Source organism: Scyliorhinus canicula, chromosome 15 (assembly GCF_902713615.1).
Source record: "Scyliorhinus canicula chromosome 15, sScyCan1.1, whole genome shotgun sequence".
Lineage (NCBI taxonomy): Eukaryota > Metazoa > Chordata > Chondrichthyes > Carcharhiniformes > Scyliorhinidae > Scyliorhinus > Scyliorhinus canicula.
Window position 1 is genome coordinate 83,308,000 of NC_052160.1, and position 72,089 is coordinate 83,380,088.

At 51.1% G+C, this 72,089-nt stretch overlaps 1 long non-coding RNA gene across 1 annotated transcript; it reads right to left on the reverse strand.

Annotated features, from left to right (window-relative positions):
- Positions 1-15,955: 15,955 nt before the first annotated feature.
- On the reverse strand, positions 15,956-37,191 carry LOC119978883. The gene is made up of 2 exons (XR_005463591.1): positions 37,115-37,191; positions 15,956-17,106 (listed from the first exon to the last, which is right to left on the reverse strand). It is a non-coding gene; the product is annotated as an uncharacterized LOC119978883 (long non-coding RNA).
- Between the last annotated feature and the right edge of the window lie 34,898 nt (positions 37,192-72,089).

Below are 72,089 nucleotides of genomic sequence, written 5' to 3' on the forward strand. Positions count from 1 at the left end.
GCGCATGCGCGGTTGTCGTCTTCCCCTCCGCTGCCCCTCAAGACGTGGCGGCTTGATCTTGCGGGGCGGCAGAGAGGAAAGAGTGCGTCCCTTTGAGACGCCGGCCCGACGATCGGTGGGCACCCACCGATCGCGGACCAGTCCCCTCCCGAGCACGGCCGTGGTGCTCACTCCCCTCTCCGCCCCCCACAAGCCACAAACGAGGATTTGGCGCCCATGTTCACAACGGCAGCGACCAGGTGTGGTTGCCGCCATTGTGAACCGGTCAGGAACGGCAGGCCACTCGGCCCATCTGGGCCGGAGAATCGCCGGTCGCAGTGAAAAACGGCAAGCGGCGATTCTTCCGAGCGGGGGTTGGGAGAATTGCGGGGGGGGGGGGCGTGTCATGAGTCGCCGGCCCTCCCGCGATTCTCCCACCCGGCGTGGGGAGCGGAGAATCGCGCCCAAAGGGTTTAACATAGAACATACAGTGCAGAAGGAGGCCATTCGGCCCATTGAGTCTGCACCGACCCACTTAAGCCCTCACATTCACCCTATCCCCATAATCCAATGACCACTCCCAACCTTTTTTGGACACTAAGGGCAATTTAGCATGGCCAAACCACCTAACCTGCACATCTTTGGACTGTGGAAGGAAACTGGAGCACCCGGAGGAAACCCACGCAGGCACAGGGAGAACGTGCAGACTCCGCACAGACAGTGACCCAGCGGGGAATCAAATCTAGAACCCTGGCGCTGTGAAGCTACGATCTTATCCACTTGTGCTACCGCGTTGCCCACTTAAAAGTAATAAAAAGACCCAAGATAAATTACAAAAAAAAGCTAAGCAAAGCATCAAAATGCATAGTAAAAGTTTCCATCAGTACACATAAGGGAAGAGAGTCACTAAAGTGAATGTTGGTCCCCTGGAAGATGAAATTGGACAGTTAATATTGGGGAACACAGAAATAGCAGAGATGTTAAACCAATATGTTTCTTCAGTTTCCACGGTGGAGGATATTAGTACCATTCCTATAGGAACGGGCAATTCAGAGGTAATAGAAATAGGGTAACTTAGAACAATCAGCACCAATAGGGAAACGATACTCAACAAACTATTGGAATTGAAGGCAGACAAGTCCCCAGCTCCTGATGGCCTACACCCTAGGGTGTTAAATGAAGTGGCAATGGAGATAGTGGATCTATTGGTTATAATATTCCAAAATTCCCTGGACACGGGAAAGGTGCCAGTGGATTGGAAAAATGCTATTGTAATGATGTAATGCTCTTAATCAAAAAGGGAGAGAGGCAGAATGTAGGAAATTATAGACCATTTAGCTTAACACCGGTTGTTGGGAAATGGCTAGAATCCATTACTTTTGAGGGGGGGGGGCAGCACAGTGGTCCAGTGGTTAGCACTGCTGCCTCAAGGTGCCGAGGACCCTGATTCGATCCCAGCCCCTGGTCACTGTCCTTTTGGAGTTTGTACATACTCCCCATGTCTGCGTGGGTCTCACCCCCACGGCCCAAAGATGTGCAGGGTAGGTGGATTGGCTATGTTAAATTGCCCTTTAATTGGAATTTCTTTTTAAAAGAATCCATTATTAAGGAAGTAATATCAGGTGATTTGGAAAGCCAAAATGCAATCCATCAGAGACAGCATGGTTTTATGAAGGGGAAATCATGTTTGACTAATTTGCTAGAGTTCTTCAAAGATGTAACAAGCAAAGTGAATAATGGCGATCCTGTAGATGTATTGTATCTGGACTTGCTGAAGGCATTTGATAAGGTGCCCCACCGAAGGTTAATACACAAGGTTAGATCACATGGGGTTCGGGGTAATTTATTAGCTTAGGTAGAAGGCGGGCTGATGGATGGAAGACAGAGAGCTGGGATAAATGGGTCTTTTTCAGAATGACAAGATGTAATTAGTGGGGTGCCACAGGGTTTGGTTCTTGGGCCCCAACTATTTACAATCTACATTAACATAGGATGGAAAGTACCATAACCAAATTTGCAGATGACACAAAAATAGGTGGGACAGTAAGTTGCAATAAGGAAATAACCTTACAAACGGATATGGATAAGTTAGGCGAGTGGGCCAAAATGTGGCAGATGGAGTTTAACGTGGATAAGTCTGAGGTTATCCATTTTGGTCAAAGAAAAGGAAAGGCAACTTATTATCTAAATGGGGAGAGACGTCATAGTGCTCCGGTGCAGAGGGATCTGGGGGTCCTTGTGCATGAGTCACAGAAACTAGCATGCAGGTACAGCAGGTAATAAAGAAAGCGAATGGAATGTTGGCATTTATAGCTAAAATAATAGAGTACAAAGTAGGAAAGAGTTGTTGCAACTATACAAGGCATTGGTGAGACCGCAGGTGGGGTATTGTACACAGTTTTGGTCCCCGTATTTGAGGAAAGATAATGATAAAAATAATTATCTTTATTGTCACAAGTAGGCTTACGTTAATACTGCAATGAAGTTACTGTGAAAAGCCCCTAGTCACCACATTCCGGCACCTGTTCGGGTACACAGAGAGAGAATTCAGAACGTTCAAATTACCTAACAACACATCTTTTGGGACTTGTGGGAGGGAACCGGAGCACCCGGAGGAAACCCACGCAGACATGGGGAGAATGTGCAGACTCCGCACAGACAGTGACCCAATCCAGGAATCGAACCTGGGATCCTGGTGCTGAGAAGCAACAATGCTAGCCACTGTGCTACTGTGCTGCCCTGATGTAGTGGCATTGGAGGCAGTTCAGAGCAGGTTCACCAGATTGATTCCAGAGATGATGGGGCTGGATTCTCCCAAACTGAGACTATGTTCCCACGCTGACGTACAAACGGTGGAGCTTTACTTCTGAAATTCCTTGAAAAAAGTTAAATGGATTTTTAGCCCTGCAGAGGGCTAGCAGGGACCCGGAGTGAATCTCGCAGCTTTTGCTGCAGATACGGGCCCCCGCACGTCCAGGTCAGAGGCTGCGCATGCGCACGGCGGTGACCTCCAGCGGCCGGGCCGTGGTCCGTGGCGGACCCGGACTGTGGAGCCATACTGAAGAAGGAGAACCCTCAATCAGCCGCGTGCCCAAGCCTCAACCCCCGCACATTTAATGCCCGGCCGCCTATAAGGCCCCCCCGGTCTCCGATCTGCCCGCCCCTGACCAGGGCAGCCGTGGACTGATTCTGCAGCCGCCATGCGAGCATCCCGACCGGCAATAGGTGCTTAGTTCCACGCCATCGGAAACTCGGCCTGTCGAGAGCGGAGGATTGATGAGCGGGCCTCTGGCAATGGGCCCTCGGCTGTGTGGTATACTCCACGGCGACGCTGGTTGTCGATGCCCGGAGAATCGCCGGACCAGCGCCAGGCCCGATTACGGCGTCAAACTGGATCCTCCACCCTGGCACTGGCTGCGATTCGCCATCAGGATGCAGAGAATCTGGCCCGAGAGGTTTGTCTTACGGTGAGAGATTGAACAGTTTCAGCCGATACTTTCCAGAGTTTAGAAGAATGAGAGGAGATCAAAAAGAGGTATATAAGATGATAAACGGTATGGATAAAGCATGGAGCTCATGCTTCCTCTTCTGGGGCATTCTAGAACGAGAGGTCATAGTCTCAGGATAAGGGGTAGCAAAATTAAAACAGAGACGAGGAGAAACTATTTCTGCCAAGTGGTTGTGAATCTGTGGAATTCACTACCCCAGAGTGAGCTGGATGCTGGGACAGTGAGTAAATTTAAGGAGGAGTTAAACAGATTTTTAATCAGTAATAGGTTAAAGGATTATGGAGAACGGGCAGGATGGTGGAGATGAGGCTGTGATGAGATCAGCCATGATAGTATTGAACGGTGGAGCAGGTTCGAGAGGCTAAATTATCTACTCCTGCTCCTCGGTATGTTCTAAAAGAGAAACATTCTGTCTACACATGGTCATATACATGGACTTTAGTAAGGTTTTCCATAGCAGGTTGATGGAAAAAGTGAAGTCGTATGGGGTTCAGGGCGTACTGGCTAGATGGATAAAGAACTGGCTGGGCAACAGGAGACAGAGAGTAGTGGTGGAAGGGAGTGTCTCAAAATGGAGAAGGGTGACTAGTGGTGTTCCACAGGGATCCGTGCTCGGACCACTGTTGTTTGTGATATACATAAATGACCTGGAGGAAGGTATAGGTGGTCTGATTAGCAAGTTTGCAGATGATACTAAGATTGGTGGAGTTGCAGATAGCGAGGAGGACTGTCAGAGAATACAACAAAATATAGATAGATTGGAGAGTTGGGCGGAGAAATGGCAGATGGAGTTCAATCCAGGCAAATGCGAGGTGATGCATTTTGGAAGATCAAATTCAAGAGTGTGGCGTGAACATTACTTGCCACTTGTCAGCCAAAGGTGAGGTGAGAGTCACCGCCCTTGACATTGAGGTAGTATTTGACCGAGTGGAGCATTAAGGAGCCCGAGCAAAACTGGAATCAATGGGAATCGAGGGGAAACCCGCCACTGGTTGGAATCATACCTGGTACAAAGGAAGATGGTCGTCGTGGTTCAAGGTCAATTATCTCACTCTTGACATTACTGCAGGAGTTCCAGTTCCAGTCACGAGGTGCATCCTTGTTGAATAGTTTGGTATGTGTATCTTGATGTAGCAAGGGTGAGTGAATCCTCGTGTTCATTGAGTGTGAATTTGCTCATCCACAGGGGTGAAACCCACATCCTACTAAAGGGAGGACAAATCTTCACAGCACACAACCTCGCTGCTCAATCCAGAAATACACGGTGTCAAAGAGGCCAAGGAAGAGGGAGAGCAGAGGGAGTGTGGAAGTGGGAGAGCGCACCAAGGCAAGTCGGGGATGGAACATCAGGGAAGGGAAGGGGGAGAGATGACTGATGGAGAGGGGGACTGCTGAGGAGGAGGGAATGCCAAGGGGGAGAGAATGCTGACGGGGGAGGGAATGCTGACGGGGGAGGGAATGCTGACGGGGGAGGGAATGCTGACAGGGGAGGGAATGCTGACGGGGAGGGTATGGTGAAGGGTGAGGGGGTGACGAGAAGGGGAGTGAATAGTGAGAGGGAAGGAATAGTGATGAGGAGGGAATGTTAAGGGGGGAAGGAATGCAGAGAGGGACGGAATGCCGAGGGCAAAGGAATGTTGAAGGTGCAGGTAATACCAAGGGGGAGGGTATAGTGAGGGAGAATGTCGAGGGGAGAGAGAATGGTGAGGGGGAGGAAATGCTGAAGGTGGAGATAATGCCGAGGGAGAGAAGGAATGCCGAGTTGGAGGGAATGCTGAAGGTGAAGTGAATTATGTGTCAGGGAGAGCCCTGGCTCTCTCACATATGAGGGGCGATTCTCCAAAATGGAGGCTAAGGGCGCAATTCTCCGCACTCACGACGGTGCGAAGAATAGCGGGGTTCGTAAATTTTTACGGCCACGCTAGTCTGACGCCCTCCCGCTATTCTCCCCCCCCCACGCCCGACTCCCGACACGAAACGCTGCCGCCGTTTTTTTACGGCCAGCAGCGATTCTCAGCTGGCTGATGGGCCGAGTTCCCAGCCCTTTACGGCTGTTTTTACGAACGGCAAACACACCTGGTCTGGCCGTTCGTAAAAACGGCCGTAAAGTCCCGATTTTGAAAACCATGGCACCGATTGGCATGGCAGTACCACGGCCGTGCCAAGGGTGCCATGGGCCCGCGATCAGTGCCCACCGATCGCGGGCAGCGGGTCCGATTCCCGCGCACTCTTTGTCCTTCCGCCGCCCCGCTGTATCAATTCGCGGGGCGGCTGAGGGGCATCCCGGCCCGCGCATGCGCGGGTTTCACGCAAGTGCGCGATGATGTCATCCGCGCATGCGCGGGTTGGAGTCTTCCAATCTGCACATGCGCGGCTGACGTCATGTGACGCGTCAGCCGGCGCAAACTCTGGCAAGCGGGCTTAACGAAATGCCGGAGTTCACGGCCGCGGCACACTAGCCCCGACCGGGGACCAGAATCGGTTCCCGGTCGGGGAGGGGGAGGCTGGCGTCAAACCCGCCCGGATTTGACGCCAGCCTTACGATTTCTCCCTGTCTGGGAGAATCGCGCCCTAAGTGTTCGCACCATCGTGAGCATCGTCGCATTTCACGATGGCGGAAACGGGCTCGGGCACGACTGATTCTGTCCCCCACAGGGGGCCAGCGCGGTGCTGGTGCGGTTCACGCCGCTCCAGCCTCCCTTCCTGGTGCCAAATGGGTGCCGCGCCAACTCACACATGCACAGTTGGGCTGCACCATGTGGTGAATGTGTAACTACTACAATTCACACTGTACATTATTGTGTCCCTGTGGGCTCCATCTGTGAGCCGTTGCACGTCTCTGCCCACAGGCTCCGCCCTCGGCTCCACCCCCTTCAGGAAGTATAAGTGCTGTGGTCCTGCCAGTCCGCCTTCAGTTCAGCATAGTCACAGGCAGGCTCAGTTGTAAGCCGATTAAAGCCACAGTTTACTCCAACTCGTGTCTCTGGTTGAATTGATGGTCGCATCAATTTAATCTGCTTAAAGAACTACTATGGAATCAGCCCTCAAACCTGACCGACTGGAACTCGATCCACAGGCCGCAGAGGCAAAGGAAATTTTTTTGCATTGGCTTTGATGCTTCAAGGCCTACCTGGCTGCGTCGACGACCTCCTCTGTTACAGATGAACAGAAACTCAGTCTCCTCCATGCACAGGTGAGCCATCGTATTTCTACTCAACTTAATGAAGCTGACTCTTATATTGAGTGATGCACAATCAATGGACACGAAAAGTAGGTGAAGTCCGAAACGAAAGGCTTTAATGAGCAAGAAGTGAGCCCGGCAGCAGACGTACAGAAATGGTCTGGCTGCTGGGGGACACGGGTTCTTATACTCCACCTCGTATGCGGAGCTATCTTCCTCTTAGCCAATGAGAATACAGAGAACACGATTCTTGGGCCACTGGGCAGCGAGCCCTCTGCACCAATGGCAGCTCACACTCCCAGGTACCGTAATACCCCTAGTCATACTACCACATTCACCCCTTGTTGAGAAAGGAGCCGGGGGTTATGTGTACGGGGAATGTGGACATAGAGAGAGTGGGGGGAGTGTCCCGTGCGAGTGGGTAAGAGACTGGTAGTATGACTAGTGATATCGTATCTTTCCTCTTCAACGGTGGCTGCCCACTGGCCCGCAACTATGTACAGGGTCGAGTCAGAACACAGTAACTATATACAGGTTTGAGAGAAAAAAAAAACAAGAGAACAAGCAAGAACAAGGGTCCATCAACAGTTCACATAGACTCGATCAGCCGATCGGGTGACTTGGATGTCCTGTGCGACCTGCAGAGCTGAGTTGGAGACGTTGGAGTGGTGGTCGTCCATGACTCCGGGAGCGATGATCTGGTCCTTGTGGCTGCGTCCGTACCCCTAGTTGGAGCTGGCGAGAGCTGGGCCGGGGGAGGGTTGTCCGGTCCTTGAGGCAGCGTGTGTAAGGGTGTTGGCGGGCCAGGGAGGGGAGCGCCTGCCGGGAGCAGTTGCGGTTGGGGAGTGGTTGGGGGGGCTGGTGCCGGGGGCTATTGGGGGGTGGTTGGGAGGGCTGGTGCCGGGTGCTATTGGGGGGTGGTTGCGGGGGCTGGCGCCGGGGGCAATGGCGGGGATCCAGCGGGTGCCAGGTCCCGTAGGGTGACCGTGTCCTGTCAGCCGTCGGGATACTCCACATACGCGTACTGCGGGTCCGCGTGGAGCAGCTGGACCCTCTCGACCATCCGACGTGTGCATCCGCACTTTTTTCCGGAGCAGGATGGGCCCGAGGATAGCCAGCCAGGTCGAGAGCGGGGTCCCTGAGGAAGACTTCTTGGGAAAAACAAGAAGGTGTTCGTGAGCCGTTTGATTAGTGGATGTGCAATGAAGTGAAGTGACTGGATTGAGTGGAGGGCGTCTGGGAGGACCTCTTACCAGCGGGAGACTGGGCGATTTCTGGACCGCAGGGCCAGCGGGACGGTCTTCCAGACCGTACCGTTCTCCCTCTCGACCTGCCCGTTACCCCGGGGGTTGTAACTGGTCGTCCTGCTTGAGGCGATGCCCCTGCTGAGCAGGAATTGATGCAGTTCATCACTCATAAAGGATGACCCCCTATCGCTGTGAATGTAAGCGGGGAATCCGAACAGGGAGAAAATGGTGTTAGGGCTTTAATGATGGTGGGTGTGGTCATGTCGGGGCAGGGGAATGGCGAACGGGAAGCGGGAGTACTCGTCAATCACGTTGAGGACGTACGTGTTGCGGTTGGTAGAGGGGAGGGGACCTTTGAAGTCCATGCTGAGGTGTTCAGAGGGGCGGGAAGCCTTTATCAGATGCACTTGTTTGGGGCAGTAGAAGTGCGGCTTGCACTCTGTGCAGATGTGGCATTCCCTAGTGACTGTCCTGACCTCCTCGATGGAGTAGGGCAGGTTGCGGGTCTTTACAAAGTGAAAGAAGCGGGTGACCCCCGGGTGGCAGAGGTCCGCGTGGAGGGTTCAAAGGCGGTTCACTGGTGCGTTGGCACAGGTACCGCGGGACAGGGCATCGGGAGGCTCGTTCAGCTTCCCAGGACGATACAAGATGTCGTAGTTGTAGGTGGACAGTTCGATCCTCCACCACAAGATCTTGTCGTTCTTTATCTTGCCCCTCTGTGCATTGTCGAACATGAAGGCTACTGACCGTTGGTCTGTGAGGAGGGTGAACCTCCTGCCTGCCAGATAGTGCCTCCAGTGTCGCACAGCTTCTACAATGGCCTGTGCTTCCTTCTCGACCGAGGAGCAGCGGATTCCGGAAGCGTGGAGGGTACGGAAGAAGAAGGCCAGGGGTCTGCCTGCTTGGTTGAGGGTGGCCGCCAGAGCTACATCGGACGCGTTGCTCTCGACCTGGAAGGGGAGGGACTCGTCGATAGCAGGCATCGTGGCCTTTGCAATATCTGCTTTGATGCGGCTGAAGGCATGGCAGGCCTCCATCGACAGAGGGGACGTGGCTGATTGGATGAGGGCACGGGCCTTGTCGGCGTAATTGGGGACCCACTGGGCGTAATATGAAAAGAAACCAAGTCAGCGCTTGAGGGCTTTGGGGGAGTGGGGAAGGGGGAGCTCCATCAGGGGGCGCATGCGTTCCGGGTCGGGGCATATTACTCCGTTACGCACTACGTAGCCGAGGATGGCTAGATGGTCGGTGCTAAACACGCATTTGTCCTTGTTGTAGGTCAGATTAAGGAGTTTTGTGGTTCGGAGGAATCCTGCGCGATCCTGTTGACCAGGTCGGATATACGGGGGGAGAGGGTACGCGTCCAGCTGCGTAAACCTGTTGATAGTCTGACTGTAGTCTATGACCATCCTATTATTCTCCCCGGTCTTTACCACCAGAACTTGTGCTCACCAGGGGCTGTTGCTAGCATCGATGACCCCTTCCTTCAGGAGCTGTTGGACCTCGGACCTGATGAAGGGGTTGGAATGTCAAGGGGAGAGGGAATTCTGAGGGGAGAGGCAATGTTGAGGGGGAGCAAATGCTGAGGGGGAGCGAATGTTGAGGGGGAGCAAATGCTGAGGGGGAGCGAATGCTGAGGTGGGAGGGAATGCTGAGGTGGGAGGGAATGCTGAGGGGGAGCGAATGCTGAGGTGGGAGGGAATGCTGAGGTGGGAGGGAATGCTGAGGTGGGAGGGAATGCTGAGGTGGGAGGGAATGCTGAGGGGGGAGGGAATGCTGAGGGGGAGCGAATGCTGAGGGGGAGGGAATGCTGAGGTGGGAGGGAATGCTGAGGTGGGAGGGAATGCTGAGGGGGAGCGAATGCTGAGGGGGAGGGAATGCTGAGGTGGGAGGGAATGTTGAGGGGGAGCAAATGCTGAGGTGGGAGGGAATGTCGAGTGGCAAGGGAATGGTGAATGGGGAGAGAATGCCAAGCGGGGGCGGGGATGCCGAGGGAATGTTGAGGGTAAGGGAATCATTAAGTGAGAAGGAATGCTGAGTGGAAAGGGAATGTCGAGGAAATTCGTGGATTTATCATTTGGGACTGTAAAATTTTTTGGGAGGGTCGCAGGGCAATAGAGACACATGGGTTAGCCAAACTTCACCAGATTTACTGATCTCATTCAGGAGAAGGCCCTCCTCCCAGAGAAATTCCTTGTGGGAGAACTTAGTGCCTTAGCAACGGGACCCCCCCCCCCCACACACCCCCCCCACAACCCCCCCCCCCCCCACTGTGACTCCATCAATCATTCCCCTCAGTCGGATAGTCACCCTGGAGTAGAAACCGTTCAGTAAACAACTTATACAGAAAGCACCATATGTGAGAGAGAATTCACTTCAAATTCTTATCCTGGTTTTCAAGCCTGGCTCCACCTTCCCTATGTCTATCTAGGTCTAAAACCCTCCTTGGTCTCTGTGATGCACGATCAATTGTACAAAGACTAAAGTTGGATACAACTGTGGCTTTATTGCAGTAAGATGTGTGGCCTCCTGCTGCAGCTGACAAAATGGCAGATCAATGGAGGACACGCATATTTATACTCCTCCTACTGGGCGGAGCCAGCTGGCAGGGGCTACCGGCAGACCTGTAGCACAGGTCCTACCTTACATCATCTAATACAAGTGTAACAGTGGTTTACCACATTCACACCTTGTGAAAAATGAGTCCGACGGGGGTGGTGGAGAACTATATACAGTAGTGCATTTATGTACAGTGTTTTATCAGGGAAAAGAAAAAAAATTGTCCTTTGAAAGTCCGGTGACAGTTAGAGATTCAACTGGTCTTGGTGCCGTGACGTTCCGCTGGGAGCGATGTAGCGGTGGCGGCAATGTCGATGCTGGCGGTGCTGGTGCTGGCCTGATGTTGGATGATTCTGGGAGTGTGCCAAAATCCTCTTCATCCTCTGGCGTGGGCAGGGGAAAGAGGGATGGTCCTGGTGGGGTTAATGTTGGGAGCGCCGGGGGAGGGGAGGGTGGCGCCGGGCTGGAGGTGTGTGTATGGGTGGAACCTGCTGGTGCCAGGTCCCTGAGGGAGACAGTATCTTGAAGGCTGTTGGGGTACGCCACATAGGCATACTGGGGGTTGGCATGGAGCAAGTGCACCCTATCCACCAACGGCTCCACCTTGTGGAGTCGGACATGCCTACGGAGCAGGACCGGCCCTGGAGCGGTGAGCCAAGTCGGGAGCGACGCCCCGGATGTGGACTTCCTGGGGAAGGCAAAAAGACATTCATGGGATGTGTTATTCGTAGCGGTGCACAGTAGTGACCGGATGGAGTGTAGTGCATCAGGGAGGACCTCCTGCCAGCGAGAGGCTGGGAGGTTCCTGAACCGTAGGGCCAGTTGGACGGCCCTCCATACCGTCCTGTTCTCCCTCTCTACCCGCCTGTTTCCCCGGGGGTTGTAGCCGGTCGTCCTGCTGGAGACAATACCGCTGCTGAGCAGGAACTCACGCAGCTCAGTGTGGTGATATAACCACTGTTTATATGTGTACTGCAGTAGGGGGATGTATGGCTGTACCTGTAATACAGGTTCCTCCGGTAAGCCCCGCCTGCTAGCTCCGCCCACAGGGAGCTTGTGTATAAATATGCGTGTGAGTCACTGAGATCCTAGTCTACAGCTGCCGCCAGAGGAATAGCATCACACAGCAATAAAGCCTCAATTGTTCAGTGTGATTGCTGTGTGATTTTCCTTACACCATGGACATCAGGATCAAGCCTGATCGTCTGCAGCTGGATCCGCAGTCGCCTCACGCCAGGAAAGGCTTCGTTCACTGGCTTGCAGTCTTCGAGGCCGACATCTCTCCAGCGGACCCTCCCCCGACGGAGGCTCAAAAAAGACAACTCCTGTACTCAAGACTTAGCTCCAGTGTCTTTCTGCTAATTCGAGATGCGCCAGACTACGCTATGGAACTGCTCAAGGTGAACTATGCACAGTCGACGAACACCCTGTTTGCAAGACATCTACGCTCTACTCGCGTCCAGCAGCCGGGTGAGTCGATTGAGGACTTCTGGAGGGCCCTTGTACCTTTGGTACGAGACTGCGACTGCCGGGCCCTCACAGCCACAGAACACTCTGATTTACTCATGCGTGATGCCTTTGTTACAGGCATTGCATCGGACCACATCCGGCAACGGCTGCTGGAAGGGGCCGCCCTCGACCTCGCGGCCACAAAGACTCTGGCACTTTCAATGATGACCGCCTCCCATAGTGCGCGATTTTACTCCGCTAGCCACTCGGCCCCCTCGTCCTATCCCTCGTGGACCCCGCAAACGGCCCCCCAGGCCCACCCGTCCTACCCCTCGTGGACCCCGCAACCGGCCCCCCAGCAGCCACCCCCGCGCACTACGCCTGCGCTGCTCACCGCACCGCGCTCCCTGGGGGTCCCCACTGTTACTTCTGCGGTCAGCAGAAGCACCCCCACCAACGCTGCCCGGCCCGCACCGCGACCTGCAAAGCTTGTGGCAAGAAAGGCCACTTTGCAGCGGTGTGTCAGTCCCGGACGGTTGCCGCTATCGCGCCCCCGTTCCTCCCCTCGCCTCAGCCGATCGCACAATGGGCCCTGCCGTCCGCTTCCCCCGACCCCACGTGCGATTAGTGGGTGCCGCCATCTTTCGCCGCCCCCACCACGTGCGCTTCATGGGTGCCGCTATCTTCATCCCCCACCGCCATGTGCGTTCCATGGGCACCGCCATCTTGACCCGACCCCACAACGTGCGCTCCATGGGCGCCGCCATCTTGTCCGCCGCCATCTTCTCCCACACAGGTACTCCAGACGCCGCCATTTTGTCCTCCCGGGACGGGGCCACGGGACACAGGTCGCTACCGCTACTCGTCGGACTCATCAGTCTCGACTGCCGATCGCCCGCTACTCGCCTCCGCTACGCTCGACCAGTCGCGTCCTCGCAACCTGGCACCCTCTTCCACAACGATGCTGGTCAACGGCCACGTGACCTCCTGCCTCATCGACTCAGGGAGCACCGAGAGCTTCGTCCATCCGGACACGGTAAGGCGCTATTCCCTTGCGGTCCATCCCGCCAACCGGCAGATCTCTCTCGCCTCCGGTTCCCACTCTGTCCCGATCCGGGGTTTCTGCCTGGTTAAACTTACTGTACAGGGCATGGAATTCGACCGTTTCCATCTGTACATTCTCCCCAACCTCTGCGCGTCACTCTTACTGGGCCTGGATTTCCAATGCAATCTCCAGAGCCTCACCCTCAAATTCGACGGACCCATACCTCCCCTCACCGTTTGCGGCCTCGCGACCCTCAAGGGTGAGCCTCCCTCCCTCTTTGCCAATCAGACCGCAGACTGCAAGTCCGTCGCCACCAGGAGCAGACGGTACAGCACCCAGGACAAGGCCTTCATCAGGTCCGAAGTCCAACGGCTGCTTCGGGAGGGTATCATCGAGGCCAGCAACAGTCCTTGGAGAGCCCAGTTGATAGTGGTTAAGACCGGGGAGAAGCACAGGATGGTCGTGGACTACAGCCAGACCATCAACCGGTACACGCAGCTCAACGTGTACCCTCTCCCCCGCATATCTGATATGGTCAATCAGATTGCACAGTACCGGGTCTTTTCTACTATTGACCTGAAATCCGCCTACCACCAGCTCCCCATCCGTAAATCGGACCGTCCCTACACTGCCTTTGAGGCGGACGGTCGTCTGTACCAATTCCTTAGGGTTCCCTTCGGCGTCACGAATGGAGTCTCTGTATTTCAAAAAGAAATGGACCGAATGGTTGACCGGTACGGACTGCAGGCCACCTTCCTGTACCTCGACAATGTCACCATCTGCGGCCATGACCAGCAGGACCATGACGCCAACCTTTCTAAATTCCTCAACACCGCATCGCTCCTTAATCTCACATACAACAAGGAGAAGTTTGTGTTCCACACAGACCGCTTAGCCATCCTCGGCTATGTAGTCCAAAACGGACTACTGGCTTTGCTTGATTGCGGATCCAGCTGCAGGCGATCTGGTTTGATTCGGAGGTCCATCTTTTAGAAAATCTTACTGCAATAAATTGATGCACAATCAATTGTACAAAGACAATTGACTCGCTCCCACAGGGAGTGGTTGGATATAACTGTGGCTTTATTGCAGTAAGATGTGTGGCCTCCCACAGCAGCTGGTGAAATGGCTGCTGAATATAGGACATGCTCCTCCTCCTGGGCGGAGCCAGCAGGCAGGGGCTACCGGCGAACCTGTAGTACAGATCCTACCTTACATCCCCTAATACAGGTGTAACAGTGGTTTACCACACTCTGCACTCCCCTTATTCTGCTCACCTTCATAGCCCTGATTTTAATCATCCCACCATTGACAGCTATGCCTTGATCTGCCTCGGTCTCTGTTTCGGAATAAAGGGTCGGACATTTACAGCTGAAGTGAGTTTCCTCACTTAAAGCATTGAGAATATTTGGAATTCTCTATCCCAGAATGCGGTGGACTCAGTTGTGGAGCATGCTGAAGACAGTGGTCGATAGGTCTTTAGGTATTGAGGGAATAAGAGAATATTGAAGGAAGATGGAGTTGAGTTGGAAGATCAGCCATGAGCTTATTGAATGACAGAACAGACCTGAAGGGCCAAATGGACGACTCATGATCCTATTTTTTTCTACTCTTATGTCCCAGGCTCTGGAATTGCTTTCCGAAACCTCTTAGCTTCGCTCCCTCGTTACGTTTCACGCCTTTCCAGGTTTTTGTACAAACAATGAAGCCTAAATAAATGAGTGTCAAATGTTGTCTGATCGAGCCTTGTGAAAAGACTCTGAACAGTGTCTTATGTTGCCGGTGCTACGTAAATGCAAGGTGTTGTTGTTGCTACGTTCACATTCCATCGAGGCTGGTGTTCCCCTGTACCAGAATCTCAATGAGAGGTTTCATAGATCTCTTCAAAATCAGGGTTTCGGGAGAGTCAATAAGGAGGCATTATTTCTACTATCAAAGGGGTCAGCAACCAGAGAGCCCAGAGTGAGGGTGAGCAGAAGAACACGTCGCGACATGAGGAAATCATTTCTTACAGGGTGACCTGCTGTCTGAAAGGGCCTTGGAAGCTGATTGCAAACCAGAATTGGATTAATACTTCGAAAGGAAGGATGCGCATGGTTCTGAGGAAGGAGCAGGGGAGTGGACCTATAGGGTAGCTCTTTCAATGAGCTAGCACAGACATGATGGGCAGAATGACCTGCATAATTCTATGATGCTATGATTCAACACTGAGCTGTTCATAAACCTTCCTGTCCCCTCCAGATTTCTTTGCCTCCCCTCCCCTCAAAAGAATCAATCACAAACTTCTTGGGGAGCATATTGGCCAGTGAGGGTATTGGAGTTGGCAGTTCAGATATGCTAGTTCCAGCTGCCTCCCCCCCCCCCCCCCCCCCCCCCCCCCCATTCCCCCCTGCCAAAGCTATCCAGCCGAGGGACGATCAGGACCATGGAACTGGAAGCTTGACATCGGCACCCCTGTGGCCCACCCGCTTTGGTCACAATCCTGCTATCTGAGGCTCTCTCCGATGTTAATGGAGATGTCCTACCCATTCGGAAAATTTGATCAGGCTGGGGAGATCTCCTCGAGCAGGTGGTGACCTGCTGGAAGAGATTAAGATTGTGAGAATGTTGGGGTAGACATAGAGAAGATCTTTCCACTTGCAGGAGGTCCAGAGCAAGCGGCCACCAATATGCGACAATCGCTCAGAAATCCAATCGGGAATTCAGAAGAAAACCTCTTTACCCAGAGAGCAGGGAGAATGTGGAACTCGCTCCCACAGGGAGTGGTTGAGGTGAACAGTGGTGATAGACTTAAGGGAAGTTCAATAAACACAGGAGGGAGAGAGGAAGAGAGGGAGATGTTGATGCAGAGAGAGGAAGTAGGATGGGAGGGGATACAGGAGGAACATCAGCACCAACATGGAGATGGGACAAATGTTTCTTTACTGTAAATACTGTATGATTGTATATGTTTTTAAGAACAAAAAATGGCGCTTCACAGCAAATATGTTTTTAAAGTGTGGTCACTGTTGTAATGTAGGGAAAATGCAGCAACCAATTTGCACAAATGTCCTGAATAACAATAGGATAAATGACCAGATAATCGGTTTGAGCGGAGTTGGCTGAGGATAAACATTGGCCAAGACACTGATTTTCTTCAAAATCATCGCCAAGAGATATTTTTCATTTAACACATACATTTTTCATTTACATATTTCATTTTACATATTTTTCTGTTAACATCCAAAAGATGACGGGCTCTATTCTCCGCCAGCGGGATCCTCTGTTTCACTGGCAATGCACTCACATCCACAGATTTCCCCAATGGCGTGGGGGTGCCCAAAATGGGAAACCCAAGTGGCTGTCTGCCAGGACGGAGAATCCCGCTGCCTGTGGGGACGCGCCACACCGGAAAACAGGTGCAGCGAGACAGAGGATCCCGCCCAACATCTCTGACAGTGCAGCATTCCCTCAGTACTGCACTGGAGCCTGGATTTTGTGTTAGACACAAGGTGATAACATCACCAACCCACCGCATGGGAATATCAACTACCTTGCCCGCTCTGCCAAGCAACTCAAAGATTCGCTAAAACTGCTGCAAACATTGGGCAGCAAACAATAAGAGGTCCCCTCACTGAAAGATCATGTGTGGGTCTTCAACCCTCAACAAGGATCACAGATCAACAACAAGAACTAATCAATGAACAAACAGCAAAGCAAATGGCAGCAAGTGGCTGGAGGTTTTGTGGAAGTGGGGTCTTGCGTTGGGTCACTCAGACTTTCGTCCTCTGCTTGGTGTCAGAACGTTTCAACATCCAATCACAATGCTACAGAAGGACCAGCCACCCTTCTCTAAGTTACACCAATGACCATAGAGAAAGCCTTCAACACAGTCATTGGAACAGTAACTGCCCATGTAGTCCACCTGCGATATGGGGGAGCAGTAATCCCAGACCGAGAGATCGCCTCCCCGCTTGTAACACCAGTAGAAGTCCAGTTCCTCTTTAATGCAGGTGGAGGTGCAGACGCCTCCCGAGTATGTGAACGTTACAGCGTTGCTCACTCTGGTGAATCCAACTGTTAACCAAACCAATAGGAACGGGAACATCCATGGAGCCATCATGGATGTGGTAGCACCGTCTGTGTGTCAGTGGTCACCTGCAGGGAGACAGGAAGGTATATGCCATGAAAAATGTGAAATCCAAATTTCATAGAATCATAGAATCTCTACAGTGTGGAAGGAGGCCATTCGGTCCATCGAGTCTGCACCAACCCTCCAAAAGAGCACTCTACCCAGGCTCACTCCCCATTAACCCCCTCGACCTGCACATCTTTGGACACTAACGGCAGTTTAGCATGGCCAATCCACCTAACCTGCACATCTTTGAACTGTGGGAGGAAACCGGAGCACCTGGAGAAAACCCACGCAGACATAGGGGAGAACGTGCAGACTCCACACAGACAGTGACCCAAGGCTGGAATTAAACCTGGGTCCCTGGCACTGTGAGGCAGCAGTGCTAACCACTCTTATAACACAGCATAATCTGCTTTCTGAGAGAGTTAACCGAAGAGTCCCACTCCCCTTCTTGACCCCTTGGCCTGCAAATATTTATTTTCCATGTATTCAGCCAATTTTCTTTTGAAAGTTCCTATTGAATCTTCTCCCACTGCTCTTTTGGGCAGCACAGCACTGATATCAACACCTCACTGCATAAAAATCATTCACCTCATCTGTCTCTCGGTTTACCTTCAATCTGTGTCTGCTGATTACTGAGACTCCTGTCAGTCAAAACAGATTCTCATTATTTACTCTTTAATCTTGAACACGTCATTACATTATCTCTTCACCTGCTCTGCTCGAAGATGAACAATCCTAACCTCTCTAGTCCTCCTGGGTAACGAAAGTCTTCCATTTGAAATTCCCTGGCAAATCTCCTTGGAATTCTCTCCAAGGCCCTAACCTCCTTCCTGAAGTGTGATGCCCAGAATTGGACACAGTGCCCTTCTCATTTTATAAAAGTTTGTCTGAATCTTTCCACTTTATTCCTCTATTTTTAACATTAAGGATCTTAATGCCTTTTAAAAGACCTTCTCAACTTGTCCTGCCACCTTCAATGCCTCATGTCCCATACAGAGTGTGACCAGAGCCACAGAGAAATAATTAAACTTCTTGCTAAAGGAGGTAGACAGCACATCTAAGGTATGAAATGCTTTATGTGTTGAAGTCACACTGAGCCTCAGCTAAGTCTGCACCAGGTATGTGTGTGTGTGCGCTCAGAATCTGCGCAACACCAAATAAATATGGTTAAAATCTCCACGCTTCCCATGGCTTTCTAGTAAAATAATTTTGGTAAAGATCCCAATAGTCATGGAACTGCCAATCAATATTCAGCAAAAAGGTGCAAACCAAGGTATACTGAGATGGGAGTTTTATATGGATTTGTCCTTGGGATGGGATGGGTGGGCCATATTTTTGGCCATCCCCTGATGGCCAAAGGGTATTAGGAATCAGAGAAAGGTACTGATGCACTATCAATTATGACGAGACGAGAGTAGAGAGTAATCGAGGCTTTATTAAGCAGAGATGTGTTGCCTCCTGCAGCTGCTGCTGAAATGGCTGCAGCTCGGTGAGCACACACATTTATACTCTGCCTACTGGGAGGATCCAGCAGGCAGGGATCTACCCCTGTACCTGTAGTACAGGAGCCGTACCGTATTACCTCTAAATTCACTACCAAATTCACCCCTGTTAAAAAGAGTCCAGCAGGGGTGGTGGAAAAAAACTATTTACAAGTAAGCGAGAATTTAAAGTTTGCAGTATTTTGAAAAATTCACAAGTTTAGCCGGTCGGGTGCCTTGATCCTCCGCTGAGAGCGCCGCAGTCCCGGTGGTGATGCAGGCGCCGGCTTGGTCGCCTGTGACTCCAGGAGCAGGTTGTCCTCGTCTTCATCCCCGGGTGGAACCAGTGGGAGGACGGATTGTCCAGGGGCAGGGGCTGTAATGAGGTGCGCTGGGGGGATGGTGGGTGGCGCCGAGGCAATCGGGGGCGGAAGCGGGGGGGGGGAGTCGTGTGGGGTCGTGGGTGGGGATCCAGCTGGTGCCAGGTCCCTGAGGGAGACTGTGTCCTGGCGGCCGTCGGGGTACGCCACGTAGGCGTACTGCGGGTTTGCATGCAACAGCTGTACCCTCGCGACCAAAGGGTCCGCCTTGTGGAGTCGCACGTGTTTGAGAGGAGGACGGGTCCCACAGCTGCCAGCCATGTTGGGAGCGAAACCCCGGAGGTGGACTTCCCAGGAAAGGCAAAGAGATGTTCATGGGGGGGGGGTTTCATTAGTTGCAGTGCAAAGTAGCGATCAGATGGAGTGGAGCGCGTCGGGGAGGACCTCCTACCAGCGGGAGACCGGGAGATTTTTAGACCGCAGGGCCAGTCGGACGGCCTTCCAGACCGCCCGTTCTCCCTCTCCACCTGCCCGTTTCCCCGGGGTTTGTAGCTGGTCGTCCTGCTCGAGGCAATTCCCCTGCTGAGCAGGAACTGACGCAGCTCATCGCTCATAAAGGAGGATCCCCGGTCGCTGTGGGCGTAAGTGTGGAAACCGAACAGGGCGAAGATGGTGTCGAGTGCTTTGATGCCCATGGCAGACGTCATAATGGGGCATGGGATGGCGAAAGGGAATCTGGAGTATTCATTGACCACGTTCAGGAAGTACGTGTTTCGGTCGGTGGAGGGGAGGGGCCCTTTGAAATCCACGCTGAGGTGTTCAAAGGGACGGGAGGCCTTCACCAGGTTCGCTCGGTGTGGCCGGTAGAAGAGCGGCTTGCATTCAGCGCAGTCACTGGTGATAGGCATGACCTCCAAAATGGAGTAGGGCAGGTTGCGGGCCTTAATGAAGTGAAAGAACCAGGTGACCCCTGGGTGACAGAGGCTATCATGTAGGGCCCAGAGTCAGTCCACTTGTGCGCTGGCACATGTACCTTGGGATAGTGCATCGGGTGGCTCGTTGAGCTTCCTGGGGCGATACAAAATCTCGTAATTGCAGGTGGAGAGTTCGATCCTCCACCTTATGATTTTATCATTTTTGATCTTGCCCCTCTGCGTGTTATTAAACATGAAGGCAACCGACCGTTGGTCAGTGAGGAGAGTGAATCTCCTGCCAGCCAGGTAATGCCTCCAGTGCCGCACAGCTTCTACTATGGCTTGGGCCTCCTTTTCGACAGAGGAGTGCCAAATTTTGGAGCCATGGAGGGTGAGGGAAAAGAATGCCATGGGTCTGCATGCCTGGTTGAGGGTATCGGCCAAAGCGACGTCCAATGCATCGCTTTCGACCTGAAAAGGGAGGGTCTCGTCGATGCGTGCATTGTGGCCTTGGCGATATCGGCCTTGATGCGGTTGAAGGCCTCGCGGGCCTCAGTTGTCAGGGGGAAAACTGTGGAGTGGATGAGTGGGCGGGTCTTGTCCGCATAGTTCGGGACCCACTGGGCCTAATACGAGAAAAACCCCAGGCATCGTTTCAGGGCCTTGGGGCAGTGGGGGAGTGGGAGTTCCATGAGGGGGCGCATGCGGTTGGGGTCGGGCCCTAGAACTCCATTTTGCACAACATAGCCGAGGATGGCTGAGCGGTTGGTGCTGAACACGAACCTCTCCTTGTTACACCTGAGGTTCAGGAGTTTGGCGGTTTGGAGAAATTTGAAAAGGTTAGCGTCGTGGTCCTGCTGGTCATGGCCGCAGATGGTGACGTTATCCAGGTACGGGAATGTGGCCCGCAGTCCGTACCGGTCAACCATTCGGTCCATCTCCCGTTGGAAGACCGAGACCCCGTTAGTGACGCCGAAGGGGACCCTAAGGAAGTGGTAAAGGCGGCCGTCTGCTTCGAACGCAGTGTATGGGCGGACCGCCTTGCGGGTGGGGAGCTGGTGGTAGGCAGATTTCAGGTCCACTGTCGAAAAGACCCGATACTGTGCAAAGTGATTGGCCATATCAGATATGCGTGGGAGGAGGTACGTCTCGAGCTGCATGTACCGATTGATGGTCTGACTGCAGTCAATGACCATCCTCTGTTTCTCCCCAGTCTTTACCATTACCACTTGGGCTCTCTAGGGGATGTTGCTGGCCTCAATAATGCCTTCCTGCAGAAGCCGCTGGACCTCTGACCTGATGAAGGTCCTGTCCTGGGCACTGTACCATCTGCTCCTGGTGGCGACGGGTTTGCAATCCGGGGTGAAGTTTGCAAACTGGGAAGGTGGGTCGACCTTAAAGGTCGTGAGGCCGCAGATGGTGAGGGGTGGCAGAGGTCCGCCGAATTTTAGAGTTAGGCTTTGGAGGTTGCACTGGAATTCCAGGCCGAGTAACAGGGCAGCGCAGAGGTTGGGGAGGACGTAGAGTCGGAAGTTGTTGAACTCTACGCCCTGGACGGTGAGGGTGACGCTGCAGTACCCCTGGATTTCCACGGAATGGGATCCGGAGGCCAGGGAGATTCTCTGGGTAATGGGGTGTACCGCGAGGGAGCAGCGCCTTACCGTGGATGGGCGGATGAAGCTTTCCGTGCTTCCGGAGTCAAGAAGCCAGGAAGTCTTGTGCACATCGACTGTCACCGTCATCGTCGCAGTTGCGAGGTTGTGCGGCCGGGACTGGTCGAGCGTGATGGAGGTGAGTTGCGGTTGGTGTTGGTAGGCCCCGTGCTGGTCGGAGGAGATGGAAGGTGATGAAAGGCCCGGTGAAGTCCCCGACGAGCAGGGGTCCTGAGGCGCCGTCCAAAATGGTGCCGAAGATGGTGGCGCCCATGGGGGGCACATCGTGGGCATCGTTAAAGATGGCGGCGCCCACAGGCCGCATGGTCTGCTGGGAGGAAGATGGCGGCGCCCACGGGTCACACGTGGGGGGTGCATGAACACTGGGCCTATGTACAGCGGCGATCGACCGGGCCTGGCACACGGCAGAGAAATGTCCCTTCTTTCCGCAGGCCTTGCAGGTTGCGCTCCGCGCCGGGCAGCATTGTCGGGGGTGCTATATCTGCCCGCAGAAATAGCACTTGGGCCCCCCGGGGTTGGCTGGCTGCCGCGCGGCGCAGGCTTGGGGTTGGCTAGGGGCGGCCACTGGTGGGGCCCACGATGTCCATGAGGGCGCTGTACGGTCGGGGGCGACGACTGTACGTTGCGGGAGGCTACCGTTAGTGAGTTCACGAGTTGCCCGGTCGCCGCGAGGTCGAGTGTACCCTCTTCTAATAGGCGCTGGCGGATGTACGCCGACTCCATGCCCGTAATGAAAGCATCCCTGATTAAGAGTTCTGTATGTTCCACGGCCGAATCTGCCTGGCGATCGCAGTTCCTTGTCAGGATGAGCAGGGCATGCCAGAAATCGTCTAATGACTCACCGGGGAGTTGCTGCCTCGTGGATAGGAGGTGCCTGGTGTAGAGTTTGTTGACTGGCCGGATATTGTGTCTTTTCAGAAGCTCTGTAGCTTCAGGGTAAGTGGGCGCGTCCCAGATAAGGGGAAAAATCTCGGAGCTCACCCACAAGTACAGGATCTGAAGCTTCTGTGCGTCCGAGGGCTGTTCAGTCGCTGATCTGAGGTAGCTTTCGAAGCAAGCCAGCCAGTGGTCGAAGGCCGACGTGGCGTTGTCTGCTTGAGGGTGCAGCTGCAGGCGATCTGGCTTGGTGCGTAGTTCCATCGCTGTAATATCTCTGTTTAACAAATTGATGCACTATCAATTACGACGAGACGAGAGCAGAGGGTAATCGAGGCTTTATTAAGCAGAGATGTGTTGCCTCCTGCAGCTGCTTGTAGAAATAGAACATAGAACATAGAACAGTACAGCACAGAACAGGCCCTTCGGCCCTCGATGTTGTGCCGAGCAATGATCACCCTACTTAAACCCACGTAACCCGTATCCCAACAATCCCCCCATTAACCTTACACTACGGGCAATTTAGAATGGCCAATCCACCTAACCCGCACATCTTTGGACTGTGGGAGGAAACCGGAGCACCCGGAGGAAACCCACGCACACACAGGGAGCACGGGCAGACTCCACACAGACAGTGACCCAGCCGGCAATCGAACCTGGGACCCTGGAGCTGTGAAGCATTGATGCTAACCACCATGCTACCGTGAGGCCCCTAATGGTAGCAGCTCGGTGAGAACACACATTTATACTCTGCCTACTGGGCAGAACCAGTAGGGAGGGACCTACCCCTGTACCTGTAGTACAGGAGACTTACCGTATTACCTCTAATACATGTATTATACAAACAGTGGTGACTACCACAGGTACAGGACAGCAGGGGCTCATTAGGCTGGTTCCCACTCTTTTATACAGGGTCTTGGTGAGGCCACATATTGAGTATTGTGCGCAGTTTTGGTCTCCTAGTTTGAGGAAGGACATTGAGGGTGTCCAGCGAAGGTTCACCAGACTAATTCCCGGGATGGCAGGACTGACATATGAAGAAAGGCTGGATCGACTGGGGTTGTATTCACTGGAGTTTAGAAGAACGAGAGGGGATCTCATAGAAACATATAAAATCCTGATGGAACTGGACAGGCTAGATGCAGGAAAAATGTTCCCGATGTTGGGGGTGTCCAGAACTAGGGGTCACAGCCTAAGAATAAGGGGTGAGCCATTCAGGACTGAGATAAGGAAGAACTTCTCATAGAGAGATGTAACCTTGTGTATTTCTCTACCACAGACAGCTGTTGGGCCAGTTTGTTGGATATATTCAAGAGGGAGCTGGACATGGTCCTTGCGGCTAAAGAGATCAAAGGGTTATGGAGAGAAAGCAGGAGTGGGATACTAAATTTGCTAAATTTGCATGATCAGCCATGATCATATTGAATAGTGGTGAAGGCTCTAAGGGCCGAACGGCCTACACCTGCACCTATTTTCTATATTTACACATGGCTAGAGGTTAGGATGTGCAATTGACTGCCTGATAGGGTTCTGGTTATAGATTCAGTCAGAACCTTCAAAAGGCAATTGGATAAATACTTGATGGGATTGGGGAAACAGTATGGGGCAGAGTCTAACTGGATTACTCCTTGAAAGAGCTGACACAGACTCAATGGGCCGAATCATAGAATTTACAGTGCAGAAGGAGGCCATTCGGCCCATCGAGTCTGCACCAGCCCTTGGAAAGAGCACCCTACCCAAGCCCACACCATCATTCTATCCCCGCAACGCAGTAACCCCACCCCACCTTTTTTTTGGACACTAAGGGCAATTTAGCATGGCTAATCCACCTAACCTGCACATCTTTGGACAGTGGGAGGAAATGGGATCACCCGGAGGAAACCCACGCACACACGGGGAGAACGTGACCGAGCGACCCAAGCCGGGAATCAAACCTTCCTTTGTACAGTTCCGTGCTTCTAAACATCCTGAAATTTACACATTGCATCAGAATTATGGCCAAAGATCGGCTACCCCATGTTTTAAAAAAAAAACGTGGTGATTGAAATGCTTAAATTGACTATTTATATATTTACCATTGTCTCTTGGTTAAAAGCAGCCAAAGAGTCCTCCCTGTGTGCACTGCATTTCCACTCTCAAAATCCAGACTCCGCACAGACAGTGACCCAGCCGGGAACCGAACCTGGGACCCTGGAGCTGTGAAGCATTTATGCAAACCACCATGCTACCGTGCTGCCCACAAAATATACTCAATGAATGATTCAATCTTCTGGGGAGAGAATTTCAAAGGTTAATGTCATAGCTAGCCCGTTTAAGAAAGGTTCTCTGAGGGATGGGTCATGTGACCCACTAATCCAATCAGGGACTGGAGTTGGTAATTCGCTGGGATGTTTTCAGACCCTAGGTGATGGCACGGTGTCACAGTGGTTAGCACTGCTTCCTCACAGCACCAGGGAGCCGGGTTTGATTCCAGCCTTGGGTGTCTGTGTGGAGTTTGCACGTTCTTCCCGTGTCTGCGTGGGTTTCCTCCGGGTGCTCTGGTTTCTTCCCACAGTCCAAGGATGTGCAGGTTAGGTGGATTGGCCATGCTAAATTGCCCCTTCGCGCCCACAGTCTAACTCAATATTCATCCTCTCCTCAACACGTAAACAATGGTGGTGTTGCGGGGATAGGGTGGGAGAGTGGGCCTAGGTAGGGTGCTCTTTCGACATGTCGGTGCAGACTCGATGAGCTGAATAGCTCCTTCTGCATTGTAGGGATCCCATGATTCTAGAACTGAATATGGAAAGGCCACTTTAAAGTACTTTGTAAATAATTTATACCTGAAATAAAATGCTGTTCTTAAGTTAACTGGTGGAGCCAATTCTTGAAGTTATTACGGTTCACAACCCCATGAATGAAGACATTTCTACTCATCTCAGTTCTAAATGGCCAATCTCTTATTCTGAGATTATGGCCCACATGTTCTAGATTCCTGAGCAGGGAGAATCATCGATCACGTCACTCCTTAGGATTTTTATATGTTACACTGAATCATATGTTACAAAATTCAATTAAAAGATTGGAGTTTCTGTCCAATATTCTAGCCAATGTTGGGCCTAGTCCAGGATCATAATAGTTGCTTGTTATATACAACACCCAATGTGAATTCCATTGTTTACGTGTTGAGGAGAGGATGGATATGGAGTTAGACTTTTCCTTAATGCAGGTTTTTCTTTTCAAAGACTAATGGCACAGACTCTTCCTGTCTACCCCCGCCCCACAACATACAAGTATGAGCCAATGTCTGTGCTCTTTACAATAAATCCTGAATCATTTCCCTGTTGCTGACAGTTGCTCTGAATAGCAAGCGTGAAGCATGCAGTCCATCGCAGTATGATTCCAACATTAACACCCAGATCCCACACAACGGAAATATTCCTCTATCTCACACCATTTAAAAATACATTCAACGTTTCAAAATGGTGCAATACTCAGCTGGTCTGGTAGCATCTGTGGAGAGAGGGAGAGTCAATGGACTGGATTAGAACATAGAACATAGAACATAGAACGATACAGCGCAGTACAGGCCCTTCGGCCCTCGATGTTGCACCGACATGGAAAAAAAAACTAAAGGCCATCTAACCTACACTATGCCCTTATCATCCATATGCTTATCCAATAAATTTTTAAATGCCCTCAATGTTGGCGAGTTCACTACTGTTGCAGGTAGGGCATTCCACGGCCTCACCACTCTTTGCGTAAAAAACCCACCTCTGACCTCTGTCCTATATCTATTACCCCTCAATTTAAGGCTATGTCCCCTCGTTCTAGCCACCTCCATCCGCGGGAGAAGGCTCTCGCTGTCCACCCTATCTAACCCTCTGATCATTTTGTATGCCTCTATTAAGTCACCTCTTAACCTTCTTCTCTCTAACGAAAACAACCTCAAGTCCATCAGCCTTTCCTCATAAGATTTTCCCTCCATACCAGGCAACATCCTGGTAAATCTCCTCTGCACCCGTTCCAAAGCTTCCACGTCCTTCCTATAATGAGGCGACCAGAACTGTACGCAATACTCCAAATGCGGCCGTACTAGAGTTTTGTACAACTGCAACATGACCTCATGGCTCCGAAACTCAATCCCTCTACCAATAAAGGCCAACACACCATAGGCCTTCTTCACAACCCTATCAACCTGGGTGGCAACTTTCAGGGATCTATGTACATGGACACCGAGATCCCTCTGCTCATCCACACTACCAAGAATTTTACCATAAGCCAAATATTCCGCATTCCTGTTATTCTTTCCAAAGTGAATCACCTCACACTTCTCCACATTAAACTCCATTTGCCACCTCTCAGCCCAGCTCTGCAGCTTATCTATGTCCCTCTGTAACCTGCAACATCCTTCCGCACTGTCTACAACTCCACCGACTTGAGTGTCGTCTGCAAATTTACTCACCCATCCTTCTGCGCCCTCCTCTAGGTCATTTATAAAAATGACAAACAGCAACGGCCCCAGAACAGATCCTTGTGGTACGCCACTCGTAACTGAACTCCATTCTGAACATTTCCCATCAACTACCACTCTCTGTCTTCTTTCAACTAGCCAATTTCTGATCCACATCTCTAAATCACCCTCAATCCCCAGCCTCCGTATTTTCTGCAATAGCCGACCGTGGGGAACCTTATCAAACGCTTTACTGAAATCCATATACACCACATCAACTGCTCTACCCTCGTCTACCTGTTCAGTCACCTTCTCAAAGAACTCGATAAGGTTTGTGAGGCATGACCTACCCTTCACAAAACCATGCTGACTATCCCTAATCATATTATTCCTATCTAGATGATTATAAATCGTATCTTTTATAATCCTCTCCAAGATCTTACCCACCACAGACGTTAGGCTCACCGGCCTATAGTTACCGGGGTTATCTCTACTCCCCTTCTTGAACAAAGGGACCACATTTGCTATCCTCCAGTCCTCTAGCACTATTCCTGTAGCCAATAATGACCTAAAAATCAAAGCCAAAGGCTCAGCAATCTCTTCCCTGGCTTCCCAGAGAATCCTAGGATAAATCCCATCCGGCCCCGGGGACTTATCTATTTTCACCTTGTCCAGAATTGCCAACACTTCTTCCCTACGCACCTCAATGCCATCTATTCTAATAGCCTGGGTCTCAGCATTCTCCTCCACAATATTATCTTTTTCTTGAGTGAATACTGACGAAAAGTATTCATTTAGTATCTCGCTTATCTCCTCAGCCTCCACACACAACTTCCCACCACTGTCCTTGACTGGCCCTACTCTTACCCTAGTCATTCTTTTATTCCTGACATACCTATAGAAAGCTTTTGGGTTTTCCTTGATCCTACCTGCCAAAGACTTCTCATGTCCCCTCCTTGCTCGTCTCAGCTCTCTCTTTAGATCCTTCCTCGCTTCCTTGTAACTATCAAGCGCCCCAACTGAAACTTCATGCCTCATCTTCACATAGGCCTCCTTCTTCCTCTTAACAAGAGATTCCACTTCTTTGGTAAACCACGGTTCCCTCGCTCGACCCCTTCCTCCCTGCCTGACTGGTACGTACTTATCAAGAACATGCAATAGCTGTTCCTTGAACAAGCTCCACATATCCAATGTGCCCAACCCTTGCAGCCTACTTCTCCAACCAACACATCCTAAGTCATGTCTAATGGCATCATAATTGCCCTTCCCCCAGCTATAACTCTTGCCCTGCGGGGTATACTTATCCCTTTCCATCACTAACGTAAAGGTCACCGAATTGTGGTCACTGTTTCCAAAGTGCTCACCTACCTCCAGATCTAACACCTGGCCTGGTTCATTACCCAAAACCAAATCCAATGTGGCCTCGCCTCTTGTTGGCCTGTCAACATATTGTGTCAGGAAACCCTCCTGCACACATTGTACAAAGAACGACCCATCTAATGTACTCGAACTATATCTTTTCCAGTCAATATTTGGAAAGTTAAAGTCTCCCATAACAACTACCCTGTTACTTTCGCTCTTTGCCAGAATCATCTTCGCCATCCTTTCCTCTACATCCCTAGAACTATTAGGTGGCCTATAGAAAACTCCCAACAGGGTGACCTCTCCTTTACTGTTTCTAACCTCAGCCCATACTACCTCAGAAGAAGAGTCCCCATCTAGCATCCTTTCCGCCACCGTAATACTGTCCTTGACTAGCAGCGCCACACCTTTTGCCCCCTTCTCTGAGCTTACTAAAACACCTAAACCCCGGAACCTGCAACAACCATTCCTGTCCCTGCTCTATCCATGTCTCTGAAATGGCCACAACGTCGAAGTCCCAGGTACCAACCCATGCTGCCAGTTCCCCTACCTTATTTCGTATACTCCTGGCATTGAAGTAGACACACTTCAAACCACCTACCTGAACACTGGCACCCTCCTGCGAAGTCAAATCTGTGCTCCTGACCTCCATACTCTCAATCTCCCGTACCCCAAAACTACAATCCAGGTTCCCATGCCCCTGCTGAATTAGTTTAAACCCCCCCAAAGAGCACTAACAAATCTCCCCCCCAGGATATTGGTGCCCCTCAGGTTCAGATGTAGACCATCCTGTCTATAGAGGTCCCACCTTCCCCAGAAAGAGCCCCAGTTATCCAGAAATCTGAATCCCTCCCGCCTGCACCATCCCTGTAGCCACGTGTTTAATTGCTCTCTCTCCCTATTCCTCATCTCACTATCACGTGGCACGGGCAACAACCCAGAGATAACAACTCTGTTTGTTCTCGCTCTGAGCTTCCATCCTAGCTCCCTAAAGGCCTGCCTGACATCCTTGTCCCCTTTCCTACCTATGTCGTTAGTGCCAATGTGGACTACGACTTGGGGCTGCTCCCCCTCCCCCTTAAGGACCCGGAAAACACGATCCGAGACATCACTTACCCTTGCACCTGGGAGGCAACATACCAAACGTGAGTCTCTCTCGCTCCCACAAAATCTCCTATCTGTGCCCCTGACTATTGAGTCCCCAATTACTAATGTTCTACTCCTTTCCCCCCTTCCCTTCTGAGCAACAGGGACAGACTCCGTCCCAGAGGCCCGTACCCCATGGCTTACCCCTGGTAAGTCGTCCCCCCCCACAAGTATCCAAAACGGTATACTTGTTACTCAGGGGAACGACCGCAGGGGGTCCCTGCACTGACTGCTTCTTCCCCGTCCCTCTTACAGTTACCCATCTATCTCCAGTCTTTGGTGTAACTACTTCCCTGAAGCTCCTATCTATGACCCCCTCTGCCTCCCGGATTATCCGAAGTTCATCCAGCTCAAGCTCCAGGTCCCTAACACGGTTTTTGAGGAGCTGGAGTTGGGTGCACTTCCCACAGATGAAATCAGCAGGGACACTGACGGCGTCCCTCACCTCAAACATTCTGCAGGAGGAGCATTGTACTGCCTTCCCTGACATCACCTCTAGATTTAAAAAAAACAAGAAAAAGAAAAAGAAAGGAAGAGCTTACCTGATATTACCTCAAACCCTGCTCCCGCTGAAAGTTAAGCAAATTTAAAGGCACTCACTCACCTTCACGACAGGCCCCTGCTCCCGCTTCCCAACCGCCGTGGGGTGGGGGGGTTGGTTAGAGGAGGAGGTAGGGTGGGAAACACTCACGAAGTGTTTCGGGTTTAACTGTCACTTGCCAACAGCCCCTCCACAAACCACCTTCAACTTAGGCTGACCGCACTGCACGTATGCAAATTCCCCCAGAACAGCTGATCAGTAGCTCTGCTCTGCTGCCCTCTGCTGGATGCCTGTCTTCACTCAAACTCCTTGGGTCTCCTTCGCCGGTTCCCCTTCAACTTAGGCTGACCGCACTGCACGTATGCAAATTCCCCCAGAACAGCTGATCAGTAGCTCTGCTCTGCTGCCCTCTGCTGGATGCCTGTCTTCACTCAAACTCCTTGGGTCTCCTTCGCCGGTTCCCCTTCAACTTAGGCTGACAGCACTGCACGTATGCAAATTCCCCCAGAACAGCTGATCAGTAGCTCTGCTCTGCTGCCCTCTGCTGGATGCCTGTCTTCACTCAAACTCCTTGGGTCTCCTTCGCCGGTTCCCCTTCAACTTAGGCTGACAGCACTGCACGTATGCAAATTCCCCCAGAACAGCTGATCAGTAGCTCTGCTCTGCTGCCCTCTGCTGGATGCCTGTCTTCACTCAAACTCCTTGGGTCTCCTTCGCCGGTTCCCCTTCAACTTAGGCTGACAGCACTGCACGTATGCAAATTCCCCCAGAACAGCTGATCAGTAGCTCTGCTCTGCTGCCCTCTGCTGGATGCCTGTCTTCACTCAAACTCCTTGGGTCTCCTTCGCCGGTTCCCCTTCAACTTAGGCTGACAGCACTGCACGTATGCAAATTCCCCCAGAACAGCTGATCAGTAGCTCTGCTCTGCTGCCCTCTGCTGGATGCCTGTCTTCACTCAAACTCCTTGGGTCTCCTTCGCCGGTTCCCCTTCAACTTAGGCTGACCGCACTGCACGTATGCAAATTCCCCCAGAACAGCTGATCAGTAGCTCTGCTCTGCTGCCCTCTGCTGGATCTGGATTATTAAGGGTTCAGGGTCCAAATTGAAGGTGAATGGGCACTGGCACAATCACCCTCCAAACCCCAAGTCATTTTAAAAGATGGCACCTGGGAATGGATCGATAGCCCATTGGACGGTGACAGGGCCAATTGAGGCAAATTATTGGTGATCAGTGGACCTGTCTCACAACGGAAATGCTGGCAGCCCTGGTTGGCCTGGACGACGTGGTTCAGGGCGGGAGTGGGGTGAAGGGGTTGGATGGTGGATAGTGTGATCAGTGCCACTCCCCCCCCCACCGACCCCGGACCCACAATGGTTGCTGGGCCATAGCTGTAGCCATACCCCAGTACCCCAGAAAGTTCCCATCTTCAGAATCAGGACCATGCAACTCTTCCTTTATAAAGTAAGCGTTCTCCAAGGCGCGGCCTTCAGGACGCGTGACAACGCAGAATCGCCAAGCGGAAACTTATAGCCAAGTTCCGCAAACATGAGTACAGCCTCAACCGGGACCTTGATTCATGTCGCATTACATCCACCCCCCACCATCTGGCCAAGGCTTGCAAAATCCGACCAACTGTCCTGGCTTGAGATAATTCACACCTCTTTAACCTGTGATTATCCCTCTCTCCAGTTGCTCCGTCTGGACCGGTAAAGACTTAATTACCTGCAAAGACCCGCATTCAAAGTATCGTCTTGCATCTTTGACCTTGTCTATATATATGTTTCTGGAACCCACCTCTTCATTCACCTGAGGAAGGAGCAGTGCTCCGAAAGCTAGTGATTCGAAACAAACCTGTTGGACTTTAACCTGGTGTTGTAAGACTTCTTACTGTGCTCACCCCAGTCCAACGCCGGCATCTCCACATCATGGCTACCATCGACACCACAAACTGCCGGCTCAAAGTGGAGAGGATCTCCAAGAAGATCGCGCATATAGATACTGACATTAAGTTTCTACAAAGAAGCAAGAAAGCAGACAAGATCCCGAAAGGGCTACAGATCACACAATCACTCAAGTCAACCTACAACACAGACTATGCTGAGAGACTCTGCTGTCGCACCTCTCACACTCAGGCGAATAAGGTTTGGGAGTTCTTCCACAGACACCAAGAGGCCGACAGTGAAGCCAATGAGACAACCAATAAACTGGAACTGCAGGCAGAGAGATCTGCGGTGCGGCAACCGAAGAAGAAAGAGTCGAATTAGACCCCTCCGGAAGGTCGCTGCCCGAGACTCGACATGTATGCTGAAGCCGTCAGAAGTCGTGTCAATGCCAGATTCATCAGCCGCATTCACAAGACAGCCCCGAACGTCAGCCAAGCACAACGCAACGCCATCCGCGCTCTCAAGACCAACCCCAACATCGTCATCAAACCAGCAGACAAAGGAGGGGCCACTGTCATACTGAACAGAACAGATTATTGTAAAGAAGTATACCGACAGCTCAACAACCAGGAACACTACAGACAGTTACCCGCGGATCCGACCAAGGAACACACCCGCCAACTCAACAGACTGATCAAGACCTTGGATCCAGACCTTCAGAGCACCCTACCTGCTCTCATCCCACGTACTCCCCACGTTGGAGATCTCTACTGCCTCCTGAAAATACACCAGGCCGTCCTATCGTTTCAGGCAATGGAACCCTGTGTGAGAACCTCTCTGGCTAAATCGAGGGCATCTTGAAACCCATCGTACAAGGAACACCCACCTTCAGTCACGATAAGACGGACTTCTTACAGAACCTTGGCACCCATGGACCAGGAACATTCCTCGTCACAATGGACGTCTCGGCACTCTACACCAGCATCCCCCATGACGACGGCATTGCTGCAACAGCCTCAGTACTCAATACCGACAACTGCCAATCTCCAAACGCAATTCTGCAACTTATCCGCTTCATTCTGGATCACAACGGCAATTCACCTTTCGACAACAAGTTCTTCATCCAGGCACACGGAACAACCGTGGGGACCAAGTCCGCACCTCAATATGCCAACATCTTTATGCACAAGTTTGAACAAGACCTCCTCACCACACACGACCTTCAACCGACGTTATACACCAGATACATCAATGACTTTTTTTCCTTTGAACCCACGGCAAAGAATCACTGAAACGATGACATCAATAAGTTCCATCCCACTATCAGACTCACCATGGACTACTCTCCAGAACCGGTTGCATTCTTGGACACACTCATCTACATCAAGGATGGTCACCTCAGCACTTTGCTTTACCGTAAGTCCACGGATACCTCACGATGCCCCACTTCTCCAGCTTCCTACCTAAACACATTAAAGAAGCCACCCCCCGTGGCCAAGCTCTCTGCATACACAGGAACTGCTCAGACGAGAAGGAGTGTAACAGACATCTACAGACGCTGAAAGATGCCGTCGTGTGAACGGGATATGGCGCTCGACTCATCGATCGACAGTTCCAACGCCCCACAGCAAAAAACCATACTGACCTCCTCAGAAGACAAACACGGGACACAACCGACAGAGTACCCTTCATCGTTCAGTACATTCCCGGAGCGGAGAAACTACGACATCTTCTTCACAGCCTTCAACACGTCATCGATAAAGGCAAACATCTTGCCAAGGTCATCCCCACACCCCCCTACTTGCCTTCAAACAACCACACAACCTCAAATAGACCATTGTTTACAGCAAACTACCCAGCTTTCAGAACAGAGACCACGACACCACACGACCCTGCCATGGCAATCTCTGCAAGACGTGCCAGATCATCGACATGGGTACCACCATTAAACGTGACAACACCACCCACCAGGTACATGGTACATAATTGGCAACTCGGCCAACGTTGTCTACCTCATACGCTGCAGGAAAGGATGTCCTGAAGCGTGGTACTTTGGCGAGATCATGCAGACGCTGCGACAACGGATGAACGGACTTCGCGCAACAATCGCCAGGCAGGAATGTTCCCTTCCAGTCGGGGAACACTTCAGCAGTCAAGGGCATTCAGCCTCTGATCTCCGGGTAAGCGTTCTCCAAATGATTCGAAACAATCCTGTTGGACTTTAACCTGGTGTTGTCAGACTTCTTATTTCTTGAAAACATATAGGGCGGGATTCTCCATCCCACAGTACCCGTTTTCTGGTGCAGCGCGCCCCCACGGGCTGTGGGATAGTCCGTCCCTGTATGCTGCCAATGGGATTTCCCATTGTGGGCACTCCCATGCCGCCAGGAAATCCACAGGCGTGAGTCCGCTGCCGGCGAAGCGGGGATCAAGCCAACAGAGAAATCAGCTGACAATGTTTTGGCCTCAACTACTTCCTGTGGCAGTGAATTTCACAGATTCGCCACTCTTTAGGTAAAGAGATTTCTCCTCCTCCTCAGTCCTTAAAGGTCTACCCTTATCCTCAGACAGTGACTCCTGGTTGTGGACTTCCCCACCATCGGGAATATCCTTCATACATCTATCCTGTCCAGTCCTGTTAGAATTTTTTGGGTTTCTATGAGGTCCAATTCTTCTGAACTCCAGCAAATACAATCCTAACTGACTCAACCTCTCCTCATATGTCAGTCCCACCATCCCAGGAATCAGTCTGGTAAACCTTCACTGCACTCCCTCGATAGCAAGAACATCCTTCCACAGAAAAGGAGACCAAAACTGCGCATAATATTTGAGGTGCAATCAAGGCCCTGTACAATTACAGCAAGATATCCCTACTCATAAGAACATAAGAACTAGGAGCAGGAATAGGCCATCTGACCCCTTGGGCCTGCTCCGCCATTCAATGAGATCATGGCTGATCTTTTGTGGACTCAGTTCCACTTTCTGGCCCGAACACCATAACCCTTAATCCCTTTATTCTTCAAAAAACCATCTATCTTTACCTTCAAAACATTTAATGAAGGGGCCTCAACTGCTTCACTGGGCAAGGAATTCCATAGATTCACAACCCTTTGGGTGAAGAAGTTCCTCCTAAACTCAGTCCTAAATCTACTTCCCCTTATTTTGAGTCTATGCCCCCTAGTTCTGCTTTCACCCGCCAGTGGAAACAACCTGCCCGCATCTATCCTCCCTATTCCCTTCATAATTTTATATGTTTCTATAAGATCACCCCTCATCCTTCTAAGTTCCAACGAGTACAGTCCCAGTCTACTCAACCTCTCCTCGTAATCCAACCCCTTCAGCTCTGGGATTAACCCAGTGAATCTCCTCTGCACACCCTCCAGCACCAGTACGTCCTTTCTCAGGTATGGAGACCAAAACTGAACACAATACTCCAGGTGTGGCCTCACTAACACCTTATACAATTGCAGCATAACCTCCCTAGTCTTAAACTCCATCCCTCTAGCAATGAAGGACAAAATTCTATTTGCCTTCTTAATCACCTGTTGCACCTGTAAACCAACTTTTTGCGACTCATGCACTAGCACCCTCCTGTACTCAAATCCTCTAGCTATGAAGGACAACACCCCATTTGCCTTCTTTGCAGCCTGCTGCACCTGCATGCTTACCTTCAGTGACTGGTGTATGAGGGCACCCAGATCTCATTGCGCATTCCTATCTCTTAATTTATAATTATTCAGATAATAGTCTGCCTTCTTGTTTCAGCTACCATCCAGCTCTTGTTGCACATTCCCCTCTTTCAATTTATAGCTATTCAGATAATAATCTACCTTCCTGTTTTAGCTACCTAAGTGTATAACCTCACATTTATCCACATTTTACTGAATCTGCCATGCATTTGCCCACTCGCTCAGCCTGTCCAAATAACACTGAAGGATCTCCACATCCTCCTCACAGCTCACCCGACTACTCAGCTTTGTGTCATCTACAAATTTGGAGATATTACATTTTGTTCCCTAGTTTAAACCATGAATATGTATTGTGAATAGCTGGGGTCCTATCACTGATCACTGCAGTACCCCATTAGTCACTGCCTGCCAATCGGAAAAAGACTTGAGTATTCCTGCTCTTTGTTTCCAGTATGCCAACCAGTTTTCTTTCCATCTCAATACACTACACACAATCCCATGCCCTTTAATTTTACACACTAATCTCTTATGTGGGACTTTGTCGAAAGTCCAAATATACCACATCCACTGGCTACCCCTTATCAACTCTACTCGTTACATCCTCGAAGAGTTCCAGTCGATTTGTCAACCATGGTTTTCCTTTCATAAATCCATGCTGACTGTCTGATCCTGCATCTGTTTTCTAAGTGCTCTGCTATTAAATCTTTTATAGTGGTCTCTAGAATTTTTCCCACTACCGACATCAGGTTGACTGGTCTATAATTCCCTGTTTTCTCGCTACCTTCCTTTTTCAAAAATCGGGTTATATTAGCTGCCCTCCAATCTGCAGGAACTGTTCCAGAGTCTCGAGAATCTTGGAAGATGACCACCAATGCATCCACTATTTCTAAGGCAACTTTCTTAAGTACTCTGGGATGAAGATTATCAGGCCCTGGTGATTTATTGGCTTTCAATCCCATCAATACCCCCGACAACATTTCCCCACTCATACTGATCTCCTTCAGTTCCTCCTTCTCACTAAATCCTGTGTCCTCCTTTGTGAAGACAGAACCAAAGTATGTATTTAGTTGGTCAGCTATTTAATTGTCCCTGTTATAAGTTCCCCTGGTTCTGACTTCAAGGGATCTACATCTAAGGCATCTACAAGGGTCTTCACCAATCCTTTTCTCTTCACGTACCTATAGGTACTTTTTCAGTCAAATTTTATGTTCCCCACAATACCCAGTCTAGGAAGGCCTGGTCTCTAGTTGGTTCCTCAACATATTGACGCAGAAAACCACCCCACATACACTCCAGGACATACTACTCTAAGGTACTGTTACTAATTTGATTTGCCCAATCTATATGCAGATTAAAATCACCCATAATTACAGATGTTCCTTTATCGCATGCATCTCCAATTTTCTGTTTAATGCCATTCCCAAAATCACCTCTACAGTTTAGGGGTCTATATACAACCCCCACAAATGTTTTTTGCCCCTTGGTGTTTCCCAGCTCTGCGCATACAGATTCCACATCATCGGAGATAATATCCTTCCTCACTTTTGCGTAATTTCCTCTTTAACCAGCAATGCAACTCCACCGCCTTTTCCTTTTTGTCTGTCCATAAATACTGCATATGCTGGATGTTCAGTTCTGTAATGTTTTTAGGGAGTTTACTTAAAGCATTGACAGGCGATTATCTGGTTGCCACACCCTAGGTTACCTCACCAGTAGTCAGAGTTCATTGCGGAGGTGTTCCTCACTCACAGTCCAAGATGGCGAAGGAGGGAAATTTCCCAAGTGCCTCTGATGATATGTCCACATAATCATGTGACACACTATGCAGAAAGACATTGGTTACAATACATAACATCCCTCCCCCTTTACTCCTGTAGTGTGGCAACAAATATTAACAAATGTTAAACTTTTGCTCATAGTGAAAAGTGATTATTTAAACAAGTATTATTATGATACAATTATATGAATATATAATTATATAAGATTATTATATTATTGTACAAGATTTTTTTAGGAGTTTTTCAGGTGGACATTGGTTCCGTTTAGGTGTAATAATCCTCACGAGATCCTCGGGGACACTCCAATTCATCTCCCCGTGGGATTCATGGAATGCAAGCTCACCAATTAGTGAGCGGAGGCTCATGAGCTGGGGCTCGTGAAAATCGCTTCATAAAAGCCAGTCTGAACTGGGACTGGCCAGAACGGTTGTCCTGTGTGGGACCTTGGAGCTGTAAGCCACGTTGCGGTCGATACTTTTGTTGTTGAATTAAACCTCTTTTAGATTAACCTTCTCGGGCATCCTGAGCTTTTATACTGGCGACAAGGTAAACAACAGCAGAAACCCTGGACTTTCTGACCGTACCAGAATTCCCCAGCACCAGAACGAGGTCGGTGAAACTTTTAAAAAATGCTGTTTTTCGGAAGGCCTTTGATGCTGGAGCGGAAGGCTGGGCCCAATGGATGTGGTATTTTTTCCGGGCAAATGGTATTATTGGAGACTGGTAAAAGGTAATACTCCTGACCGCCTGCAGGGCCTTGACATTCAGCGTGATTGAGATCCTCACCTACCCGGCGGTCCTGCATTCAAGAACCTTTAACAAACCCGTGCAGCTTTTTTACGAATCATTATGACACCAAGCTGTCAGTAATCATACAGAGATACCCCTTTAATACAGCCGGGCGAAACCCCTGGGGAAATGGTTATGGAGTTTTAGACACACTGTCACAAGTTAGCCGAGCTTGTGATCTTGGCCCCTCCCTCCCTGAGATGTTGAGAAATCAGTTGGTGCGCGACATAAACAATATGGCGACCCAAAGGAAGCTCAGGGGAACCAACCTTGGATCTAAACTGAGCCATAAAGTTGCCACCGTCCCATGAGAACACCGAAAAGGGGATTCAGCAATGTCAGGGACCATGGACTATGACGTGCACAGCGTTGGCCGGCCCCCATTTACATGGAAAGTGTCCCCCAATGATAGGACTTACACGACCTCGTCCCCTCCAAAACAGCACCATGGGCAGACCCGCTGGCAAAAGGCCACCACAGCCTGATGGGACATCTCCCCAGAGGACAATGAGGAGTACCGATAACAGTGCTGTACGTGCAGTCACGAGTGGGTATCCTCCCCCATGCCCCCGCGGTGTCAGGTGTAGCGTGATCTAGTAGATATCTCACAGTGGCCCCTTGCTCAGCCGGAGTCTCCGATGGCATGCCAAGTCCGGCAGGTCCTCAAATGACAGGTGCTACTGATACACATGAGGCCTCATGCAGCACCTCCTTGGCAGCTCCTCCTTCTTGGCCTGTTGGGCAGCTGGCTCTCCATCCTCACCGGCTGCCTCCTGTACCTCTCCGGCACGCTCTGTTGCTGCAGCTTCTTTCTCCTCGAGCAGCTCCAGCTCTTACAGCCTTAGTGCATCCACCGGGGCTGCGGCAACTAGGAGGAAGGCCACCATTCATGGATGAATTTGGAAGACCATTGTCTGCTAGGGGTAGAAGTCAGACTCATTAGCATGGTGTGTACCCTCGAGCCCGGATAGGTCCACTGGACTACATGGTGGCTCCGCTCTGCACTGCAGCCCTTGCCCCTGCATTTTGAGAAACAGTGTTTTTTGTGTCCTACAGTGGACCAAGTGGAGTCAATAATTGCAGTTGAGGAGATGGCCGTTGATGAATTATTCTTTGTCGATCTAATCGCGACCAAGGATATGATGAGCCCGAACACAAAAGAGGATGAAACTCTCATTACCTCTTGGAACAGCAGCTTTCATCCAGCTGATACTGTCAAAAGCAGATGGACCATCCCAGTGATGGAAAACGGCACACTGATAAAATGCAAGCTCGACACAAGAGCGAAGGTCAACCTCCTACATCTGGGCGACCTGTACGGGCTGTGAGTGCTGCTGAAAGTCCTAACCCGGCCAAGGCCGACTGCAGTGGGAATGAGTTTGATACGTTGAGGGAATGTGACCTAGAGGTATGGGTACACAACAGAATACACATTGTACCATTCTCCATTGTGGGTTTATCCTAGGGAGGGATTCATGTAAGGTCCTGAACCCAGTGGAGCGGTTGTCGTCCCAGTCAGTGAGTCGACAAAAGATTATATCGGCTCTCAACCAGATACAATGACGCAATTATCCGATGAGATACAAGCGACAGTGAAAGTGGAGAAAGATCAACCAGAGACTGAAATGGAAACTCCGAGGAACACGGCAGAGTTCTGGTTATGAGGATAGGCTCAGCCACATGATACAGACACACGATGAATTGTCTACAGGACGTTGCAATAAATTTTTCGGATCCCAGACAGCCAATGAGCTTTACTCTGGAGTTTAAGTTTGAATCAAATGAGTACTTGACGAATGAGGTGCTCATAAAAACATACCAGATGGAGTTGCGGCCTGATGGGGCAGGCTTCTTCAAATTCACAATTTACTTGGTGCACAGGGTGCCACATTGACTGGAAGAATTTTTTAAAATGTCACAATAAAAACCATTAGACTGAAACAGTCGCATGAGGCTCAGGCTCCTTGTCAAGTAGTCGTGAAAACTGTACAAAATAAATCTTTCTTCAATTTCTTCATCGGAGTTTCCGGAACATGACATGTTAGATGGAAGCTGTTTTTAAGATAGGGATCACCATAGTCTCTCACCCCACCTCTTATTGGCAAGACACCCCCAAACCCGATCCCTGGCACAGGCAACCTGTTACCTGGGTACCTTGGGACTGCTAGCCTGGCATCATGGCAGTGCCCCTGCCAGCCTGACAGTACCACCTGGACACCCTGGCAGTGCCAAGGTGCCCGAATGCCAGTGGGAGTGCCAGGGTACCACCCTTCCTAATTACCAACCACCTGGGGGGTCTATAATAGCCTGAGAGACCCCCCCACCCCCAGGTGCCGTTATGCCTGGTCCACGTTGGTGGAAACCAGTGCAAAGTAAACGGCGCCCTGGTGAGGTCTCCTGGTGCCGGGAGAATTCGGACAGCGCCTATTTAAATCAGCTTCATGGATATTTAAATATGTTAAACTGGATCTTTCCCTGCGAGACTGATATCCAGATCATACATTTTGCGAAGATCGATTGAATCTCACGAGACGAGATTCAATGGCATCCCCATAACATCAATTCGGCTGCGACAAGGCCTGTAGATCTCTCATCCCCTCGTCCTTGCACCATCAGCTAATGGGGACAGCTTTTCTCTGTCTATCTTCTCTAAATCTGTTATAATCGTGTACACATCGACCGGATCTCTCCTCAAACATTTGACAATATAAAACAGGTGTCACTTAAAAGCGGAATGTAAAATACTGAAAAGTCAAGGCCTGATGGCTGACTTCCGGTGGTGGCCATGGAGTGAGTGGTCGCAAGTTTGGTGGGTCCTGCTCAAGGTGGATTTTTTCGGTCCTCCCCCGGCCGAATGGTGTGGTATTTGAAGGCAAAAGGTGTATGCGTGCCCATGGAGGTAATACTCCTCTGATGAGGCTGGTGGATGGATCACTGGACGAGACGCGTCACGGGAAAGAGAGAGCAGCTGAAGCAAGAAAGCCTTGTTTGTGTGCCACAGGTGAAGATGTCAGTGGGCAAGGGGGCAGCGTGCCCACCCAGCAGTCGATGGAGCAGTTGGCGGAGTTTGGAATAATACATTTCAGCAGCAAAGGAAAGAGGCTTTGGTGGATTTGGTCAAGATGGTGGAGCTGTGAAGGACGGCAATTGAGCGAATGCGGCTGAGGCAGGAGGCTCAGGGCCTGGCAATCCAGAAGGTGGAGGAGTCGGTGGGGGAGCATGAGGATTGATTGGCCTCGCGGGAGACAGAGATGGGGATGGAGGGCAGCACGACAGTGCAGTGGTTAGCCCTGCTGCCTCACGGCGCCGAGGTCCCAGGTTCGATCCCGGCTCTGGGTCACTGTCTGTGTGGAGTGTGCACATTCTCCCCTTCTCTGTGTGGGTTTCGCTCCCACAACCCAAAGATGTGCAGGGTAGGTGGATTGGCCACGCTAAATTGCCCTTAATTGGAAAAATGGGTACTCTAAATTCATTAAAAAAAGGAGATGGGGATGGTGTTGAGCAGCCAGAAGAGGCTGAGAGAAATTGGACGACCTTGAGAACTGTTCCCGAAGGCAGAATTTAAGGATTGTCGGGATACCTGAGAGCACTGAGGGAGCGGACGACACCAAGTATGCAGTGAGCATGTTGGAGAGGTTGCTGTGGGATGGGGCCTTTGACTGGCCCTTCAAGGTGGATCAGGCTGAGGAGGAGGCCACAGGTGGAGGGACCACCAAGGACGATGGTGGTGAGGCTGCATCGATTTTTGGGGAAAGAAAAAATTCTGAAGTGGGCGAGGCAGACCAGGAAATGTAGCTGGGAGGGGAGGAAGCTGCGGATTTACCAGGACCTGGGTGCAGATCTGGCTATGTGGAGGGCTGGGAACAACTGGGCAAAGAGGGTGAAGTTTGGGGTTTTGTACCCTGCCCACTTGTGGGTGACACATCAAGAGCAGGAATACTATTTTGTCTCGCCAGAGGAGTTGATGGACTTTATGAGGGACCATGGACTGGGAGGATTGTGAGGACACTGAACTTTGGAGAGGAGTTTTGTGTTCATTGTGGGGCACATGGGGTGGGTAGATTGGGGTGGGTTTCGAAGGGGGGGGCAGTGATGGTGAGCGTGCCTTTTTCTCTTTGTTGGTGGTTGAGAGAATTGGGGGGTGGGGAGGGGTGGACTGGAGGTGTGAGGGGAAATCAGAGGCTTTAGGTGGGGCCATCATGCTAGCTGGGTGTGTAGTTAATGGGAGTGATGTGGGCTTTTTTCCAGGAGGAAGGTGTGGGGTGGGGGAGGATATATATTTTTGTATTTTTTATTTGGTGGTGGGGTTGGGGTTGGTGGCTGCTGACATCGGTGTGGTTGGTATGGCGCCGTTAGGAAGGGAAGATGGCCTGGCATCTGAGGGTGGACCTGGAGGGGCCCGTGAGGCAGGCTGGGGGCTGGCTTAAAAAGGGGTATGGCTGATCGGCAGGGTAGCCCCCCCCCCGATCAGGCCGGCCACGTGGAATGTGAGAGGGCTGAATGGGCTGCTTAAATGGTTGCATATTTTCATGCATCTGAGGAGTCTGAAGGCAGAAGATGTGTTTTTGCAGGAGGCGCACCTGAAGCTGGGGAATCAGACAAGGCTGGGGAAGGGATGGGTGGGGCAGGTGTTCCATTCAGAGCAGGATATGAACACGAGGGGGGTGACGGTGTTGGTTAATAAGAGGGTGGCGTTTGAGGTGGGGAACAATGTGGGATCGGAGGCATAAGTTATGTGATGGTCAGTGGGAAGTTGGAGGGGAGGCCGGTGGCCCTGATAAATGTTTATGCCCCAAATTGATACAATGTGGACTTTATCAGATGTTGATGAGGAAGATCCCGGACCTGGACATGCATCGGCTGATTATGGGGATGATTTCAATATGGTCCTGGGCCCAAGTTTGGACCGGTCGACTCCAAAGTCGTCGAGGGTTTTGGCAGTGGCTAGGGAGCTGAGGGGGTTCATGGAGTGCATGGGGAGGTGGACCCAAGGAGGTTTGGGAGGCCGAGGACGAAGGAGTTTTCATACTTCTCCCATGTGCACCAGTGTAGAAGTCAGGTATTTTAAATACACTTAATATAGGTAAAAAAGCTGTTTAAAGCATAAATATTAATTCCCAGTTTTAAAATGAAAGAAACATACAATTTCCAAACTCAGTCATGAGTTTGGAAAACACAGAACCACTGATAAAAACATCACATTTTTCCAAGGACAGGGGCTGAAGCCCATGGCAATAAGGTGGAAGCATTAAAGGCTCCATTGTTCTGATTTCAGGCCACTTGTGATAACAGCCTGAACCACATTCCATAACGTATGCAAGCCGAAACATTTTAGACTGTGTCAAAAAACAGTTTCAATTATATTTTCGGAATTATAGTATGATGAGATGACATAACGTCTCCATTGTTGCAGATAAGCAACAATTGGAAGTAACGTTACATCGTGAAGATGGACGGCTTGTTATCAAATCAAATGTGTTTTGAGTATAACTTAAACCAATTAGGATTATATTGGGGTGTGATCGGATCGCTTAAGACAGATATGAAATAGTATATCCATGGATGATTTGGCCACCATTTTAGAAAGAGACAGAGAAAGAGAAGAAAGAAAGAAAGAAAGAGAAGAAAGAGACAAAGAGAAAGAGAAGAAAGAGACAAAGGGAAAGAGACAGGAAAGAGAGAGAGAGAGAGAGAGAACGTCAAGGAAGAGAATTAGAAAAGAGTTCTGTATTCCTATTTCATTTTCATACTTTGACTTCAGACTTTGACTTTTAAAGTTGTGTTCAGGCTATTGTCTCAGAAGATAATTCCTGTGATTCTTTGAAGAAAATCAAATTGTCTACAAACTACCTTTTAAATGAAATTCAAGTTGTAACCAATGAACTTCAAATAAAACAATTCTTATTTGCACCTGACAAGTTTTTAACTTGAATTTCTACTGAGTTTCAGCAATGTCTCAAGAACAACCGGTAACCATAAATTGAATAAACTTCACAATCCTAAGATCATTACAACTTGGCGTAGTCGGCAGCGGGGGAGGAGTTCGGATACGACCTTCGGAGAGGTTCGGAAAGCTTCGTGAGGACCAGGCGACGACGGAAGCTTCGGGAATAATCGGAAGAGATCGGAAGACAGTCGGAATCCACGGCTAGACTGGGGTAAGAAATATATTTTTCCCCCATTAAAAGTCTTAAAGCCGCATCAATCAGTGCTTCGACCCCTGAAAAGGACATTTTTATAGACTGTGTTAAATCAATCAGGTGCCGGTTGTTGAGACTAACACAGCCTACACACAAAAAGTTAAGTGAAAGGTTGAATTTATGGCTGATCCAGATGAAAGTATAGATTTAGACCCTTTAGAAGGCAGAAATTTACTCCCTACGATGGTAAAAGGAGGAACTGGGATACCAGATGTTTCCGTTGAAGATATGTTGGGGGATTTTGGGTCTCTCTTTCGTAAACAATTTGACCTATGTGAAACCTCAAGAAAAATTGAATCAAAGTATAATATCCGCAGAGGACAGTGGTCCTTTGATAATATCAAGAGAGCATGGGGAAAAAGCACACGATTGGACAGTGCAGAACGTGTTAAATGGTCCCTGGCAATTATGGGACAATTACGCAGACAGCAAGAGATAATTACTAAAAATAAAACTGATCATGAATATAGGAATATAGGACCACTAAAGACCAACTAATTGCAGTTGTTGAAGACCTCTGAATAGTTCCAGAGATGTAGAGGAAAGGATTGCAAAGATGATTCTCGACAGGAGTGAGAGTAACAGGGTAGTTGTTATGGGGGACTTTAACTTTCCAAATATTGACTGGAAATACTATAGTTCGAGTACTATAAATGGGTCAGTTTTTGTGCAGTGTGTGCAGGAGGGTTTTCTGACACAGTATGTAGACAGGCCAACAAGGGGCGAGGCCACATTGGATTTGGTACTAGGTAATGAACCCGGCCAGGTGTTAGATTTAGAGCACTTTGGTGATAGTGATCACAACTCGGTTATGTTTACTTTAGCAATGGGCAGGGATAGGTATATACCGCAAGGCAAGAATTATAGCTGGGGGAAAGGCAATTATGATGCTATTCGGCAAGATTTAGGATGTATAGGATGGGGAAGGAAACTGCAGGGGATGGGTACAATCGAAATGTGGAGCTTTTTCAAGGAACAGCTACTGCGTGTCCTTGATAAGTATGTACCTGTCAGGCAGGGAGGAAGTTGTCGAGCAAAGGAACCGTGGTTTACTAAGGAAGTTGAAGCACTTGTCAAGAGGAAGAAGAAGGCTTATGTTAGGATGAGACATGAAGGCTCAGTTAGGGCACTTGAGAGTTACAAGTTAGCCAGGAAGGACCTAAAGGTAGAGTTAAGAAGAGCGAGGAGAGGACACGAAAAGTCGTTGGCGGATAGGATCAAGGAAAACCCTAAGGCTTTCTATAGGTATATCAGGAACAAAAGAATGACTCGAGTAAGATTAGGGCCAATCAAGGATAGTAGTGGAAAGTTGTGTGTGGAATCAGAGGAGATAGGGGAAGCGTTAAATGGATATTTTTCGTCAGTGTTTACACTGGAGAAAGACAATGTTGTCGAGGAGAACACTCAGATTCAGTCGACCAGGCTAGATGGAATTGAGGTTCAAAAGGAGGAGGTGTTAGCAATTTTGGAAAATGTCAAAATAGATAAGTCCCCTGGGCCAGATGGTATTTATCCTAGGATTCTCTGGGAAGCCAGGGAGGAGATTGCAGAGCCTTTGTCCTTGATCCTTATGTCGTCTTTGTCGACAGGAATAGTGCCGGAAGACTGGAGGATAGCAAATGTTGTCCCCTTGTTCAAGAAGGGGAGTAGAGACAACCCTGGTAATTATAGACCTGTGAGCCTTACTTCGGTTGTGGGTAAAATGTTGGAAAAGGTTATAAGAGATAGGGTTTATAATCATCTTGAAAAGAACAAGTTGATTAGCGATAGTCAACATGGTTTTGTGAAGGGTAGGTCATGCCTCACAAACCTTATTGAGTTTTTTGAGAAGGTGACCAAACAGGTGGATCAGGATAAAGCTGTTGATGTGGTGTATATGGATTTCAGTAAGGCGTTTGATAAGGTTCCCCACGGTAGGCTATTGCAGAAAATAAGGAAGTATGGAATTGAAGGTGATTTAGCGGTTTGGATCAGTAATTGGCTAGCTGAAAGAAGACAGAGGGTGGTGGTTGATGGCAAATGTTCATCCTGGAGTTCAGTTACTAGTGGTGTACCGCAAGGGTTTGTTTTGGGGCCACTGTTGTTTGTCATTTTTATAAATGACCTGGAAGAGGGTGTAGAAGGATGGGTTAGTAAATTTGCAGATGACACGAAGGTCGGTGGAGTTGTGGATAGTGCTGAAGGATATTATAGGATACAGAGGGACATAGATAAGCTGCAGAGCTGGGCTGAGAGGTGGCAGATGGAGTTTAATGCGGAAAAGTGTGAGGTGGTTCACTTTGGAAGGAGTAACAGGAATGCGGAGTACTGGGCTAATGGCAAGATTCTTGGTAGTGTAGATGAACAGAGAGATCTTGGCATCCAGGTACATAAATCCCTGAAAGTTGCCACCCAGGTTAATAGGGCTGTTAAGAAGGCATATGGTGTGCTAGCCTTTATAAGCAGGGGGATTGAGTTTCGGAACCACAAGGTCATGCTGCAGCTGTACATAACTCTGGTGCGGCCGCACCTGGAGTACTGCGTGCAGTTCTGGTCACCACATTATAGAAAGGATGTGGAAGCTTTGGAAAGGGTTCAGAGGAGATTTACTAGGATGGTGCCTGGAATGGAGGGAAGGTCTTACGAGGAAAGGCTCAGGGAATTGAGGTTGTTTTTGTTAGAGAGGAGAAGGCTGAGAGGTGACTTAATAGAGACATATAAGATAGTCAGAGGGTTAGATAGGGTGGACAGTGAGAGTCTTTTTCCTCCGATGGTGATGACCAACACGAGGGGACATAGCTTTAAATTGAGGGGTGATAGATATAGGACAGATATCAGAGGCAGTTTCTTTACTCAGAGAGTAGTAGGGGTGTGGAACGCCCTGCCTGCAACAGTAGTAGATTCACCAACTTTAAGGGCATTTAAGTGGTCACTGGATAGACATATGGATGAAAATGGAATAGTGTAGGTCAGATAGGCTTCAGATGGTTTCACAGGTCGGCGCAACATCGAGGGCCGAAGGGCCCGTACTGCGCTGTAGTGTTCTATGTTCTATGTTCTAATTGCAAGATGCAAAAGCAAAACTTGAATCTGACGATGAAATTAGAACTGATTTGGAAAACAAAATCTCTGAACTCCAGCAGTTGTCTGTTCAAATAGCAGAAGTACAAAATCAAATTTTTGAAGTGGAATCAAAAAACCAACAGCTGCAATCAAAAACTGAGCAAATTGAACTTGAAAAGTACAAGTTAATTGAAGAAAAATGTGTTTTAGAAAAAGAATTGCGAGATGCAGAATTCAGTTTTGAACAGGATGATGCCAAATTCCAACAGTTATCTGTTCAATTAGCAGAATTCCAAAATCAAATTTTTGAAGTGGAATCAAAAACCAAAAGCTGCAAGCAAAAACTGAGCACATTGAACTTGAAAAGTACAAGTTAATTGAAGAAAACTGTGTTTTAGAAAGAGAATTGCGAGATGTAAAATCCAAATTTGAACAGGACGATGAACTTAGAACAGAATTGCAAAACAAAACTTCTAAACTCCAGCAGTTATCTGTTCAAATAGAGTTCCAAAATCAAATTTTTGACGTAGAGTCAAAATACAAACAGTTGCAATCAAAAACTGATCAAACTGAACTTGAAAATTCCAAGTTAATTGAAGAAAAATGTGTTTTAGAAAAAGAATTGCAAGATACAAAAGCAAAACTTGAACATTATGATGAAATTAGAACAGAATTGCAAAACAAAACTTCTAAACTCCAGCAGTTATCTTCTCAAATAGCAGAATTACAAAATCAAATTTTTGAAGTGGAGTCAAAATACCAAAAGTTGCAATCAAAAACTGAGCGAATTGAACTTGAAAAGTACAAGGTAATGGAACAAAAATGTGTTTTAGAAAGAGAATTGCAAGATGCAGAATCCAAACTTGAACATTATGATGAAATTGGAACAGAATTGCAAAACAAAACCTCTAAACTCCAGAAGTTATCTATTCAAACAGCAGAATTACAAGATCAAATTTTTGAAGTAGAGTCAAGATACCAAAGGTTGAAATCAAAAACTGAGCGAATTGAATATGATAATTGCAAGTTAATCGAAGAAAGATATGTTTAAAAAAAAGATTTAAACACTGCCACTGAAAGCGGCAAGGTCCTAAAAGACTGGATTCAAACAGCAGCTGAAGTAACACAAACTCAACAAGCAGCCCACCTAGTGGCACAATTGGCAAATGCACAGCCGAGATCAAGTGTCAAGAATAAATTAATTCCTCTGCCAAATGAATCAGACGAAGATAGTGTTCCTACAAAGCGTAATACTAAATTAATTCAACTAGCCCCTTTAAAACACAAACGGGTTAGAGTTGGAAGCAAAAAAATAGAGGAAGGAGGTGAAACTATCTCTAGAAACATATTTGATCATCAATGGACTCAGGAACCAGCAGAGCCTGCACAAATTGACGAATGGTCCAAAAATCACCCACATCCTAAAAAGGGTGGTATGTCCACATGGAATGGAATTAACAGATTAAAATCCATTTACAGTCTCCACCCATTTGATGGAGTACAAGTTCTGACTATCATGCTCGGTACTCGCGTAATTTCAATCCTTAGAACTGAGGTGGAATTTGCCCTTGGAGACGATTTGCAAAATTTAGACGCTGGTTGGCTAGCAATCAGGGATTGACTATTAACATATCGCCCCCCGAGGACCGATTGGTCTAAGATCACATCTTGCATTCAAAAAAGTAATGAAGATATTCAGGATTTTGAGGACAGATTTTTACAGACTTGGATGGAATATTCGGGAATGACACTTACAGACGAAACTGACACATGGGATGCAAGCAATTTAAATCCATTAAAAACGGCTTTTGTAGCCGGTGTTAAACCTGAAGTTTCTGATGCCTTGAATTTGGTTTTACCATCTTGGGCCAAAACTGGCACATACCGAGACATAGTTGACCGGTGCATTCAGATAGATCGCGGTTTACGCAATCGGACAAGCTCATCAGAAGTGACTAAAGCACCACCACAAGATTCAGGGCAAACATGTACCCTGGCTCCATTAAAATAACGTAAGGAAAATATACCACAATGTCTTTACTGCGGTAAAGTAGGACACTGGATGGCAAAATGCTATCTTAAACCATGGATGGATTCGAGAGATGATAATGAGGTAGACAATTTTCACTACAATACATTTCCACCTCGTGGTCAACCACGTAATGCGCACAAACAAGATGCATCTAGGGTAACGTTCCAACAAGACAGACCCAGACTTACGTACAGGGATTCTAAAACCTCCCAACCTTATCCATGTGAGGAGGAACCTTACCCACGTAGGGAGGAATCTTACCCATGTAGGGAGAAATCTTACCCAGGTGGGGACGAACCGTACCCACGTAGGATTCTACACGATGGTAACAATGCTATGAATGAAATGTTAAACAGCTGTCCTCCAGCTCAAAGACATCCTCTGTGTGATAATTCAAAAAACTACTAGACCCCACTCTTGATGATTCTCTCCATGTCTCTCTACATGCACTTTTGCAGCAGAAAAATGATGGATTATATATTTCATTAAGAGTGGAAGGTATTGATATCGATTTTCTATTTGATACTGGAGTTGAACTTACCTGTGTTACTGAACAGAATGCTGCTTTCTTTCCCCTGACTTCAGAGAAAATTGAAGCTTTGGCTGCAGGAGGAGACGCTGTCCCTCTTCGGAAGACTATACCACTGCTCTTAGAATTTGGACCACATCTACTGATAGCGTCAATATGGGTAGGTCCGGTAACACAAGCACTTCTAGGTATGGACATCTTATCACAACTAAATTCTTCACTCAATTTCAATAATGGGAAAATTACCTGGTCCATTAGACACATAAAAAAAGATGAAATACAACATCATCCAATTTGGGCAATTGACAAAAATGATTGTGGTCTTTTGAAAATGGAACCAGTTACTTTCATGGGATCAGCTCCACCTTGTACCAAACAATACCCCATTAGCAAAACGTCAATTCAAGGTATTCTACCTATAATAAAACAACTTGAAGAAAGGGATATTTTAGTGCGTATTCACAGTTCATCAAACAGCCCTGTATGGCCTGTGAAAAAGGCTAATGGTACATGGCGCCTTACTATTGACTACAGAAAGGCAAATCAATTCATTGTCAGAAAAGCACCTTTAGTGGCAGATCCGTCTACAATTTTTAACTCTTTAACTCCTGACCTTCAGTGGTTTTCGGTCATTGATATGGCAAATGGCTTCTGGTCAGTACCATTAGCTAAACAAGTACAACCATGGTTTGCTTTTACAGTCAATCAACAACAGTACACATGGACTAGACTACCGCAAGGTTTTCACAATAGCCCAACTGTTTACCACATGGCTCTGCAGAATCACATCAGGGAACTGCCTGATCTGCCTTCAACCATTATTCAGTATGTAGATGATGTTCTGTTAGCCTCCATCAATAAAGATGACCATGAAAAGGACTTACGGGTAGTCTTGAACCACCTCAGTACAAATGGTCACAAAGCTAGCTTTGCAAAAGCACAAATTACCCAGGAAGAAGTTGTTTACTTGGGACAGAAAATTTCCAAAGGCAAAAGGGAACTTACTCAGAACAGAACAGCTGCCATTAAAGCAGCTAAAGAACCCTCAACTGTGCAGGAAGTCAGATCTTTCTTGGGACTCTGTAATTTTAACAGAAATTGGATTGATTCTTATACTCAGTTATGCCAGCCATTGAATGATCTTCTAAAAGGAAACAGGAAATCAAAAGATCGAGTTAAACTCAATTCTGAACAAAAACAATCATTTCTGAATTTGAAAAAGGTCCTGTGTTCAGCGCCAGCCTTAGGTATTCCAAACAACGGAAAACCTTTTACCATGTTTGTTCATGAAAGAGATGGTTACATGACTGCAGTACTAGCTCAAGAACATGGTGATCAGTTAAGACCAGTTGGGTACTATTCCCTTAAACTTGACAATGTGGCACTAGCATTTGGCAGTTGCTTACGAGCCATGGAAGCTACATGTCGAGCTGTAATGATTACATCTGGACTTGTTCTAGACCAAAAGTTAATCATTAAATGTCCACATTCAGTCCATTCTCTACTATCCATGAACAGAGTGTCACAAGTTACATCAGCTAGATGGACTAGATGGACAGCAATTTTGGAAGCTCCCAACCTATATTTTCACAAAGCCAGTCCTGTAAACCCATCGTCCTTGCTCCCGCTTCCCGAGGAACAAGGGAAGGGAGAGAGAGAAGTGCATGACTGTGTGAAAATAATAGAGGAAATGGAAGAAGTGCGCTTAGTAGAAGAAGAGCCACTACAGAACCCAGATTTAATCCTATTCACAGATGGTTCCTCTTTTATTGACAAGGGTATCAGGAAAGCTGGGTGGGCAGTCACAAGCCCATACGAAGTATTAGCTGAAGGAAGTTTGCCCCCAGCTACATCAGCTCAGCAGGCCGAATTAAAGGCACTTACAGAAGCATGTCATGTGGTAAGAGATAAAACTGCTAACATCTATACTGACTCCAGATATGGTTTTGGAGTAGCACATGATTTTGGCCAACTGTGGAGAAAAAGAGGATTTCTCACAACAGCAGGTACACCTATCCGAAATGGAAAGGAAGTACGAGATCTTCTAGAAGCTATGACCTTGCCCAAAGAAGTATCAGTTCTAAAATGTGAAGCCCATACTCATGAGGACACTATGGAAGCAAGAGGAAATGCTCTTGCGGACCAAGCAGCAAGGGAAGCTGCCTCCCTTTGTGCCTCTCATTGGCATCAGGAATCCAGTCACATTTACAAATTGGGAGTAACCACCTTATTACATGATTTACGTGAAATGCAGAATGATTGTACAAAGGAAGAAAAATGGAAATGGTTAGAATCAGGTATTCAACCGTATGATGATGAAATTTGGAGAGAAGTTCAAACTTGTAAACCAGTCGCACCGCAATCACTAATGCCCTTCTTAGCTCAACAAATTCATTCATGGGGACACATATCACCTCAACAAATGATGGATCGATTCCATAGAAGTTGGTGTGGTAAAGGATTCAAAAAACATGCACAATTGGTAGCAAACCGATGTGTAACCTGTCAAAAGAATAACTTGGGTCCTATAACATCAATGCCTCAATTAAGAGCTCCTGCTCCTGCAGGTCCATTCCAGGACTTACAAGTAAATTACATCACTCTTCCTAAATGTCAACAGTACAATGACGTCCTTGTAATAGTGGATAAATTCTCCAAATGGGTGGAAGCTGCTCCAGCTAGAAGAGGGACAGCTGCCCATACAGCCAAAGTGCTATGCAAAGACTTTATTCCCAGATGGGGAGTACCAGCTAGCATTGACTCAGACAATGGAACCCACTTTACAGGAGCTGTTTGTAGGGAAGTCTGTAAACTACTAAACATTAACTGGAATTTACACTGTCCTTATCATCCACAATCATCAGGACAAGTGGAACGTATGAATCGAACTTTGAAAGAAAGACTGTCTAAATACAGCCAGGAAGGCATGAATTGGGTCCAAGCTTTGCCAATAGTATTATGCAGCATTAGAGCAACACCAAATAGAACAACAGGCCTGAGCCCTTTTGAAATCATCACAGGCAGACCAATGTCTCTGCCAGGAACTATTGACTTGAGGAAAGCAGACTGTCATTTAATGAGTGATGCTTTGCTGTCTTACTGTCAAAATCTAACAAATGCTGTTAGCTTTGCTTCTCAACAGGTGTTAGCTGCGTGGGGTGATCCTCCGGAGGGTGGACACGACCTGGTGCCCGGTGAAGAAGTGTACGTCAAAAAGCTGCAAAAGGAACCTTTGGGATCAAAGTGGGAAGGTCCTTTCGTAATCCTTCTCACCACCCAATCCGCTGTTAAGTTAAAAGGAAAGAAAAGTTGGATTCACGCATCGCACGTGAAGCGCGCGTACAAGTAAAATGTTTGCCGCAATTTTAATTTTCAGTTATTTGATTGACTTTGTGAATGTTGTATCAGAAATGAATAAGAACACATTCCTTTACACAGCTAAGATATATGCTGAAAACTTTAACATTTCTAATTGTTGGGCATGCATTGCAACCCCTACTAACTCAGGGGAGGGTATTCCCTTTCTAACTATTCCCTTTAATGCTTCAGAAACAGCAGAATGGTACATCTATCAAAGTGTCCCTCGCTCTGTGGTGACCCGTTCTGGAGCATATGCATGTGAAAATGGGAGGTACCAGGTTGACATCCAAAAATCTATTAACTTATGGAAATCTGCAGGCTATCCACTAAACACCTTTTCAGGATGGCACCAACTTCAATTTAACCCTGACAAAAAACCTCAGCATCTTAACCTCCCAACTAATATTAAACAAAAAGGATCAATTTGCCTCATCAGTAAGGACCCTAAAGGGATACCAATGGGGTTAACTATGTAGATGTTAACACAGCTTTTAATTCGCTAAGCGCAGGGGACCAACTGTCAGAATGATTCACACTAACCCTACTGCACCCCCAATTGATGAATTTGAGGTGAAATACTTTTGTTGAAATGTTAAGCGTAATATTATCAATCAATTATTTGTATAATCTATTAATACTGAATCTGTAGCATCAAATTTGACTAATTCATTAATTGTTATTTTGCAATAATGATTCTTTAAGAATTTTAATGATTATTGTTGAAATACTTGTTGCAATGCTAAGTTTCCATTCTATTGTTTAAATCTGCAATGACAATATGAATGAATTATTCTTTGCGCTTTTACCTATCCTATCGCTTTAATGATATCTTTTATCTTATTCTGATATATCTCACTTGATCTTTCAATTTATCAAAGGGGCGACTGTAGAAGTCAGGTATTTTAAATACACTTAATATAGGTAAAAAAGCTGTTTAAAGCATAAATATTAATTCCCAGTTTTAAAATGAAAGAAACATACAATTTCCAAACTCAGTCATGAGTTTGGAAAACACAGAACCACTGATAAAAACATCACATTTTTCCAAGGACAGGGGCTGAATCCCATGGCAATAAGGTGGAAGCATTAAAGGCTCCATTGTTCTGATTTCAGGCCACTTGTGATAACAGCCTGAACCACATTCCATAACGTATGCAAGCCGAAACATTTTAGACTGTGTCAAAAAACAGTTTCAATTATATTTTCGGAATTATAGTATGATGAGATGACATAACGTCTCCATTGTTGCAGATAAGCAACAATTGGAAGTAACGTTACATCGTGAAGATGGACGGCTTGTTATCAAATCAAATGTGTTTTGAGTATAACTTAAACCAATTAGGATTATATTGGGGTGTGATCGGATCGCTTAAGACAGATATGAAATAGTATATCCATGGATGATTTGGCCACCATTTTAGAAAGAGACAGAGAAAGAGAAGAAAGAAAGAAAGAAAGAAAGAGAAGAAAGAGACAAAGAGAAAGAGAAGAAAGAGACAAAGGGAAAGAGACAGGAAAGAGAGAGAGAGAGAGAAAGTAAAGGAAGAGAATTAGAAAAGAGTTCTGTATTCCTATTTCATTTTCATACTTTGACTTCAGACTTTGACTTTTAAAGTTGTGTTCAGGCTATTGTCTCAGAAGATAATTCCTGTGATTCTTTGAAGAAAATCAAATTGTCTACAAACTACCTTTTAAATGAAATTCAAGTTGTAACCAATGAACTTCAAATAAAACAATTCTTATTTGCACCTGACAAGTTTTTAACTTGAATTTCTACTGAGTTTCAGCAATGTCTCAAGAACAACCGGTAACCATAAATTGAATAAACTTCACAATCCTAAGATCATTACAACCAGGTACTCCCGGATCAATTTTTTTGTGGTGGACAAGGCTCTGCTGGAGTGTCTGTGAGCAGGTGAGGGCTGCCATTCAGGGCTATGTGGAGTTGAACGACAAGGGGGAGGTCACAGCTACCACACTCTGAGAGGCACTCAAGGCGGTAGTTAGGGGAGAATTTATTTTGATTTGGGCACAAAGGGAGAGGATGGAGTGGGAGGAGAGAGCAAGGCTGATAGATGAGATTTTGAGGGTGGATTGGAGGTACGCGTGAGTCGGAGAAGGGGCTGTTAAGCGAGAGGCAGAGGCTCCAGATGGAATTTGAATTAGTGTCCATGGGAAAAGCGGTGGGACAGTTGTGGAGGGTCAGAGGGACAGTATATGAGTATGGGGAGAAGGCGAGTCGGATGCTGGTCCATCAGTTGAGGAAGCAAGCATCGGCGAGGGAGATTGACAGGGTGAAGGATGAGAGGGGTAAGGTGGTGATGGACCTGGAGGGGATGAATGTGTCATTTGAGGCCTTTTATAGGAAGCTGTATGAGTCGGAGCCCCCGACGGCGGAGGAGGGGATGTGGCGGTTACTGGATGAGTTGGAGTTCCCTAAGTTGGAGAGGGAGAGGGTGCAGGAGCTGGGGGCCCCGATTGGGCTAAGAGAGGTAATGGATGACATGGGTGTGATGCAGGCAGGGAAGGCCCCAGGCCCGGAGGGGTTCCCAGTAGAGTTTTATAAAAAGCTTGGTGCGGAGCTGGAGATGTTGTTGGTGAGGATGTACAAGGCGAGGGAGAGGGGGCAACTCCCCCCTACATTGTTGCAGGCTTCCATCTCCCCCATTTTAAAGGAAGATAAGTACCCGGAGCAGTGTGGGTCATACAGCCTGAGATGTCGATGCCAAGTTGTTGGCAATGCTAGCATCGCGAATTGAGGACTGTGTGCCGGGGGTGATAGAGGAGGACCAGATGGGATTTGTGAAGGGGCAGCAGTTGGCGGCGAATGTGCGGAGGCTACTTAATGTAATTATGATGCCCCCGGAGGGGCAGCAGCTAGGAGCTGTGGTGGTGATGGATGCGGAGGCGGCTTTTGATCGGGTGGAGTGGGTGTATTTTTTGGAGGTGTTGGGGCGGTTTGGATTTGGGCAGGAGCTTGTGGATTGAGTCTGGATGCTGTATAAGGCACCAGTGCCGAGCGTTCAGATTAACCAGATGAGTCTGTGGTACATTGGGTTAGATCATGTGACAAGACAGGAGTGTCCGCTGTCCCCGCTGCTTTTCGCCTTGGTGATAGAGCCTTTGGCAGTGGCGTTTTGGGAATCTGAGGGATTGGAAATGGATTGATTGGACCATATACTGAGGTTTCGCAGTAAGCTGCTGATTTGTTATTATATATCTCAGACCCGGTGGGTATTGGAGGGATTATAGAGATCTTGGGAGAATTTGACCGGTTTTCAGGTATAAATTGAACGTGGGAATGAACGAGGTGTTCCCGATTAATGCTGGAGGGCAAGAGAGGAAGTTAGAGTTGCCGTTCAGGTTGGTGGGGCCGAGTTTAGGTAGTTAGGAATCCAGGTGGCGCGGAGACAGCTACTCAAATTGAACTTGGCATGACTACTGGGTGGAATGAAGGTGGATTTTAATAGGTGGGATGTGTTGCCGCTGTCACTGGCTGGGCGCTTGCAGAGATGGGGAAAATCTGCCAAAGTTTCTGTTTGTGTTCCAGAACCTCCCTATATTTGTCCCCAAGTCCTTTGTTGGGAAGGTTACCGGTATAATATCGGGGTTTGTGTGGAGGACCCCACGGGTGAGGTGGGTGTTCCTGGAGCGGGCGAGCGGGGGGGGGGGGGGGGGGGGGGGGGGGGGGGGTGCTTGCGTTGCTGAGTTTGATAAGTTATTATTGGGGGCAAATATTGCGATGGTGAGGATATGGGCTGTGGAGATGTTGGTTTGGATGTAAGCGCCGTTGTGTAGGGGAACGAGTTTGAGGGCTCTGATGTTGGCACCTCTCCATTCTTGCCGAGCCCAGTGGTGGTGTCAGCGTTACAAATGTGGAGCCAGTGCAGGCAACATTTTGGGGTGGAGGGTATGTCATTGTGAGAGCTGATAGGCAACAACCATAGGTTTGTGCCGGAGGGGCTGGCTGCGAGGTTCGGTGGGTGGCGGCAGGTGGGGTTAGAGTACTTTAGGGACTTGTTCATAAGGGGCACATTGGCGGGGCTGGAGGAGTTGGAGGGATTGTATGAGTTGCCCGAAGGAAGTGGCTTCAGGTGCCTGCAGGTGAGAAATGTCATGAGGAGGGACGTGCTGTCCTTCCCGGGGCTGCTGCCTCCAGTGTTGCAGGACACATTATTGTTGGAGGATGAAATAGGGGAGGGGAGGGTGATAGATATCTACAAGGGATTGACGGAGAGGGAGGACACCCCACCGGGGGAGACTAAACATGAGTGAGGGGTGGACCTGGGAGAGGAGATGCGGGCCGGAACATAGGCGGAGACCTTGCAGAGGGTGAATGCGCCCTCGTCGTGTGCGAGGTTAAGCCTCATCCAGTTTAAAGCGGCGCATAGAGCCTATTCTTTGCAGGGGAGAAGGATAGGGGTGGATGGTGTGCGGGGGAGGGGGGGGGGGTGAAGCACATCCACATGTTCTGGATGTGTCCAATGCTGACGAGGCAGGGGTTCTCGGATGTTATGTCTGAGGTGCTGGGTGTGGAGGTGGCCCCGAGTCCAGAGGTGGCAATATTTGGGTTGTTGGAAGATCCGGGAGTCCAGGTGGGGAGAGAGGGTATTAGCCTTTGGCTCCCTGATAACCCGGAGGTGGATTTTATGGAAACTGGTCATTGATTTCTTCAAGGAGAATTGAGGGTCAGCAAGGGCGAGGGGGTGGGGGTGGTGGATAAGGAGGTAAAAATTGGTAATGTGGGACGTGATGGGGTGTTGGTATCGGGGGGGGGGGGTTGGTTGGGGATTTGTGACTGTTTGTTTAGGTTTATGTGTTGCTCTTCTGATATTTTGTGTTTATGTGTAAAAAGCTTGGAAGAAAAATATGTTTTTTAAAAACCTAATTGCTTCAGGTTAGGAAATCTGCTGTTCTTACTCGGCCTGGATTGTATGTAACTCCAGTCCCACACTGACATTGTTGCTATTTAACTGCCCTCTGAAATGGTCAAGTCGAGTCCCTGCACCTCTCGAGGAAGACTGCCCTCCAAGAAATGCTGACATCGCCACAGACCTCCCCAGCCTGAGAGTGAAAATGGTTTGAGTGGGATCTTACTGTGCACCAATTGGCTGCTGTTTTTCTTACCTTACAGGAACAACTCGTCTCCAAATGTGTTTCATTGATTGTACAGTTCTTTGGACGATCATGAGGTGGTGAATGCTGTGGAAGTGCAAATTCTTTCTTTGGACAAAGATGTTTCTCGTTAATGAATACTGACACTGGCAGTCTGGCCTGGATGCTGGCTCTTATCAGATAGGCAGCAGGGGGTTTATTGGGGGTCGGGGAAATGGGGAAGGGGTTAGCCAGGGACACAGAGACTGTAGAACAGATGGTAGGAGGGCTCACGGCAAGAGGTTCCATAAATGGCGCTGTCATCTATTGACTCCAATCTCAGGGCTGTGGAGGGGACGGGTTAGAGAGAATTAGAGAGAATCTATCCCCCCACTCCAATCAACCAATGAGGACTGGGCAGTGGGAAAGGGGACACTAAAACTTCAGACAGAGTTTGATTCCAGACGAGCCATGAGGACCAGGGAAGTAGTGACAGGAGGGCCAGTGCCAGGGAAAGCCAGTTTGAAGAAAGTCAGTGCAAGGAGGGCCAGTGCCAGGGAACCAGTGCCAAGGGAGCCAGTGTCAGCGGAGCCAGTGCCAAGGGAGCAAGGGCCATGGATAGGAGGTCCAGTGCCAGGGAACCAGTGCCAAGGGAGCAAGGGCCAGGGATAGGAGGTCCAGTTCCAGGGAACCAGTGCCAAGGGAGCAAGGGCCAGGGATAGGAGGTCCAGTTCCAGGGAACCAGTGTCACGGGCGTCAGTATCAGAGGAGATGGGTAGCAAGTGCCAGTGCTAGGGAACCAGTGAGAGAAGACCCAGTGTCCAGTGCTAGGGAGTCAGTGCGAGGAGACCCAGTATCCAGTGCTAGGGAGTCAGTGCGAGGAGACCCAGTATCCAGTGCTAGGGAGTCAGTGCGAGGAGACCCAGTGTCCAGTGCTAGGGGACCCAGTGTCCAGTGCTAGGGAGTCAGTGCGAGGAGACCCAGTGGTCAGGGAGCCTGTGGTTTTGCAGCTCCCTCAGTCCAGGCCCATCGGTTAAAGGTGGAAAAACTATTAAAGACAATCAGAACATGTTCCTGGTTACGCGACCGTGTTAATTGTTGCCATCCTCTTTAACTCTGCCTAACCCACCCCCATCCACACACTCACCCCCCCTCCACTTTCACAGACTATTCCAGAATAGTAAACACATACCAGCGAGCGCTGTCAGGACCTCCTGAACCCCGACCCCTGACCCCACCCACCAAATTGGCCAGGGAGAAGTGTGATGCTCTCACCCCCTGCTGCACGGGAGGTACCACTGCAACGGTCCCGCATTCCTCCAACCCGAGTCATTAAAAAACAAAAACATGAGATTCTCTTGACTAAACCACAACCTCTGGACCATCCTGAAAAACTAGAGAGTCAATTAAATACCTTTGTAATGCAGGCACAGTTAGAATTATGGAAATACAGCCCTCCCCAAAACTCCCGATCTCCCCAAGCCCTCCCCACAACTCCTGATGTCCCCGTGCCCTCCCCTCACCATCCAATCTCCTAGAGCACTCCCTCCCACCACACATCTCCCTAACCGACCACCCTGAGCCCTGCCCCACCATCTGATCTTCTCGAACCTCTTCGCCCTCTCCCCCACCACCCTCCCTGCACGAGGAGCTGGGGCTGGTCCCTCCCTGCACTGGGAGCTGGGGCTGGTCCCTCCCTGCACTGGGAGCTGGGCTGGTCCCTCCCTGCACTGGGAGCTGGGCTGGTCCCTCCCTGCACCGGGAGCTGGGGCTGGTCCCTCCCTGCACGAGGAGCTGGGGCTGGTCCCTCCCTGCACTGGGAGCTGGGGCTGGTCCCTCCCTGCACTGGGAGCTGGGCTGGTCCCTCCCTGCACCGGGAGCTGGGGCTGGTCCCTCCCTGCTCTGGGAGCTGGGCTGGTCCCTCCCTGCACTGGGAGCTGGGGCTGGTCCCTCCCTGCACTGGGAGTTGGGGCTGGTCCCTCCCTGCACTGGGAGCTGGTCCCTCCCTGCACTGGGAGCTGGGGCTGGTCCCTCCCTGCACCGGGAGCTGGGCTGGTCCGGTCCCTCCCTGCACTGACAGCTGAGGCTGGTCCTTCCCTGCACTGGGAGGAGGGGCTGGTCCTTCCCTGCACTGTGAGCTGGTCCCTCCCTGCACTGGGAGCTGGGGCTGGTCCCTCCCTGCACTGGGAGCTGGGGCTGGTCCCTTCCTGTACTGGGAGCTGGGGCTGGTCCCTCCCTGCACTGGGAGCTGGGGCTGGTCCCTCCCTGCACTGGGAGCTGGGGCTGGTCCCTCCCTGCACTGGGAGCTGGGGCTGGTCCCTTCCTGTACTGGGAGCTGGGGCTGGTCACTCCCTGCTCTGGGAGCTGGGGCTGGCCCCTCCCTGCACTGGGAGCTGGGGCTGGTCCCTCCCTTCATTGGGAACTGGGGCTGGTCCTTCTCTGCACTGGGAGCTGGGGCTGGTCCCTCCCTGCACTGGGAGCTGGGGCTGGTCCCTCCCTTGACTGGGAGCTGGGGCTGGTCCCTCCCTGTACTGGGAGCTGGGGCTGGTCCCTACATTCATTGCCAGCTGAGGCTGGTCCCTCCCTGCACTGGGAGCTGGGCTGGTCCCTCCCTGCACTGGGAGCTGGTCCCTCCCTGCACTGGGAGCTGGGGCTGGTCCCTATCTGAACTGGGAGCTGGGGCTGGTCCCTCCCTGCAGTGGGAGCTGGGGCTGATCCCTCCCTGCACTGGGAGCTGGGGATGGTCCCTCCCTGCACTGGGAGCTGGGGATGGTCCCTCCCTGCACTGGGAGCTGGGGCTGGTCCCTCCCTGCACTGGCAGCTGGGCTGGTCCCTCCCTGCACTGGGAGTTGGGGCTGGTCCCTCCCTGCACTGGGAGTTGGGGCTGGTCCCTCCCTGCACTGGGAGCTGGGGGTGGTCCCTCCCTGCACTGGGAGTTGGGGCTGGTCCCTCCCTGCACTGGGAGCTGGGGCTGGTCCTTCCCTGCACTGGGAGCTGGTCCCTCCCTGCACTGGGAGCTGGGGCAGGTCCCTCCCTGCACTGGGAGCTGGGGCTGGTCCCTCCCTGCACTGGGAGCTGGGGCTGGTCCCTCCCTGCCCTGGGAGCTGGTCCCTCCCTGCACTGGGAGCTGGGGATGGTCCCTCCCTGCACTGGGAGCTGGGGCTGGTCCCTCCCTGCACTGGGAGCTGGGGCTGGTCCCTCCCTGCACTGGGATCTGGGGCTGGTCCCTCCCTGCACGAGAAGCTGGGGCTGGTCCCTCCCTGCACGAGAATCTGGGGCTGGTCCCTCCCTTCACTGGGAGCTGGGGCTGGTCCTTCTGAGGCACTCTAATTACAACACAAAAGTTAGGTCAGTAATCAAAGGCTTTAATAAGCAGTGAACAATGGCAGCCTCCATGAGAAGTGTGCTCGCAAAATGGAGTCTCATCTTAAGTACTGTTTCCCAGGGGGTGTAGCCAGAGGCGGAGTCCCCCAGGGTTCCAAGCCTCTTAAAGGGGCAATGTATTCCGATCATCACACCCTCCCTGCACTGGGAGCTGGGACTGGTCCCTCCCTGCACTGGGAGCTGGGGCTGGTCCTTCCCTGCACTGGGAGGAGGGGCTGGTCCTTCCCTGCACTGTGAGCTGGTCCCTCCCTGCACTGGGAGCTGGGGCTGGTCCCTCCCTGCACTGGGAGCTGGGGCTGGTCCCTCCCTTCATTGGGAGCTGGGGCTGGTCCCTCTCTGCCCTGGGAGCTAGGGCTGGTCCCTCCCTGCACTGGGAGCTGGGGCTGGTCCCTCCCTTGACTGGGAGCTGGGGCTGGTCCCTCCCTGTACTGGGAGCTGGTCCCTCTTTGCACTGGGAGCTGGGGCTGGTCCCTACATTCATTGCCAGCTGAGGCTGGTCCCTCCCTGCACTGGGAGTTGGGGCTGGTCCCTCCCTGCACTGGGAGCTGGTCCCTCCCTGCACTGGGAGTTGGGGCTGGTCCCTCCCTGCACTGGGAGTTGGGGCTGGTCCCTCCCTGCACGAGGAGCTGGGGCTGGTCCCTCCCTGCACTGAGAGCTGGGGCTGGTCCCTCCCTGCACTGGGAGGTGAGGCTGGTCCCTCCCTGCCCTGGGAGCTGGGGCTGGTCCTTCCCTGCACTGGGAGGAGGGGCTGGTCCTTCCCTGCACTGGGAGGAGGGGCTGGTCCTTCCCTGCACTGTGAGCTGGTCCCTCCCTGCACTGTGAGCTGGGGCTTGCCCCTCCCTGCACGAGGAGCTGGGGCTGGTCCCTCCCTGCACGAGGAGCTGGGGCTGATCCCTCCCTGCACTGGGAGCTGGGGCTGGTCCGTCCCTTCATTGGGAGCTGGGGCTGGTCCCTCCCTGCACTGGGAGCTGGTCCCTCCCTGCACTGGGAGCTGGGCCCTCCCTGCACTGGGAGCTGGTCCCTCCCTGCACTGGGAGCTGGGCTGGTCCCTGCCTGCACTGGGAGCTGGGCTGGTCCCTCCCTGCACTGGGAGCTGGGGATGGTCCCTCCCTGCACTGGGAGCTGGGCTGGTCCCTCCCTGCACTGGGAGCTGGGGATGGTCCCTCCCTGCACTGGGAGCTGGTACCTCCCTGCACTGGGAGCTGGGGCTGGTCCTTCCCTGCACTGGGAGCTGGGGCTGGTCCTTCCCTGCACTGGGAGCTGGGGCTGGTCCCTCCCTGCACTGGGAGCTGGTCCCTCCCTGCACTGGGAGCTGGGGTTGGTCCTTCCCTGCACTGGGAGCTGGTCCCTCCCTGCACTGACAGCTGAGGCTGGCCCCTCCCTGCACTGGGAGCTGGGGCTGGTCCCTTCCTGTACTGGGAGCTGGGGCTGGTCCCTCCCTGCACTGGGAGCTGGGGCTGGTCCCTTCCTGTACTGGGAGCTGGGGCTGGTCACTCCCTGCTCTGGGAGCTGGGGCTGGTCCCTCCCTGCACTGGGAGCTGGGGCTGGTCCCTCCCTTCATTGGGACCTGGGGCTGGTCCCTCTCTGCACTGGGAGCTGGGGCTGGTCCCTCCCTGCACTGGGAGCTGGGGCTGGTCCCTCCCTTGACTGGGAGCTGGGGCTGGTCCCTCCCTGTACTGGGAGCTGGGGCTGGTCCCTACATTCATTGCCAGCTGAGGCTGGTCCCTCCCTGCACTGGGAGCTGAGGCTGGTCCCTCCCTGCACTGGGTGTTGGGGCTGGTCCCTCCCTGCACTGGGAGCTGGGGCTGGTCCCTCCCTGCACTGGGAGTTGGGGCTTGTCCCTCCCTGCACTGGGAGCTGGTCCCTCCCTGCACTGGGAGCTGGGGCTGGTCCCTCTCTGCACTGGGAGCTGGGGCTGGTCCCTCCCTGCACTGGGAGCTGGGGCTGGTCCCTCTCTGCACTGGGAGCTGGGGCTGGTCCCTCTCTGCACTGGGAGTTGGGGCTTGTCCCTCCCTGCACTGGGAGCTGGTCCCTCCCTGCACTGGGAGCTGGGGCTGGTCCCTCTCTGCACTGGGAGCTGGGGCTGGTCCCTCCCTGCACTGGGAGCTGGGGCTGATCCCTCCCTGCACTGGGAGCTGGGGATGGTCCCTCCCTGCACTGGGAGCTGGGGCTGGTCCCTCCCTGCACTGGGAGCTTGGGCTGGTCCCTCCCTGCCCTGGGAGCTGGTCCCTCCCTGCACTGGGAGCTGGGGATGGTCCCTCCCTGCACTGGGAGCTGGGGCTGGTCCCTCCCTGCACGAGAAGCTGGGGCTGGTCCCTCCCTTCACTGGGAGCTGGGGCTGGTCCCTCTGAGGCACTCTAATTACAACACAAAAGTTAGGTCAGTAATCAAAGGCTTTAATAAGCAGTGAACAATGGCAGCCTCCATGCGAAGTGTGCTCGCAAAATGGAGTCTCATCTTAAGTACTGTTTCCCAGGGGGCGTAGCCAGAGGCGGAGTCCCCCAGGGTTCCAAGCCTCTTAAAGGGGCAATGTATTCCGATCATCACACCCTCCCTGCACTGGGAGCTGGGGCTGGTCCCTCCCTGCACTGGGAGCTGGGGCTGGTCCTTCCCTGCACTGTGAGCTGGTCCCTCCCTGCACTGGGAGCTGGGCTGGTCCCTCCCTGCACTGGGAGCTGGGGCTGGTCCCTCCCTGCACTGGGAGCTGGGGCTGGTCCCTCCCTTCATTGGGAACTGGGGCTGGTCCCTCTCTGCACTGGGAGCTGGGGCTGGTCCCTCTCTGCACTGGGAGCTGGGGCTGGTCCCTCTCTGCACTGGGAGCTGGGGCTGGTCCCTCCCTGTACTGGGAGCTGGTCCCTCTTTGCACTGGGAGCTGGGGCTGGTCCCTACATTCATTGCCAGCTGAGGCTGGTCCCTCCCTGCACTGGGAGTTGGGGCTCGTCCCTCCCTGCACTGGGAGCTGGTCCCTCCCTGCACTGGGAGTTGGGGCTGGTCCCTCCCTGCACTGGGAGTTGGGGCTGGTCCCTCCCTGCACGAGGAGCTGGGGCTGGTCCCTCCCTGCACTGAGAGCTGGGGCTGGTCCCTCCCTGCACTGGGAGGTGGGGCTGGTCCCTCCCTGCCCTGGGAGCTGGGGCTGGTCCTTCCCTGCACTGGGAGGAGGGGCTGGTCCTTCCCTGCACTGGGAGGAGGGGCTGGTCCTTCCCTGCACTGTGAGCTGGTCCCTCCCTGCACTGTGAGCTGGGGCTGGTCCCTCCCTGCACGAGGAGCTGGGGCTGATCCCTCCCTGCACTGGGAGCTGGGGCTGGTCCGTCCCTTCATTGGGAGCTGGGGCTGGTCCCTCCCTGCACTGGGAGCTGGGGCTGGTCCCTCCCTGCACTGGGAGCTTGGGCTGGTCCCTCCCTGCCCTGGGAGCTGGTCCCTCCCTGCACTGGGAACTGGGGATGGTCCCTCCCTGCACTGGGAGCTGGGGCTGGTCCCTCCCTGCACGAGAAGCTGGGGCTGGTCCCTCCCTTCACTGGGAGCTGGGGCTGGTCCCTCTGAGGCACTCTAATTACAACACAAAAGTTAGGTCAGTAATCAAAGGCTTTAATAAGCAGTGAACAATGGCAGCCTCCATGCGAAGTGTGCTCGCAAAATGGAGTCTCATCTTAAGTACTGTTTCCCAGGGGGTGTAGCCAGAGGCGGAGTCCCCCAGGGTTCCAAGCCTCTTAAAGGGGCAATGTATTCCGATCATCACACCCTCCCTGCACTGGGAGCTGGGGCTGGTCCCTCCCTGCACTGGGAGCTGGGGCTGGTCCTTCCCTGCACTGGGAGGAGGGGCTGGTCCTTCCCTGCACTGTGAGCTGGTCCCTCCCTGCACTGGGAGCTGGGGCTGGTCCCTCCCTGCACTGGGAGCTGGGGCTTGTCCCTCCCTGCACTGGGAGCTGGGGCTGGTCCCTCCCTTCATTGGGAGCTGGGGCTGGTCCCTCTCTGCACTGGGAGCTGGGGCTGGTCCCTCCCTGTACTGGGAGCTGGTCCCTCTTTGCACTGGGAGCTGGGGCTGGTCCCTACATTCATTGCCAGCTGAGGCTGGTCCCTCCCTGCACTGGGAGTTGGGGCTCGTCCCTCCCTGCACTGGGAGCTGGTCCCTCCCTGCACTGGGAGTTGGGGCTGGTCCCTCCCTGCACTGGGAGTTGGGGCTGGTCCCTCCCTGCACGAGGAGCTGGGGCTGGTCCCTCCCTGCACTGAGAGCTGGGGCTGGTCCCTCCCTGCACTGGGAGGTGGGGCTGGTCCCTCCCTGCCCTGGGAGCTTGGGCTGGTCCTTCCCTGCACTGGGAGGAGGGGCTGGTCCTTCCCTGCACTGGGAGGAGGGGCTGGTCCTTCCCTGCACTGTGAGCTGGTCCCTCCCTGCACTGTGAGCTGGGGCTGGTCCCTCCCTGCACGAGGAGCTGGGGCTGGTCCCTCCCTGCACTGAGAGCTGGGGCTGGTCCCTCCCTGCACGAGGAGCTGGGGCTGATCCCTCCCTGCACTGGGAGCTGGGGCTGGTCCGTCCCTTCATTGGGAGCTGGGGCTGGTCCCTCCCTGCACTGGGAGCTGGTCCCTCCCTGCACTGGGAGCTGGTCCCTCCCTGCACTGGGAGCTGGTCCCTCCCTGCACTGGGAGCTGGGCTGGTCCCTCCCTGCACTGGGAACTGGGGATGGTCCCTCCCTGCACTGGGAGTTGGGTCTGGTCCCTCCCTGCACTGGGAGCTGGGGCTGGTCCCTCCCTGCACTGGGAGCTGGTCCCTCCCTGCACTGGGAGCTGGGGCTGGTCCTTCCCTGCACTGGGAGCTGGGGCTGGTCCTTCCCTGCACTGGGAGCTGGGGCTGGTCCTTCCCTGCACTGGGAGCTGGCCCCTCCCTTCACTGGGAGCTGGGGCTGGTCCTTCCCTGCACTGGGAGCTGGTCCCTCCCTGCACTGGGAGTTGGGTCTGGTCCCTCCCTGCACTGGGAGCTGGGGCTGGTCCCTCCCTGCCCTGGGAGCTGGGGCTGGTCCCTCCCTGCACTGGGAGCTGGGGCTGGTCCCTCCCTTCACTGGGAGCTGGGGCTGGTCCCTCCCTGCACTGGGAGCTGGGGCTGGTCTCTCCCTGCACTGGGAGCTGGGGCTGGTCCCTCCCTTCACTGGGAGCTGGTCCCTCCCTGCCCTGGGAGCTGGGGCTGGTCCCTCCCTGCACTGGGAGCTGGGGCTGGTCCCTCCCTTCACTGGGAGCTGTTCCCTCCCTTCACTGGGAGCTGGGGCTGGTCCCTCCCTTCACTGGGAGCTGGGGCTGGTCCCTCCCTTCACTGGGAGCTGGGATGGTCACTCCCTGCACTGGGAGCTGGTCCCTCCCTGCACTGGGAGCTGGGGCTGGTCCCTCCCTGCACTGGGAGCTGGGGCTAGTCCCTCCCTGCACTGGGAGCTGGGGCTGGTCCTTCCCTGCACTGGGAGCTGGTCCCTCCCTGCACTGGGAGCTGGGGCTGGTCCCTCCCTGCACTGGGAGCTGGGGCTGGTCCTTCCCTGTACTGGGAGCTGTGCTGCTCCCTCCCTGCCCTGGGAGCTGGGGCTGGTCCGTCCCTGCACTGGGAGCAGGGCTGGTCCCTCCCTGCACTGGGAGCTGGGGCTTGTCCCCCCCCCCCTCCCCTGCAAGAGGATGAGCTTGATGCATTTCAATGTGGTGCATAGGGTACATATGACCCGAGCGAGGATGAGTGGGTTCTTCCAAGGCGTGGCCGATGTGGGCGAGGGCCAGCAAATCATGCACATGTTCTGGGTTTGCGAGAAGCTGGAGAGTTACTGGGAAGGGGTGTTTGGGATGTTATCTAAATTTGTGGGGTCAGAAGTCAGGCCGGAACTAATAGTGGCTATCTTTGGGGTATCAGAAATGCAGGAGCTGCTGGAGGAGAAGAGGATCGATGGTGTGGCCTTTGCCTCTCTAGTTACCTGACAAAGGATCTTGCCGAATTGGAGGTCAGATACACTGCTGGGGGTGGTGGACTGGCTGGGGCAGGCCTGTACGACTTTCTCTGGGTGGAAAAGATTAAATTTCAGTTGAGAGGGTCAGCGGAGGGCTTTGATACACGGTGGGGGTTGTTCGTGACAATGTTTGAGGAACTGTCTCATCGTGGGGTGTGGAGGAGGGGGGAGGGCAGGGGCTAAAAGGGGGAAAATTGAACCAACTGTGGACTGTGAGATTGTGGAGTGTGATTTTGTATATGTTTCTGTTTTCTACACGTTTGGAATAAAATATATTTTAAAAAATAAACAGCTTATTAATATTTTGCTAATAAATCCGCTGCGTGTAACTCATTGGAGCAGTCAATGGTTTAAGATCTCAGAAAAACATGTGAATTATAGGTTAATTAATTTATGGTGGGACTCCGGGGTCTGTGGGGCTGGAACTGACCGTACTCGCCCAGGGTGTCGTAGCAGCATCCTGTAGACGGTACACACTGCTGTCACTGAGTACAGGTACTGGAGTGAGTGAATTAACCTCGTAGCTGGTGTACAGGTCCAGTTGTGGGCCCCACACTTTAGGAGAGATGTGAAGACATTAAAGAGATAATTCAGAAAAGATTCAAAAGGATGGTTGCAGGGATGAAGAACTTTTGTGACATGGATAGATTGGAGAAGTTGGAACTTTTTTGCTTGGAGATGAGAACGTTGAGAGTGTGAGGAATTTAAGAATTTTTTACATATATTGTATTGTGTCTGTTGCAGTAATGTTAATAAAAGAACTTAGCTTGAAAATGAAATGAAAATCGCTTATTGTCACAAGTAGGCTTCAATGAAGTTACTGTGAAAAGCTCCTAGTCGCAACATTCCGGCGCTTGTTCGGGGAGGCTTGTGCGGGAATTGAACCCGTGCTGCTGGCTGCCTCGGTCTGCTTTAAGAGCCAGCTATTTAGCCCTGTGCTAAACCAGCCCCTGTGAGGTATTAAGATTATGGGCCTGGATTTTCTGTTGAGAGTCCGCCCCGCTACCATTGTCAGCAAGGATGGAGAATTTGGCCACATTGTTCGCTGCTCGTTGGATTTTCTACTGCCGGCATTTGTCAATGGGACTTTTCATTGAAGCCTTCCCTTCCGCGTGGGGGTGTGCTGCTGAAAGGATCAGAGAATCCCATCGCAAGCGAATAGCCGGAGAGTCCGATTTTTAGTTTCATTTTCAGCCCTGCCCTGTGTGTTTCATTTTTAGACTGTTGCTCTGGGCTCTCAGGGAAGGAGGTCTGTTTCTCAAATTGACTTCTGAAAGCTTCTCTGCCATGGACTTGGTAAATAAATCCGTAAGCCACCGCGGGTTAACTTTATTAATAAGTATCATTTGACCTGTGTTTATGGATTTTGCTCAATTGAAAATTTAGAAATAGATGAGGAAGTAAGCTCAAAGACCTCTCTTTATGTTTTTGTGAGTGCCTTGGGAGTACGCAGCTTGAGAGTGGGGTGGAGGTCCATTCGATCATCGCTTTCCAAATGAAATTGGATGATAAGTTGAGTAGAACAAATGTATCATGTTACAGGGAAAAGGAAGCCGAGTGGGATCTGCTAAACAGCTCTTGCGGAGCGACAGCACAGACATGGTGGGCTGAATGGCCTTCACTGTGCTGTAACCATTCTGTTACCCTCCATGATGCAGAACCTTTCTTACACACAAGGCATTCTAAGCAATTTACAGTCAGCGGAGTACTTTCTGAAATATAGGTACTGTTGTACATTCAGAAATACAGCAGCCATTCTGGGCATAACAAGCCCCCACTAACAGTAATTCCTATCCCAGCTAGCTCAGTGGGTAGAGCGTGGGTTTGAGCCCCACATTGGGCGCTTTCGCTTATTTATCTCAGAATATTGAGCTGAATTAATTGTTTGGGGAGGCGGTGGCATAGTGGTAACGTTGCTGGACTAGTAATCCAGAGATGTAGGATAATGATCTGGGGAACTAGGTTCGAATCCCATCATGGCAGGTGATGGAATTTAAACTTGATAAAATACCTGGAATTGAAACGTCTAATGATGACCCATTAAACCATTGTCGATTGTGGGGAAAACCCCATCTGGTTCTCTAATGTCCTTCAGGAAGGAAATCTGCCGCCCTTACCTGGCCTGGCCTACAGGTGACTCCAGACCCACAGCAATGTGGTTGACTCTTGACTGCCCCCTCAAGCAATTAGGGATGAGCAATAAATCTTGGCACAGCCTGCGGCGCCCAGGTCCCATGAACAAATAAAAAAATAATCAGCTTGTGTGATATTGACTGAGGGATAAATACATACAAGTCACCAGGGCTACCGCCCCCTGCTGGTCTTTGAAATAGTGCCACATTTGCTGTCTGCTTGAGAGGGTGCTTTTTTCAAAGCTCAGTTTCATGTCTCAATTGAACAACATCGCATCTGCCAGTGCCGCACTCTCTCAGCACTGCACTTCAATGGCAATCTAAAATGGTATACTCAAACCCTGGGGTGGGACTTGGACCCACAAACTGCCGGCTCAGAGATGGCAGTGCTACCAATTTAGCCGAGGTTGGCACACAATGGAGAAAGTGACCATGGGCCTGTGGGAGAAGATTAAATGGTGGGTACGACAGGGCAATAATCCAAAATGGTGAGTCAGAAGATGGATACATTTTATAATTCACATTATCACAACCACAGGATATCAAATGAGATACTTTCAAAGTAAACTGTCTTTTGTAGGAAATCTGCAGCCAAGGCAGCCACAAATAGTGATGACACAGTGGACAAATAATCTCTTTTAGTGATGTTGGCTGAGGGGCAAATCTTGGCCAGGACGCTGGGAGAAACCCCACTGCTCTTCCAGACACCCTGCCCTGTGGACATTGTTTACACCACGCTGAGGGTATAGGCTAAAGAGGGTGGTCCATGATTAGAATATTTTGGTTACTGTTATAAAAAAAGAAACCAGTGAGGTACAAGCAGCACTACTGGACAGAGTGTGCCCGAGCACCTTTACCCAGCTCAAACCTGTGCACCACTGGGTAAACAAGAAATCAGGTAACCTGGAGCAAAATACAATACCGTGTGACAGGCACACACCATCGGCAGGATCAGATTTCTTTTTAAAACCATCCAGATGTTGAAGGCCTTTTATTCCAGATGTTGTAATTGCTGGATTTCCCTCTTGAATACTTTATTGAGATTCGTGGTGTCAGCACTCACCCTTAGGAAGTCTCCAAATAATGGCCTTTTATTCAATGTATTAACATTCATGTTTTGTACAATGTGAAAGCTGCAGACAAGCTGAATACAATCTCAATACAAACAAAGTTGATTAATAAGGGGATCAGAGGTTATGGTGGGGGGGGGGAAGGCTGGAGAATGGGGATGAGAAAAATATCAGCCATGATTGAATGGCAGAGCAGACTCGATGGGCCGAGTGGCCTAATTCTGCTCCTTAGTCTTATAAAGTTACTATTTACACTGTATACTGTCACTGTATTTCTGTAATATTCAACTGTAAATAACTCTGCAGTTTGTTTACAAAATCTCTCTCGACACTGAATAAACTGCACATCAGTTCGGGCAGAATTTCCAGATGTGATGGGCCATCGGGTCAGTGTGGCGGGACAGCGTGACGGGGCAGTGTGACCGGTCAGCGTGACGGGGCAGTGTGACCGGTCAGTGTGACGGGGCAGTGTGACCGGTCAGTGTGACGTGACTGGAGGGCGAAACGGGAGGGCGAGACGGGAGAGCGAGACGGGAGGGCGAGATGGGAGGGCGAGACGGGAGGGCGAGACGGGAGAGCGCGACGGGAGAGAGTGACAGGGCAACGAGATGGGGCAGCGAGGCGGGGCGGTGAGTCGGGAGGGCGAGACAGGCCAGCGAGACGGGACGGCGAGGCGGGGCGGCGAGGCGGGGCGGCGAGTCGGGGCAGTGTGACCGGGGCAGTGAGACGGGAGAGCAAGACGGGCTGGCGAGGCGGGGTGGCGAGACGGGAGGGCGAGGTGGGACGGCGAGGTGGGACGGCGAGGCGGGGCGGCGAGGTGGGACGGCGAGGTGGGACGGCGAGGTGGGACGGCGAGGTGGGACGGCGAGGCGGGGCGGCGAGGTGGGACGGCGAGGTGGGACGGCGAGGCGGGGCGGCGAGGCGGGACGGCGAGGCGGGGCGGCGAGGCGGGGCGGCGAGGTGGGACGGCGAGGTGGGACGGCGAGGTGGGACGGCGAGGCGGGGCGGCGAGGTGGGACGGCGAGGCGGGGCGGCGAGGTGGGACGGCGAGGTGGGGCGGCGAGGTGGGACGGCGAGGCGGGGCGGCGAGGTGGGACGGCGAGGTGGGACGGCGAGGTGGGACGGCGAGGTGGGACGGCGAGGCGGGGCGGCGAGGTGGGACGGCGAGGTGGGACGGCGAGGTGGGACGGCGAGGTGGGACGGCGAGACGGGGCGGCGAGGTGGGACGGCGAGGCGGGGCGGCGAGGTGGGACGGCGAGGTGGGACGGCGAGGTGGGATGGCGAGGTGGGACGGCGAGGTGGGACG